General features: G+C 33.0%; 7 protein-coding genes and 1 non-coding gene across 8 annotated transcripts; 6 read left to right on the forward strand and 2 right to left on the reverse strand.

Moving 5' to 3' along the window:
• Window positions 1-9,370: 9,370 nt before the first annotated feature.
• Window positions 9,371-13,461, forward strand: LOC110610476 (probable pectate lyase 8). The gene is made up of 7 exons (XM_021750411.2): window positions 9,371-9,587; window positions 10,133-10,186; window positions 10,630-10,707; window positions 11,495-12,137; window positions 12,225-12,328; window positions 12,421-12,559; window positions 12,655-13,461. Exons 1-7 carry the CDS (start codon window positions 9,481-9,483, stop codon window positions 12,874-12,876), a joined length of 1,347 nt encoding a protein of 448 aa, XP_021606103.1. The 5' UTR covers window positions 9,371-9,480; the 3' UTR covers window positions 12,877-13,461.
• Window positions 13,462-15,292: 1,831 nt separating this feature from the next.
• On the reverse strand, window positions 15,293-18,175 carry LOC110610489 (inosine triphosphate pyrophosphatase). The gene is made up of 9 exons (XM_021750423.2): window positions 17,863-18,175; window positions 17,702-17,766; window positions 17,527-17,590; window positions 17,417-17,426; window positions 16,470-16,501; window positions 16,264-16,376; window positions 16,062-16,138; window positions 15,756-15,955; window positions 15,293-15,614 (listed from the first exon to the last, which is right to left on the reverse strand). The coding sequence occupies exons 1-9, from the start codon at window positions 17,999-18,001 to the stop codon at window positions 15,535-15,537; spliced, it is 780 nt and encodes a 259-aa protein (XP_021606115.1). The 5' UTR covers window positions 18,002-18,175; the 3' UTR covers window positions 15,293-15,534.
• Window positions 18,176-29,625: 11,450 nt separating this feature from the next.
• Window positions 29,626-33,729, forward strand: LOC110611186 (LRR receptor-like serine/threonine-protein kinase RGI1). The gene is made up of 2 exons (XM_021751350.2): window positions 29,626-32,813; window positions 32,941-33,729. Exons 1-2 carry the CDS (start codon window positions 29,903-29,905, stop codon window positions 33,459-33,461), a joined length of 3,432 nt encoding a protein of 1,143 aa, XP_021607042.1. The 5' UTR covers window positions 29,626-29,902; the 3' UTR covers window positions 33,462-33,729.
• A 2,355-nt stretch (window positions 33,730-36,084) lies between these two features.
• Window positions 36,085-36,872, forward strand: LOC110612418 (glycine-rich protein 23). The gene has a single exon (XM_021753200.2). It carries the CDS (start codon window positions 36,224-36,226, stop codon window positions 36,695-36,697), a length of 474 nt encoding a protein of 157 aa, XP_021608892.1. The 5' UTR covers window positions 36,085-36,223; the 3' UTR covers window positions 36,698-36,872.
• A 722-nt stretch (window positions 36,873-37,594) lies between these two features.
• Window positions 37,595-37,996, forward strand: LOC110611661 (glycine-rich cell wall structural protein 2-like). Its single transcript, XM_021752046.1, has one exon. The coding sequence runs from the start codon at window positions 37,595-37,597 to the stop codon at window positions 37,994-37,996; it is 402 nt and encodes a 133-aa protein (XP_021607738.1).
• A 237-nt stretch (window positions 37,997-38,233) lies between these two features.
• Window positions 38,234-38,305, reverse strand: TRNAD-GUC. Its single transcript has one exon. It is a non-coding gene; the product is annotated as a tRNA-Asp (tRNA).
• Window positions 38,306-42,676: 4,371 nt separating this feature from the next.
• Window positions 42,677-43,510, forward strand: LOC110610271 (S-protein homolog 31). Its single transcript, XM_021750111.2, has one exon. It carries the CDS (start codon window positions 42,901-42,903, stop codon window positions 43,324-43,326), a length of 426 nt encoding a protein of 141 aa, XP_021605803.1. The 5' UTR covers window positions 42,677-42,900; the 3' UTR covers window positions 43,327-43,510.
• Window positions 43,511-55,338: 11,828 nt separating this feature from the next.
• On the forward strand, window positions 55,339-56,623 carry LOC110611662 (self-incompatibility protein S1). The gene is made up of 2 exons (XM_021752047.1): window positions 55,339-55,593; window positions 56,495-56,623. The coding sequence occupies exons 1-2, from the start codon at window positions 55,339-55,341 to the stop codon at window positions 56,621-56,623; spliced, it is 384 nt and encodes a 127-aa protein (XP_021607739.1).
• Window positions 56,624-72,089: the final 15,466 nt, after the last annotated feature.

The following is a 72,089-nucleotide window of genomic DNA, read 5'->3' on the forward strand; positions in this document are numbered from 1 at the left end:
CCGAATGAGTGAAATCTAAGTGTTTTGAAGATTTTAAAATTTGGCAAATTAGTTTCCTGAGTCCATATGAAAAGAAAAAAAGTTAATTAATTAATTAATATTAAACTCTTACAAAGCCTACAACAAGACCAGGCTCTTGAACAGAGGAAGCCCTCCATTTATGAGCTATCGAGCCGAAGCGGTGAAATTGAGCTTGGCGCTTGGCAGGCTAAGTCCAGCAAACTTGAACTCCGACCCAGTCGTCCCTTGCTGATTAATTAAGCTAAATTATAGAATTTACATGAGCATGTGCTTTACTCAGATATGTATGTTGCTCCTTTTTCACAATTTAATGAACTGCTCTCATTTACGTTACTATAATTTTACCATTATTTTTTTTTCTAAAAAAAAATTCTATTTAATAAAATAAATTACTTTTTTTAAAGTAAAATTACTAATTGTATTAATAAAATTCTATTAAATAAATAGAGATATCATCCTAAATAAAAAGGCGATTATGCTTAATAAATTTTCAATCAATAAATATTTGTATATCTTTAAAAATATATTAAATAATTTTTATAATTTTAAAAACTCAACTAAAATGTTTCTTCCTAACGAAGGACGCAATATCTACATTCAGGAGAATCAACACAAAAATTACACTCGGAATGTCAAACTATTCACTAGCACGTACAGTATTTTCATTTAAAAACTAAATTATATATTTAATAAATTTAATTTAATATTATTATAATAAAATTAATTATAATTTAATTAGAATTAGATTTATTAAAAATATAATTATAATTTATTAACTTTAAACTCATTAAATTTTTATTTAATTGATCGATAAAAAAAATTAAATTCTAAAATTGAAGTTTATTAAAAATAAATTCATAATTAACCTACTTTTATTTAAAAATTTAAATGGAGCAATGGCCCTTACCATTCTCTCGTCATGTACATCATCGTCTCTCCCGTTAATTTTTGGTATTGTTGCCGTTAACTTTACACGGTTATCGTTAGCTTCTCCACCTTTTATTATATAGATTAATGCTCATGGTAATAAAAACTTGATAAAAAAATTAATCATAGACAAGAAGTATTTAGTATATTTTTAAAAATATAAAAATTAATTATTTAATTTGACCATAGAAAAAAATAAGGAAGGAAAGAGAGAAAGATTTTCTAATTGTATATTTCTGCTACAGAGGGCAAATACATATATACAACTTGTGTGTCTTAATCATCTCCTATGATTATGCTATTACAATCAATCAATGATTTCTAAAAATAAGTTGATCACGATCTGTTTTAATACAAGGAAAGAAAATCAATAAAATATCCTTCAATACTTTCCCAAAAGTTGGAACATGAAGTTTAGAAATGCTCAACTTGCTAAGTAAAATATGAAAATGATCTTGTCCAAGTGCTTTAGTGAAGATATCTGCCAGTTGGTGTTGTGAAGTGATCAACTTAGGGGCAACAATTGATGACTGAATATGATGTCTGGTAAAATAACAATCGATTTCGATGTGTTTTGTTTGTTCATGGAAAATAGGATTTGCTGCAATGCGAATGGCAGCTTGATTGTCACAAAATAAAGGAACTGGCGCGATGTGCAGTACTTGAAAATCCCACAATAGTTGCTTCAATCAAATGATCTCACTAGTGGTAGTTGCCATTGCTCTATATTTTGTCTCTGATGATGAATGATAGACAACCATTTGCCAGAAAATGGGTGAAGAACTCAGGAAAATCACATATCCAGTGGTTGATCTTCATGTCATGGGACAACCAGCCCAATCTGCATCATAGTATGCTTGTAATGACAAAGTGCCATTAGAAGGAAGCAGAATACCTTGGCCAGGTGACCCCTTAAGATAGCAAAGTACTCTATGAGTTGCGTTAAGGTGTAGCTGATGTGGCTCATGCATGAATTGACTGAGAGTATCTATCGCATAACTGATGTCCGGTCGGGTATAAGTCAAATATAGCAACTGTCCATCTAAGCGTCAATACTCTCTTGGATCACTGCAGATCTCACCAGAGTCATTGCAAATTTTGTGCTGTTGTTCCATTGGTGATGAAGCTGGCTTGCATCCGGTCAGGCCACACTCTGCCAAAATGTCAATAACATATTTATGCTGACTTAAGAATATTTTCACCGGCAATCGTGCTACCTCAATCCCAAGAAAGTACTTAAGTTTGCCAAGATTCTTAATACAAAATTTTATATCCAAATAATGCTTCAGCTTGGATATACGATTTGAGTCTGTGCCTATGATAATAATGTCGTCGACGTAAATGAGAACAATAGCAGAATATCCTTCAATAGTAGAAGTGAACAGGGAATGATCGACTAAGGATTAACATCAAGAAGAGTTGTAGTGAATTTCTAGCACCAATTATGGGAAGTTTGATGTAGGCCATAGAGCGATTTTTGTAATCTGCAAATGCGTTGCTCCCCTTGTTTAGCGAACCCTTGTGGAATCTTCATATAGACTTCTTCCTTCAAGTCGCCATGTAAAAAGACATTAGTGACATCCAACTGATGTAGCTCCCATCATTTGACAGAAGCAATCGCCGATAAGCAACGAACAGTACCAATTTGGCGACGGGAGCAAACATCTCATGAAAGTCAATCCCTTCAATCTGAGTGTACCCTTTAGCTACTAGGTGTGCCTTGTAATGCTCAATGCTGCCATTAGGTTGATATTTTACTTTGTAAATCCATTTGGAATTTATAGCACGTTTGCCCTGAGGTAAAGGTTCCAAGATTCACATTTGATTAGCTTCCAAGGCAGAAATCTCCTTAGCCATATATAGTATCTCTCCAGTGTGCATGCTTGACTGCTTAAGAAAAAAATTTCGGTTCATCGGTGGACAGATGGCTGTTAAGAAAGCAATATGAGTGAGAGAAAATTTAGAATAGGATATAAAATGCGATAAAGGGTATACCATCGAGTTAGTTGAAGGAACGGATGGAGGTGATGCAGTATCTATCGGAACCAGTTAAGGAGGCAATGCATATTGATAACTAGACAGGGAGCGTGTCATTTGCCGTTGTCTCTTGTCAAGTAGAACTAGTGGCATTTGCCATGACAACACCACAACATTGCACTAATACAAGGAAAGAAAATCAACAAAATATCTTTCATTAACATGAATAATTAATAGTTCTGTTTAAAACAATATTAGTGGCAGATCTACCACAATGAAAGAAATATATTGAACCCATCTTTTGTATTCAAAGATTTACTCTTAATAAATTTAAATATTCAATTATCTTTTTAATAAATTCTTACAAATAGGAAGTGAATTGACAACCATTTTTTTTCTTCGATCAAACAACATTAATTACATTCCATGTTAATTTGAATTTTATTATTTATTTAAATTTTATTTATTTCATAAAAAATATTTTTATAATTTTATGATATTTAAAATTTTTTTTAAAATAAATTATTTTTATAAATAAATGGAGTCTTAATCAAATATTATAGATATGTAAAAATTTTAATTAATTAAAACACTTATTTTATTTGAATTTGCATTACAACTAGGTAGTTATTAATTAAGATTGTAATTAAGCAAACTCATTATCAACGTTTCGGCACATTAGAATGTACTTGCAACTTAAGGAAAAGCAAACCTAAAAAAGAAGGTATTTTAAATGTTTAAAAGTGTTTGATGATGTGAAATCTGCAGGTTACTTAATATCATTTTCTCAACTCTTCAATTTCACAATATAAATGAGAAAATTAATTAATATAAATTACAATAATTTAAAAATATATTTATTATTTCAATTTGATATGTGAAAAATGCATAAACTTAATAGAAAAAGAAGAAAAACATTAATTATTCTGAGAGACTAATTTTTGGGTCTATGTCAACATAATTAATGATGGTCAAATGTCTAATAATTTTATTTTATAAATTTTCCACATTTTATTTGTAAACAAAATGAAATTCCTGAAAATTGAATCTACTACGTTCACATAAATAAAGAAGTAGGAGATTAGTGGGAGGCATTTCAAAAGAGTCATATATAATATAATTTTTTTTTAATAATAAAATATTTAATATTTAATTTTAATTAATATAAAAAATAAAAAAATAATTATTTTATTATTTTATAAAATAAATTTGACAGACATTATTTGAGAGAATATCTGACAGACATTATTCCTTATAATTAAAAAATAAATTTTATATGACAGAATGGCCAGCTTACAAAACGTTGGACATGCATTAATCTTAGGATGCATGAGAAGGACACATCTGTAACCATCACATGAACACATCTTCTCATCTGACACTAACTAATCATCATCGTCTTTAATTACCTTCTAACATGTTGTAACGATTATTAGGTTTTTTCTTACATAATCGCGCTTCCGATCGAAATTTGAATCTGACATAAAGGGTGTCTTTGATCTTAAAAGCAGTTTTAAAAAATAATTTAAATTCTAAATATGAAATGTTTTCAAAAACTTAAAAAAAAAAAACACTTTGCCAAGAATACGTTTCATTGATTAATAAAGCAAAGTTTCGTTTTAGAAGCAAAAGTTAGATTTGAGAAGTTTGTTAATCAACCTCAAAAAAAATTAAAAAAAACATGAAACCTCAACTCCCATCTTCACTACCACAAATATTTTTTCCGTTTGGTCTAACTAATCACAAAGCTTGAGTTTCAAGGTTGTGCTTAAAACATTAGTTGATGTTAGAGTTAATTTATGTATACAAAAGGAAAGAATTTAAGTCATAACTTCAATCCAAATTATCATATATTTGGTACTTTTCAGAAAACATATATAATAAATATATTTTAATTTATTCATTTTAAAATAAAAAATATTATTAATTAAACAATATAATAATTACTGATTAATTAAAAAATAAAAATAATTTTAATAATAATAATAATATTAAGAGGAGAATTGGGGATAAGAGAAGATTCTTCCGTTGAGATTGTCACGTCGACCTTGACCGTACAACCACGTGGGTTCTGTCATAGGCTTGCTTTTTCTCTCCCCTTTTTCTTATTATTATTTAATAATAAGAAGAAAAAAACAGCGGCTGATATGCGTCTGATATAGCCCCGCCAATTACTCCGCAAGCAAAGATTGGCCAATTAATAAGCAAAAGAATTTTTCAAATCCCATTTTGGAATAAAAGTTGGAAAGTTGTAATCCAATTCCTTATTTTTCCTTATAAAAATTATTGTTTATATTATATAAAAACAACGAGTAATTGGGAAATATAAATATAATTAGTTGGGATAATCTCTTAATTTTAAAAGTTATTGAACACAATGATTCATAGAAAGATTTCCTCGATTTGGTATATTGAAGAATTTCTTTTTAAAAAAACTCTCCAAGAGAAACAAAATCTAATGCTTGGGTTAATGGAAAAGAAGTCCAGAATTTTAATTACTTAAATATTTTATTATATTCTTTCTTTATTGAGAAATAATTTGTCACCTTATTCTTAATATTCTGTATAAACAAAAAATTATGAATGAAGGAGTATACATATATAAATATAGGCTTAAATTCCCAAATAATAGAAAGAAATGGAAAATAATTAAAACAAGTAGATGAGTACAACTTGTATTTAAAAGACAAAACAACAATAGGGTATTTGAGAATAGCATGCAAAAGGAGGAGAATGATGTGATAAGTGGTACCCATGGTTCCACCATTCACATGCTATCACACATGCTTGGTCTATGGTCATTATCTCAATCTCAATATCAACTAAGGATTAAATTTAATATAAAAACACCCATCGGATCAAATGGGATGACATATATTCATTCTCTTATTCAGAAATTTCAATTTTAAATTTTACCCATTTTATAATTCGATGCAAATTCAAATTAATAGAGTAAAAAATTTTTAAATCAATACATGCACCGAAGAAAAAATACTAGTTCGGATAATGGGATGTTAAGGTATGGCAAATTCCATGGCTAAAATTGAGGGCATGTGCATTAGAGATGTAGTTGGAGACATTTGGGGTCATTGAATGTCATGTTGCTTCATCCATAAATCACTATGTTTATTATCTTTTCTTCTTAATTAATCTTTATAAATTATCCTATTTATGTATGTGTGTGTATTGCCATCTCGATTGATTAACACATTAATTTAAGTATAAATTCATGCATCACTTGTTTGGATAGAAAGAAAATGAGAAACAGGAAAATAAATTAGAAAATTAATTTGTGGAATAATAAATTATGATTAATTTTGTAATAAAAAATTCACATTAATTATTGTTAAGATTTTTATTTTTGAATTTATATTGCCGAATTTAGACGATTTTTTTCATCAATTATTAAAGTATTAACTTGAGATTTAAGCAGTTGTTGAAATTCCTTATTAGCTCATTTTTCAAATTAAATTTAATTAACCCAATTTGATATTTGAAAGTATTAGCTTCATCTTTTGTGAATTTCAAGTTTCCTGCCTTCCCTTTTTTTTTTTTTTCTTCATAGATTTGATTTTAGAGCTTATGGCTAATTAATGAGATCTATTTTTTTTTTTTAATAGAAAAGTTAAAGGACATGCATATTTAATTAATGTTTAATATTTATATATAAAATAAGTAGGACTTACGCTCTGAAATTCTTAATTTTATTTAAAGTATTTTTTAATATTTAAGAAAAATTAATATATTTAAGAGATAATTGAAAAGTTAATAAAAAAATAATTTTTTTTAATATGTATGAAAAAAATAAAGTGATAAAAATTATAAAACAAAGATAATATTTGATAAAAAAAATTGACATGTAAAGATATTTTAATATTATTAAATAAATAAAAACAGATTGTGTTTCCTCTTGAAGAAAACAGATGAAAAATTATTTATTTCATTATTACCATGTATTAAAAAGGCATAAAGCGTTATTTCCATGTATTGAGTATGCCAATCTTTGAAAATGTGTCTACAAATAAAATAATTGCAAAGTATTAATTCTTTACAGCTACTTTTCTCTTTTTTTTTTTCTTTTTTTTATAAACCATCAAATATTTAAATCCTTTGAATTTACACAGAACAACCCAATTAAATAAATAAAATATTAATTTTTAAATTTTAAAAATATTTTATATTTTTAATTTTTAATTAAAAGAGAAGAGATGTGAATCATTATTTTTTATACGTTACTCATTTACATTTTTTATTACAAGTTTATACTGATAAATCTCACTTTATGAAAAAAAAAGATTTAATTTATTTTTTTTAAACAAAAAAATACTACTGAAAAATTATATACTCCAAATTAAATATTTCTTAAATTTCAATTTTTAAACTATTTAAAAAAATATATAGAAAAAGGCTTTGGGAAATAATGAAGCAATGAGTTGGTGGTGAGAAGCGGGATTCATGGTCAATCAGAGTAATTGATTAGAGAACATTCCTAGTCTGGTCGTCTTAACTTTAGCCAAAGGTGAAAAGTAAAAAAAGTTAAAAACAGGGGACTCAGCGTACACCCTCCATACCAAAACATTGCCCTACAAAATCTACACCTTTTCCTTTTGGTTTTGTAAATATGCAATTGATTACGGAGTGCTAAAGCCCCCCCTCCCCCTCGCTTCCATGTCAAGGTAAGAAATTGGCTTCGTCGTTCATTACTCATGGCTTTTGTGGCTGTGGGCCTTTAATTTCTCTATAATTTCAACTTAATTATATAATTTCAATTTAAGTTGGAAAAGCAGAAAGTAAAAAAAACCATTGACAAACCTTTTAATTTAATCCATGGTAGATTGCTTCCCATAATTAATGGTGAATTAATGTGCATCATAATGTTGGGTGCACCTTTATGTACAGAATAACTGAGGTTGAAACTGTAAATAAAAGCATTTTTAAAAAAGCGTGAGAAATTGCTATGATGGGAACCACTTGCCTCTTGCATCACACCATAATCTTGCCTCCTCAAATCCAATAGCCAATCAAGTGCTTCCCAATTTTAAATTACTAATCAATTCCCTTTTTTTTTGCCATCTCCTCGCTAGATCGAATTTTTATTATATACATTTTTTTACAATTTAATATAAAGTATTTAATTTTTAATTATTAAATTCATTTCCATATTACACTAAACTTATATTATTCGCATCGTATTTATTTTTTTAAAAACAAAAAAATGAATACCCATAATTATTTTTGAAATCTTAAAAATATGATTTTACAATATGAGTGTAAGTTTAATTGAAGAGTAAGATATTCATATCTTTTTATTTCTCTCTTTTTATCGGCCAATGATGTTTAATGACTTTTCTACTATAATACCATCTGTTACGCAGATCGATACATACGGAAATATCAGACCTTTCTTTAAGTTAGACGGTTATTTAATTTTTCTCGGCATGCATGCGAGCAGAGCTGCTAAATGACTGGATCTGCTATTATTTATCACGTCATATCATTAGACTAAATTTTTTTCTATTGCATTCGACTTCACAAGTGATCCGAGTTGTCCCACATGTCTAAATTAAGACTTGAAATATTGGATAAATCAGATTTCGCGAGCTCTGAATCAGCTCTGTGTTTTCGGACCTGACTTGACCCAAAGTGAATGAGACTTAAGGATGATCCACTTTTATTAAAATTAAATTTAATGAAAAATTATTATTTAATTTGAGTTTATATAAAATTTTAAAGTAAGAGAAGAATAAAATTTCCTTGAAATCTATATATTTATACGTTATAAATGCGGTCTAAATATTTTTTTTTAATTTAATTTAAAAGTTCAAATAGAGGTATATTCTTGAATACCTACCTTCTTAACTAATTGTTTATTTGAATTAATTTGACAATTTATTAACATTTTCCTACGTTTAGAAGTAAAATAGAAAAACATCAAAACTTTTGAAGCTTGTTTGTAGGTCAAAGGGTTTCTAATTCCATGATTGGCGCCCGGGAAAATAAAATAATCAAAGAGAAAAGCCAAGAAAATAAAAGAAAAGAAGAAGAAACAGGAAAAGCTGCATTTTATTTTTATAGGGGAATTTATTCGTTAATCCCCTTTATCCATTTACCGCAAAATCAGCAGGCAACCGTGACATCGGCTGCCCCTGTATGGATTGCTTACGTGGCATCTCTACGGTTAAATCGTTATGGTTAGTTATTTTAACTTTTTAATTACGGCGAGGGAGGGACTGTGAAGCGGTTACGGGTTAAAAAAAATTTCGATAAAGGGTTAGTTAACGAGCGTTGGGTTAGGTCAAAGTGAACCTAACCACTAACCAAGGATTTAAAACAGGAAAAAAAAATGCAGAGAGAAAGAGTTTCGGTTAATTAACGGTGTTAAGGGACGTTTACTGTTGTGTATTATAGTTTGGCTCTATAAAAAGGTCGGTTTGTTGCAGCTCTCTTCTCTGACTCAACACTCGTTCTTTCAATCCTCTCTGCTTTTTCCCTCTTATTTTCTCTGCAACATCTACATTACTACACAGAGGAAAAATTGAGAGGGAATCGGGGTAAATGGCGGTACCTTCCAAGCGGGTTTGTGTTTTTGCGGCGGTGCTTGTGGTTATGTTCGTCGGAGTTTTAGCCACCGTTCAGAACGACGGGATCTCTGGTGTTACCAGGTATATACATGCACATTTATATAGAGTTAAGCCTTCGAACTCTTGGATTTCGGAAATGGCTGTCATTTGTTTCCTGTTTCTTTGAGATGTATGCTGCTCCACGTACAAGTTTCGAAACAGAGCTTCCCCTGTTTTATTATGTTCATTTTCTTTGTTTTTTTCTGGTGAGTTTGATTCTTTATGCTTTTGATTTTCGAATCAAAATTTTAACTGCATTAACTGGTTTTCATGTAGCTTTCAAGACTACTTTCGTTCCGTTCTTGAATTCTTAAAGAAAATAAGTTTTCAGTTAGAAGTCAGAATTTCTTTTTCATGTACTTGAATATTTCAAGATTTTAAGGGGTTTGTGCATCTTGTTAACTATCTGTTGGCGACTCCATTAATAGCTTCTGTTCCTCTTCATTTATTATTCATCTCTCTCTCTCCACAAGAAGTAGCGCGAGAGGTCACATGGCTTTTAATGAGCTACACCCAGAGAGAGAGAGTAGAATTTCCGTTTTAGTCCTTATGCTTTTCTCTAATTGTCATTTGTCGTTATTTTGCAGGAAAGAAGAAACAGAGAAGTTGCAGACCTCCAAGAACTCATCAATGGCTGCAAGGTAATGAAAGGACAAAACAACTCACTAAGTTTAACTTTACTAGCATTTGTTTCTCCCTCCAATTTATTATCAAAACGATATCCGCCGTTGGTTTATGTCTAGTGCCTTTGCTTTGGCCGTTGGATAGAGTAGTAGTTTTATTTCGAGAATCTCAACCGTAGAGATATCTGAGATCTGGATCGTTTATTCGGTTATTGTCAGTTCTTCGGATTCCGCCATCTTTATTCCTCTTCTTCTCTCATGAAAAAATGGGGTTTTAACGGTTTTAGAGGATTGTGAATTAGTAATTGGCCTTGAGCAGCGAGCACTGCACACTCGATTCCACCCAGCATTGTACTTTATGTGTGTCTACTCGCTGCATGGGCCCGCCACGTGCCCCATTTATCTCTGGTTCATTTAACAACCTAACCTTTTTATTCTTCTGTTGATGGTTTTGATTGCAGTTCTGGAGAAGAGATTGAGGCCTGGAAAAATGAACACGCAGTTGATGACCCAGAAGAAGTGGTTGCATTGGTCCAAATGTATGATCCCTTTTCTTAAATCGATTATTCCTTAGTTTCGGTATGAATTTCGAGGTTAGTTAGGATAGTTGTGTAGAAGGAGGTGGCCATTATTATTATTATTGTGATTACTGCCTAACTTACCCATTTCCATTAAAATGCTGTTACTACTTTTGTTTTGTGTTTGTTGGATAATATTATTGATGAATTGAATCTGCTTTTTGTTTTGCAATTTCCATTCTTGCCCTTGTGAAATTTTCCATTTTTCTTTTATTATTTTTTGCTGCTTTATTGATTGAATGACCTCTTTCATTCACGCTGTGTACCTGCTCTCTAGGTTTCCTTATACAGCAGTATCATACCCCTGTAACTGTACTCAACCATTTACAAAATTTTGCATTTTAAGTTCATTAAACTGACCTTAGTTTTGAATGGACATGGATTTTTCCTCAGATGGTGACAATTTGATACCCATTTATAGGCTCAACTGAAGATGATGATGTGAGTTTCTTGCATTGTTTTCAAATACGACAGCTTCGGGCCATGTACAGCCAGGGGACAAAAGGAAACGTTCTTGTTTCCTTTTTGTGCTTTTGGCTTCTATTCTAACCATCTATCCGTTAAAACTGAGAAGGCTTAATGTTCTTTACTAAATGACAAAATGTTATCTTAGGAATTACTTGCACGCACCGACACACATCTCATCTGGGAAATACTATTTGTTGCGCCCTTGAATTATTTGAACAAAATGGTGAAAATTATTAACTCGCTAAAGAAATAATTAATTAATATAACTTTCAAATTGCAGGGGCATTCGCAACAGTACTCAAAGGAGGCGACTTGGCTATTTCTCATGTGGAACTGGCAATCCCATTGATGATTGCTGGCGCTGCGACCCCAATTGGCAGAAAAACCGCAAGCGCCTTGCTGAATGTGGAATTGGTTTTGGCAGAAACGCCATTGGAGGCCGCGATGGTCGCTTCTATGTAGTTACAGATCCCAATGATGACGACCCTGTCAACCCAAAGCCTGGAACTTTGCGTCACGCTGTAATCCAGGATGAACCATTGTGGATTGTGTTCAAAAGGGACATGGTGATTCAATTGAAGCAGGAACTCATCATGAACAGTTTTAAAACAATTGATGGCCGTGGGGTTAACGTCCATATTGCTAATGGAGCCTGCATCACCATCCAATTTGTTACGAATGTAATCATTCACGGTCTCCACATTCATGACTGCAAGCCCACTGGTAATGCTATGGTTAGGAGCTCACCCAGTCACTACGGGTGGAGGACAATGGCCGATGGAGATGCTATCTCTATTTTTGGATCAAGCCACATATGGGTCGACCACAATTCCCTTTCTCATTGCGCTGATGGCCTGGTTGATGCTGTCATGGGTTCCACAGCCATTACCATCTCCAACAACCACTTCACTCATCACAATGAGGTATTTTTTTTCCTTCACTTTTTCAGTTTTCGCTTCTTCATTAATTAGTAAAAGCTAGTAATGTCTTTCATATGGAATTTAATACAGGTGATACTGTTGGGACACAGTGATTCCTACACAAGAGACAAGCAAATGCAAGTGACCATCGCTTTTAACCATTTTGGGGAAGGACTTATCCAGAGAATGCCAAGGTAACGTTCAAGTTAACCATTTCTGTTGGTCAATAAATAAATGTCTCTAATTTCAACTGAATTTACAAGATTTTGAATAATGAAAATTGCAGGTGTAGACACGGATACTTCCACGTAGTCAACAACGACTATACTCACTGGGAGATGTATGCCATTGGTGGAAGTGCAAATCCCACCATTAATAGCCAGGGCAACAGATACAATGCACCAGCTAATCCTTTTGCAAAGGAGGTACTGGTTTCTGTTTTGCCATTTCATTTCATGCTCCCAACAAAATGTCCAAACTGAATTTGAGCAAATATTGATGATGGGTTTACTTTAAACAGGTGACAAAGAGGGTGGAAACAAGTACAGGCATATGGAAGAACTGGAATTGGAGGTCAGAGGGTGACCTTCTGCTGAATGGCGCTTATTTCACTCCATCTGGAGCTGGAGCTTCAGCTAGCTATGCTCGTGCTTCAAGCTTAGGTGCCAAGTCTTCTTCCATGGTTGGAGCAATTACTGCTAACGCAGGTGCTCTTCCATGCCGCAGGGGACGCCAATGCTAATACACTCTGATGAATTAGATTTGGCCAAAAATAGGCCATTTAGTTTGTGATTTTTGTTTGAGCAATTGTTTCTTTCAGGTCCTTACATATTGCATTACCAAATGTATTGGCAAGTGTACATTTTTTGCACATGTCATTATATTTCTGCATCCCAGTTTCCCTCTCTGTTATCTCTCAACCTCGGCCTGCTTCAGTCGAAAAGCCAAAAACCCAATCCCATTCTTCAGGGGGCAGGTGCAGAAGCGTTGTACATCTTGTTCACCTTTTTCCTTTCCCCCTCCCCCCGCCTCTTCTGTCCTTTTCAGTTCTAACCACCATTGAAACACTCTTTGAGTCCTTACTGTCAGTCTGTCTAGTCTTATGAGTCTAGGATTTTTTTTTTTTCTCATTTTGTCTAGGGACACAAGCAACATTCTGGATTTCAAGTTATGGAAAAAGAAAGAAGAAAGAAAAGGGGAAAAAGAAAAGCTTTGTTATAAAAGTTGCATAGGTATAGCATTGATGTTCTTTATCTTTAAACTTCTTGTTGCTTTGCATCTTTTATTTTTTTATATCTCTGTTAATGGAAACAACATTTCTTTTTCACTTTTGATTGCACCATCTTCTAAACTTGCATGCTTTTACTTAGTTACTGCTTTCATGTGCAGCCCAGCAACATCCACATGATGTAAAGTCAGTAACCTAACTATTATTTAACAAGATGTTAATAGAGAACTTGATATTTCCTCTTAAACATTGGATGAGTACATGTTAAAGATAAAATCAGATAGAAGACTCTGTTTTTAAGAAGACATTGATAATTGGAGATTGGTAAATTGGTCGTGATGGTATCCCAAAAGCCAACATAAACGGAACGTTAATCTTGACTTTCAATGAGCACAACTCCAAACATGTGATGAAGAAGAAGCCAGTGACTGCTCCTCCTTATTAAAGCTCAAACTCACTTGGAAGATGACGAAAACGTATAGATGTGCATGTGAGTTGGGGGCCCATATGGCATGTGAGAAGTTCTTTTACTTGCAAGAGATATGGGGCCAATTTTAATTTGTTTACCCAACTAGCACATGTATTGGACATGATCTACGTATGAACTTCCACCAAATCTCTATATGGCTTTATTGCATTCACACACAGTTCCCTCTCATCATCATCTTCAACTTCCATAGATTGCACTGAAATATTTCATGGTTTGGACAAACCCTCGGAACTAGGTTGTGCATGTTCATCAAATTTGAAGGCAATTGCAGATTCCATGGTTGACAACTATTGACGCCGTTGACAGCCAGAACGTGTTAGATTTTTGCTTGCTAGAGTGTTTTAAACTCTAATTAAAGATGAATGTCTCATGAGAAAGGGTATCTCCAGGCAAGAGTAGAGGAAGCATCAGAAGGAATTCTAATGAAGAATGAAAGGTGATTTGCTGTTGTCAAGGTTTCTTTCTTTTCTTTTTTTTTTCCTCTTTTTCTCCCTCTCTATTTTTTAGGTTTATAGTTATGAGATTTAGGAATAATACATCATATAAAATTCTCACTTGATGACTTTTTTTGGACTTTCTACAAAGTGTATACAAATGCGAAGAAAACTCCCCCCACCAAATAATAATTAAAAAAAAGGGGGGGGGGGGGCGCTCAAATATACTGACTTGGGCTTCATTTGAACCATCTCTATATCCTTTTCATCCGATTTGTTTTAATGAGCTGGTTGGGCTAAATCATTACCAGCCCTTGAAATGCTAATGTCTTCTTGAATAGTCCCTTGAAATGCCTAGACATTGAAGTGACCATTCAAGAAGACATTAGACCAATTCAAATTGCTGAAGCATACTGTTTAAAACACTTGGTTCACCTCAAAAAATTTAAATATCCAAACACTTTTAAATTTATTAAATTAACATCCTTTAATTCAAATTAATCTAAAAAATTTCTATTTTACTTATAATAGAAAAAAAATAAAGTTCTCAACTAAAATTTTAAAAATTTTTGTTAATCTCAAAAATAAGGATAAAATTCTTAATTTTTTATTTGAACTTCTTCGTTTTAGCTTAACAATAAAGAGCAAGTCATTTATTTTTGGGCTAAAATCAACTTAAATTAAACCTTCTAAATTAAAATGAACAAAAAAAAATGAAAACAAATAAAAAAGACAAGTCCAATAAACATGAGTAAACATAATTCACTATTACGCCAGAATAAAATTTTGAAAGAACTGATGTAAGACAGATAACTTAGTATCACAAGGCTAACTAACATTATAACCAGAAGTCCACTAACAATGTTATATTTGCACTGTTCAGAAGAACAAATTGTACCAAAACTATTTACTTTCAAACGAACAAAAAAAAGAAGTCGTAATAAAGACTTATTAACAGCTGCAACTGCGTTAGACAAAAAATGGAGTTGTAATGTAAGAGACCAAATTAACTAAAAACTAATAGCAGATACGATAATTTTCATAAGGTTCATATTGATTACATAGAGTAAATCTACCGTTCCCATGACTCATAGCTTCTACATGCAAAAAAACTTCATTTAGAATTCGGGAGATAGTGAATCTCCAACAAGTTTGATCAGATAAAAGTAATTGTCTTTGTGTACGCAAACAAAAAAAGTAAGAAACTTATGCCAAGATCCTCGGTGATTCCCAATCCCTAAATAAGGGCTAATTCTCTTTAACCTTAGTCTTTTTCGCAGATGCATTCTCTTCTGTAGTTTCTGAAACTACTTCTTCTTCCCTTTTCCCTGAGAAACAATTAATACAGAAGTTAGCAAAGCTCAATTGCACACTCATTTATTTAACTACAAAACCAAACAATATTAGGACATGTAGAAAAACTCTGTTTTCAAGAAGAAAAAAAAGAGTTAGAAAAAACTCTAGATTACTCTTGTTAGGTGTAGCGCCATCATTCTCATTTTCAACCGAAGAATCTTTCTTAATCTTGTCAGATGCATTTTGCTCATTCTCCTTGGAGTCATCAATCTCAAACACAAACCCGGATTCAGCAAAGTAGGTCTTCACCAATAAAAGAGCTCTGTATCGATGAGAAATAGTGTTCTTTTCTTCCTTTGGCATCTCCGCAAAACTAGATGGAAGAGGAAAATACAAATTTAAGCTTAATCTTTGCATTTATGGGTTTCAAGCGATAAGACATAACAGCAGGAACGTGGATGAAAATCAGTGGAACTTACGTTTGTTCATAGCCATCAGGTTGAAAAACTGGATCCCATCCAAAATCCTTGGGTCCCCTTGGAGGAACTATTTTTCCCTAAAGAATAGAGCAAGAACTCAAATGTTAGTCCAAAACAAAAGACTTAACAGAATATCAAATGTGATAATTTAAAGAATTATTAAATCATTTGATTTAGGACTGTAAAACACATTAAAAGGTACCATTGTTTTCCCAAGAAATGTGACAGGTTCAGATTCAGCATCAAGAGCGAATGAAAATGTACACAATGCATAAGCTGATTTATCCTCATAAGCAGCCAGCAAGTTATTCAAACCTAACAAAAGGCATAGCTAAATGGTTAAAAGACGTGAAAAAAAAATCAAAAATTAAAAATGTCCAAGAAACAAAACAATAGGAGAAGTATAACCTTCAAGACCAGTTTTGTCCAAATGCCACTTTCTGCATGTTTAATGACCATATAAATTCATGTCAATTATTGATCTCAATTAAAAGAATAAAAAATGAAAGTAAAGCCATGTCAGAAATAGTTATATAGTAAATGCTATGTCAAACTACATCAACATCTTTCAAAACTATCAATTGATCACATATAATGTTCTGACATTCAAATAGTTATATAGTAAATGCTATGTCAAACTACATCAACATCTTTCAAAACTATCAATTGATCACATATAATGTTCTGACATTCAAATAGAGCATTTTAGGATTGGATCAAAGTATGCTTTAATGGAGTAAGAAGTTCCACCAGCCAACCAAAGCTACATTGGTCTTTATGCAAGTCAAGCAAAGAAAACAGAGTTGAAACAGAACAACATGAAATATTCTTGAGCAAAAATTTAATATGTCACTTTTTAACCAGGGTTGACTACAACGTACTTGAGTCCCTAAAACTTTCCAAATCAAATAACATTTCTAATGGCAAAAACACTAATGACTCCGTCCAAAGGAGGGATTTTATTGTCATGCAGAAATATAATTCCTCTAAATAATACATTTAATCATTTGAAATAAACCACAATGTGAAACAGCATTTTATCAAAAGACAAAGAAGCGGTGACAACAAAGAACAAATAAATACTCCAATTTAAAACATTTAGAAAACACAGCTACACTAGAAAAAATTCGAAGGTAAGTATCACCATCACTGGACCCGGTATTTATTTGCTACGTAAAATCAAGTAACTAAATTTATTTTTCATCAGTTTAGCACAAAATTCCTCCCACATGTACAGCTACAAATTCAAAAGCAAATAAGCAGAAATGAAAACAATTACAAATGTCCTACAGAAAATTTAATAATTATTTCACCTCGCCAACAGAAGAAACAGATAATAATAATAAACGACTTACACGTATGGCCCTGCAAACAAATAATCATCGATCAGCACAAAAACGAAGTACATTTGCAAATTTAAGCAGGAAAATAGCATATTCATAACCTAAGTCAAAATTAAGTGTACCTGGAAGACCCTTGAGGGCATTGTAGCAGAGACAAGTGTCCTCCACCAACACAGGACCTTCCACCTTCCATTTGCAGTCAACAAGAGAAATGAGCATCACTCTCAAATAGAGATGAAAATAAACACGCGCATAATCATTGAAATACACTACATACGTACGGACAAGGATACATACCTTTTCAGCGGCCAAACGAGCTTTTTCCTTGGAGATCACTTCTGGTTCACCTTGAAGCTCAGGGACTGTAAAACCACAAGGCAAATTGCACAACCTAATTAGTTTATGGAGAGAGAGAGAGAGAGAGACAGAGAAAGTTTTAGAGAGAGAAAAGCACGTACGATCAATTTTCAGAGATCGTAAAGGAATAGATTGTCCGACAATGGCCCGGACTTCCTCTAGCTTCTTAGCGTTGCCGGTGACAAAAGTCACCGGCCGAGTAAGCACCACTTTCGCTGCTTCTGCGGCCTCTGCTGCCATATTCTTGGTCGCGTCTTTTCCTTTTCCTTCCCCTTTCACTTTTCTTTTTCTTTTCCTTTGCCTCTCCTTTGTTAACGTTATGTTTACAAGTATGAGAGAGATACTTATAGAGAGCTTTTGATTCGCGAGGAAAAGGTAAAAATGAAGAAATTGTGCCTGCACTACACCGATGTATGTCTGTTTGGTTGCCTTGCTCGTTATATACCTACTATGGAATAAGGCTTGTTACAGTACGGATTTTTATGCTATCGTTTACCAAAAATGTCCCTCGTACGCATTAAATTATTAAAAAATAAATAAATAATATAAAATAAATCAATAAATGTTATTTTTCAGTTATACTCTCTTTCATTTAGATTATTATTTTAATAAAATCCTTTTGTAATCAATAAATTTTATCTTTTAATTTATATTAAATGAAAATAAATAAATTATCATATCGCAGCCAGCAGACGTGAAAAAGAAGTGGAATATAGAAGTAGGGGCATAAGCGTAAATGAGTAGGTCAACTTTTGTGAAGCAGTGGAAGGAGAAGAAGCGGAAAGGACAGGCACGAAATAAATTAAATAAATAAATAGTAAATGGGTATGGTTTGGGGGTCAGTGGATGTGGAGCCAGACAAGGCAATACGATTGAATTCCCATCACTCACTGCCCTTTTATTTATTCTCCCCCCATTTACCTTCTCACGTGGGTCCCACTTTTCAGCATAATTACAGTCTTAATTTTTGAAAAGAAAATTACGAGATTTAGCCTCATGAAAAATATTTTTTGAAAAATACTTTTTATGTTTTTTAATATTAAAGTATTTAAAAAAAATTTAATCAATAAAAAAATTTTTATCACAAAAGTCATTTTTTTATTTTTGAACAATTTTAAATTAATTCTTTTGTCTATAAATTTATTAATATATTTTATTTTTTAATTAAAATTAAATAATAAAATATTTTTTTCTAAATATAAATTATTGTGCACAAATAAATTGGAGTTTTAATCACGATTTTAATTCCTTAGCTTTATCAATCGATATTATGAAATTATACTGTTTACTATAATCATCAATAATTTCGTACTTCTATCTCAGGTAGAATTTTTAAGGGCAAATTTTATCTTTTATTCAATTAACCTGTGTATTATATTATAAATTTTCTCTGAAAAACAATATTATAAATTTTTTTTAATTAAAAAAAATATACTTGTGAGTGAGGAAAATTTTGAGTGGTCCAGGTGGAGGAAATTTGTTTTTACTTATTATTTTATAAAAATTATTTTACTCAAAATTATATCTTGATTTAAAAAAATTAAGACATATTGCTTCTTTTTTTTCCAATTTTTATTATTATTATTATTTATATTAAACAAAAGAACTATTTTTAAATTTCTAAACCGATCTCATTGTTTTTTTTTATTTTTTTAATTATTTCCTTTTTTTAAATTGGTAGATTAATAGATAGTATTAAAATAATATTTACAAAATGTACTTTTCTTTTTTTATTTTTACAGCTATAAATGGAGTAAAATTTATTAAATTAAAATTAATTTTTAAAAATTAATTTCTCGAATAAAATTTAGCAATTATATAATAAACTTTTATCGATTTGAAAACGAGTAACATATTCCTTATAATAATTTTAAATACTCTTCTAAATTAATTTTTAAATTGAGTTACATCTGATCTAAATTTAATATAATATTAAAGTTTCGCATCGATATTAGATCTTTCATAAATATACTATAATTTTTGTAATTCAGAATGTGAAAAAAGTATATTTGATCTTATATCAATTTGAAATATAAATAACGTAGTCTTATGAAAATTTCGAAATTTTTTTTTTAATTAAATATTGAGATGAATTAAACTTTACTCAAATTTAAAGATCTCAATAATTATTTTGATTTTATGAGATAAAATCTAAATAACTGTAATAGCTCACCTTTAATCAGAAGTGCATGGGCTAATGAGATTATTTCATTTGAAAATATAAATAAATGAAAGAAAAGATTCAGGTCTTCGTTCTATAATATTCAAATCATCATAAAAAAAAATATATAAAATATTAATAAAAAGTTACTAAATTACAAAATCTCAATGACTTTGTTGTCCAAAATCCAAGGGCAAACTTTGCTCAACATGTTCGTCTATGAAGGAACAATGAATTATTTTGTCTTCAGGACCGAAATTTTGACTACGAATTTAGGGCCATATATATATATATACTTTTAACCATCCTATGGAAATAGACGAATAAATTAATAAAATATAATGCATATAGTTAAAATAATAATTTTTTCAAAATTTAATTTTTCAATTTATATTAAATATGAATATATTAGAAAACTAATAAATACAACATTGTTTCAAAAATAAATTAATTTTATAATTTGGTATTCATAAAAAAATAAATAATTTCATTTTTATAGAATATGAATAATATTAAAAAGTTTAGATCGGAGGTGAGTCGATGATATATTAACGTAAAAATTTATTGCGGCTCCTTTTGGATAGCTCAGTGGCTATTACAAACTGAAAACGCTATGAGCCGATTTCACTTTTTGATTGTTGATCTCGAATGAGTGTGAATAGCCTTATTGATTGTAGGTGATTGTAGGTGGTGGGTGGTAGTGGTATGTTTCCGGATGGTGGTGGTTTACATTTGGATAGTGATGATGGCGGTAATTTGCGGACAGCGTCTGACCTTTTCAGTTTTTTTGGTAACTCTATTTTATTTATGCTTCTTATTGTCTTTTACTTTTACTAAATATGCATGCTTTTTTGTCACTGACATTTATTTGGTCGTCGTCTTCGGTGCTATTGTTCTAACAGTGTCAATGGGCGGTGTAAATTTATCTAGATGTCTTTCCTGCTCCAACACTTTTTTAGATTGGATTGTGGATCAACAGTATCGGATCTTTTTGGATTGGATTTTTTTTAGTAGAGCCGGTGTAAATTTATCTAGATGTTTTTTCTGTTCCAACACTTTTTTAATTGAATGTGAATCAGCTGTATCAGATCTTTTTGGATTGAATTTTTTTTAGTAGAGTCGTCAATTAATTTAGTTTGGATTGAGAAAGTGTTGTTTAAATTCATGTTTATATTTTCTTTTGTTGTAACTCACAGGACTTTCTAATGCAATATATCAATTGCATGGTAAAAAAAAATGATATTAAAAAGTTGTTAGCTCATTTCCAAAAGTCATCACATTTGTAATGATTCTTCCAAAACGCAAGAGTCCCTTTTTCTTGTACTAATTTTCATCAATGCCTCAACTTAGCTCCGAAGTTGGAAGCTGAAGCCTTTATGAAATTTAATTAATTTCCCCCTAAAAAGCTAGATTGACACTTTATTTTTCTCCCTATCATATTCTAAATTGAAACTCATCTTTCCTCCTTCATATTTATTTTTTATTTTTTTTTATCTTATAATTTCTAATATAAGAATCAATATCATGGATTCAAATTCTAGCCAGTATTAGAGTGAGAATTGTTATTTGTTAATCAAGTGAGTCATATTAGTCAGATCTCTTTGAACCATAATACTTGTGTTCATAATATAAAAAATTAGAGTTGCATCAGTATTAACAATTCAAATTTTTAATATCATGATAAGCATTTGATCATTTAATCTGATCATGCAAATCCAAACCATTTGCACCTCTTAGAGATTCTAACTAAGCACACTTAAAAAATAACTTCTTCGACGCATTAAATATTTATCTAATTTAATAGATTATTGAGCGGATTTTACTTTAGTACTAAAAATATTAATTTCTAATTAAAAAAAAATAAAAGTTTGAATTTGAGAAGTTTGTGATCCATTAGATTCGTAAAACTCACTACATAATGAAATTACAATATTAAAGGAGAAAATCATGTAAACCTATTTATTAGTTAAGCTAAATGATAAATTCTACTTAAAATCAAATATGATTGTAATGGATATATATAGCTTTTATTTGATTATACAAATTTTTATGATGAAATAGTTAATATAATATTGTATAAATATTTCTTTCTCATAAAAGATAAATTTAATTTTGTATTAAATAGTATATAAATTTAATTAAATCCTTAAATAATTTAAGAAATTTAAAAAGAAAAAAGAATAAAAAATAACATTAATTAGAAACCGAAAAATACAAGTCAATGTGACGAATCAAGGACATAGCGACTACATTTTCATATATGTATATCAATTTTAATATTTTCTCTCCCTTTAATTTATCTTTGATAAAACTTTTAAATTCAATAGTTATAATACCAAAAAAATACTAAAAAAAAAGCGAATGTTTTTTTCATATTTTACACTTTTTTCTCTTTTCATTATTAGGACCGTAACATGCGGGAGGTCAAGGACACAGTGAATGTAATTTTTATATTATGACATGTTTAATGCAATGCTAAAACAGGTGTATATCAAATGTTAATATTTAAAAAACGATATCTCTTTTAATTTATCTTTTTGAAGTTGAGATCCAAAAGGTAATAATATTGTGACACTTCGGATCATGTAGTTTGATTCTAGAAAAAATCAATAAATTGAGCTTGATACGAAAATTAATAAATGAAGATAGTAAATGAGGATAATAAATGAGGATAATAGAGTTGGATATTACGTTTGGAAAGGTTAAGATTTTTAGGCCGCAAAGTGGAATTTAAGAGAGATGAAAAAGAGATGATTAATTTTGGTCTGACAGGGTATATATATATCCGCAGTCTTATATAGTACTCCTCTAACACGTCTTTTTGAATAAGACAAGAACACTTTTGATATATTTTTTGACGACTCATTAATGATAGATAGTTGACTAATAAATACTAAGCCGACTAAATTCATGCTTCTCTTGACGGGCACACTATGTCAGTACTACTAATGCATTTGCATTTAAAAACTCTGTACAACCGTAAGGGAAGAAGGCCAAACTCTCGGCTAATGAATTAAATGCCTCGAAAGAGTAGGTCTTCGATCAAGCTTTCAGTAGATCGTGTCCTAGCGTGTCCGACCAGAGTTATAAGAGAGTCTCGATTTAGAGCTAAAGGATTGGGACACGTATTTTAATCTAAATAGGACTTATGCTTCATATGTTATCAATTCTTAATAGAACTTAATTTAATTATGTACATTAAAAAAATAATGATTTTTTCATATATTTTTTTTTCTTATCGAGACTTATTTCCCTAACGTATATGGTTCATTTTTAATGTTGTTTTGCTACTATTTAGGTAGTCACTTTCTCTCTGTATATAATACATGGGCCTTGAATAAATCAACGAAAAGTAAGAAATTTAATTAAAATGCTTAAAAAATATATCACATGGCATAATGTTTTACCATTTAACTCCTTTTTTATTATAAAGATCACTTTCTAATTATATTAAATGTAAACTTTACCAAAATATTTTTTAAATTTTACAACTGAATTCTTATTTTATAAAATAACTTACACTTAATTTTAAATTCTTTTTGATGATAATCAGTCCTGGACACCCCAGCTCAGACTGGACCCGTATTGAAAAGGTCAAATCTCAACTTTATTAAAACCCAAAAATTAGGTCTGCCTCACGTATAAGCCGAAACTTTATTTTGGCAAGTCGGATTGGGCTTGAGCCTATTCATGGGAGGCTCGACCATGTTTATCCATCTGGTCCCGTGAGATAACAAACCTCGTGACGACCAGAATCATATCCACATAGCGCCAGATGGAATTAAATCACTATCTGACGATGGGAATATAAGGAAGGCCAGAGATAATTGCAACTAAAAATTACGCAGTAAAGAAAAAAACTTGTTTCCCATTTTAGGATCTGAATGCTTCGTTTAATTCGAAAGAAAGGATAAAGAGACTAATCTTTTAGACTTGAGGAAAGAAACTGTTCCGAACTGATAGTGTTGCTTCTGAAACGAAAATCCTCAATGGTATCCAAACAAACGTTTCCGTTTGGAGTGCTAACTCTTTGAACGGATGGATTAGCTATGTGCTCCAAATTTGCAATCCACAAAACGATACAAAAAAAAACCTGCTCATGCAACTCAAAGAAAGTGTTTTATATTCACTCATTTTTTCTTAATTTTTTCATTTTTCCATATTTTTTTTTTGTAAAAGAGTGATGCTCAATGCAATCATCACAGTATCACATATACTAATATATCTATGCGATAAGTCATTTTCAAAAGAAAACGAAAAAATATTTTATACGTAACAGTTACAAATAGACTGCAGATCTTTTAAATATTATTATTTTATGATAACAACAAACAATTAATATTAATAATAATATATTTATTAATATTATTATTAATTATACTAACGGGTTTTGAGTTTATTAATATGACATAGAACATCAATGATGTTTTTTTGTATTTGATCCAATATGCTCACATTAATTGGTAATAGACCTAATCCAATAAGACCTATAAATCATAAGCAGCCATTATAACTACTTAATTAATATGAAGATCAATAGTCTGATAAAACTTAATAAATAGAACATATATTAATCCATTTGTCACACGATATCTAAATTGAACATAAGTCATACTCAATGTCAAACTTATAATGTTTAAACTTATAATTTTTTTATCTTTAAGTAGACTGATAAAACCAAATGATATTGATCACATTATCAATTCATTTGAGCACGGTTATGCATTTCTTAGTCTCACTTATCAAGAGCTCAGTTAACGTGACTATGGTAGGACGGTACAAACATAGGATGGTGATTACACGTCAATGAACGTCAATAAGAAAAAGAGAAAAAAATAAAAAAAAAAACAAAGGAGAGATAAACCAAACTAAGTTTACAAAAATACACCTTGAGCCTACTATTTATTAGATCCCATAGCATCACTTTTTATAATATTAAAAATTTTAAAATTCTTAAATTTACAATTTCAATAATTATAAAATTTTGGCTATTGTCTAGTGTCAACCATTTTTCCAATAAGTTAAATGTGTACAGAAAATGAGGATGACCTTTATTGAATCCTACATTAGTTTAGTTTAGGATAGAGATCATATGTCACTTATAAAGATTTTGAATACTTTTTCTTCTTAAGTTAACTTTTAATATGAGTTAAATATAATTCAAATTTAACAACTCTACCACGAAAAAGAGAGATAAGGAAAGGAGAAAAATTTTCTTTCAACTATATGGAGTGTTTTCTTTTGTATTTTTGTTGTTATTTCATGATTTGTTTGCCTTGAGATAAAGTTTTTTCTCTTTTTTTTTCTTCCTCTAATGGAGTTTGCTCTCTCGCTTCACCAGTGTGGATAATCTTTGATCCTTTTCTTTTTTTTTTTTTTTAGATCATAATGCTCAGTTATTGAGAGAGTTTTTGTTATGTTTTACTAGTGATTTTCAATTTAAGACTATGCTTTCTCTTTATGAGATTTCATATGCGATAATGATGGAAATTCAAGGTTGCCACCACTATATCTGGTGATATATACACCTGAAGCTGCTGTTGCTATGAATATGATCCCTATTGTCTCACTTCATATTATTGTGCATTTGGTAGTTTTTGATTTCATACGAGACAATTTAGTTTATTCCTAGATTTTTCAGCATGTGTCACTTCTTAAAGATTCTGAAAGATTGGTGCAAATGGTCTTCTGATTTAGAATTGCTCTGATTTAATGTGACTAATGGATGGTGGTGCATCACTGTCGTAAGTACTGACTTTGGAAATTGAGGGAGGATCCTGAAATATTTTCTAGGTTTGAGTTTAGATTTTTATATTGTATATTGCCTTTTGAAATAATGCAACTTTGAATGAATTGATAAAAAAAAAAATTTATAATTAAAAATTAAGTTAGATTAAAAAAATATCCAACTAATCTAAATTCGATAATTTGAAATAAACTTTTAAATAGTTTTATTTTTAAAATTATATCGATATATTATATATATAAATAATTTAACCAATCCGTACTAAGAGATCTACCACCAAGTTTGAGATGAATCTGGAAATGTCGCGATCTCACAAATCCAAATCGATCAACATCGCACAAAGAAAGTAGAATTTTCCTCATATTTGGAGGGATGAAACTTGGATTGGAACTATCCAACACAATGGGCTTACCATCGGGCCACCATGGTCGGTGTTGAATATCATTGGATTTTACTCAGTGGGCATGGGTTCAAACATGATGGGAAAAGAAGATGGAGCCAGGCTTGCATATTGGGTAATTGGTGGTGGATGAATGGCAACCAATATGCAAACTTAAAAGCCTAATGGGCTCAATTGGTGGTTGATTACCCAAAAGTAAAGCAACTCCCAACATTAGTTGGATAAAGAGGTCCACTGACCGTTGATTAGGAACTCTCGATCCATCGTATGGCTGTAACTTCAAGCCCATACCCAGATGGGTTATTAAATTTTGAAAAGGGAAACGGTAGTGGAGTAAGCTGATTTGGTTTTGTGACAACAAAACACGTGGAGAGATTCCAACTTGAAATTCCCAAGGCCACGACCCTTGAAATTGGGGGAAGCTTTATGGTCATAATATTAATAGTTTTAATTTTAATAATGAATACTAATCAATGTAAAGGAGGGTTTGGTGAAAGCAATTAGTGGATTCCCATCCTCACGTGACATGGTCTCAAAATAAGGGGATATGCTCTTTCTTCTCTACTCAATGCCAATCAAACTCCATTGTTTTCTCACTTCATAGGGTTTCTATTGCTACCCTCTAGCTCTTTCATTATGGTCAAATATCTAGATTTGCCTCTAATTAGCTTTTGCCTTAATAGGGCACTCTTTGAGCATAAAAGGGTTTTGTTAAGGGTTTAGCCTTAGAGAAGGTAAGTATATGTTTGTTATTTTCTGTGGGACCACCAATTATTGAGCTCCATGCCATCAATTTATTATTCATCAGTTTCTTATTTCATAATTTAAATCAATTTTGGATTTTTTTTTTAAATCATTAGAAGTTATTAAAAAATAAGTTTCTTCTAATATTATAATTATTTTTAATTACTGCATATGTGTTGATAAAAAAACTAATTAAACTCTATCAGAAATTTTAATTAATATTGTTTGGTTAAAACGATATAAAAGAAAATATAAATTGGAAGACGAATAATTTTATTGAAATTTTTTAAAAAGTATAAAATTAAATTTCTAATATATAAGTGATGGTATTTATAATAAAAATAAAATTTTAATATTTAAAATTATAAAAATATCTAAAATATTAAAAAAATAATAATTAAAATATAAAATTAATCTTAAAACATTAAAATTTTCATATCGAATTTTGTTATAGGCATGTGATTCTCATCACATTTTTGAAAGTCGTGCGTTTTAAAATTTTTTTTCTGAAAAATTATCGTGGATCTTTGTCAGACATCGATAGTAAAAATTAGATCCGGTCCAAATTTATCATAAAATATAAAATTAGTTGCCCTATGTCTTCGTGTATTATAATAAGTTATGAGTATAATTTAAAATGGTTTTGACTATCCAATCAAAATTAAATTCCATTATTGACTGCCATATAATTCTCATAATAATACAATATTTTATTATTATTATTATTATTATTATTATTATTTAAATAGTAAACTCAAGTATTGAAGATGCTCACCCATGTTGAATTAAATTTAAAAGCAGTGATTCTCTCCTTGATCAGAAGCTAAACATAAAGAAATGTGTGAGGAGTGATGAGCCCTATGAGAAATTTTGGAGCTTGCTTTGTCATGTATTGACTAAAATATTATAACATTGGATCTAACAGTGACTTGTACCTAATTCTCTTGCTTCGAAGATACCCATAACCCCTCCATTTTATTTTTATGTTCTGTCTGCTCAAAATTTTAATCCAAATGCTAAACCCTAAACCTCCTACTCTCCTAATTAGGGTTTAATACCTGTAAAAATTTGGATGCACATTTATCATAAATCATGTCAATATGTTTCTTAGCTTCAGGAGAAAGTCATTCTATGCCATCATATTGAGTATTACTGTTTAACTTCGAATGCAATCAGAGATGGTCTAATAATACTGTTAGTAATAATTTTGAACTCTATTGTGCGATATTGGTATTAAATATTGCATGGTGGAGTTGTTTTAATAGTATTTTAAAGGACACTTCTGATACTTTAATTAATAAATTTCAATTACATAGCAGTTCAAACGAAATTTCAATCGTACTATTTTAATAGATATTGCTCCATGATTATTTTACCTTTTCTGTTTTTCCTTTTTAAATTAAAAAAATACTTTAACAAGTTGAATTTAATCGGAAAATGAGGGAAATAATAATATTATACAAAAATCTTTTAAATTACCATGAGATTTTATCAACATGTTTCATTAGCAACGGATTCAAATTTTTAAAAAATATGTTAATTTATTTATGACTTTTTAATATTATATAAACAATCCTTAAAATAAATAAGAAATAATCATCTAAAATCTTGATAAAATTTAATAAATGGATAATGCGATTTCATCTAAAAATAAGAAGATTTTAACATTTTCATATTCTGTTTATCATTAAAAATCTCTTTCACTTAAATAAAAATAAGAAGATTTTAACATTTTCATGCTCCGTTTGTTATTAAAAAGTATCGTTATTAAATATAGCCCAACGTATTTTTTTATGTCTGTAATTTTAAAATTACTAATTTATTAAATAACGATATTCTTATTAATATGGTAGTTAATTGAATAAATTAATTTCTTGAATTAATCCTCTCACGTGTCAATGCTTAATAAGGCAATTATATACTCCAATTTTGCTTGGAGGAATTTTCAATTCAAAAGTCTAACTTGCTATATAATTCCCAAAGACATCTAAAACTCATATATTAATTTTAAGTAGGTAATTGAGAGAATGAAAATTAAATTAGGTATTTAATTATTGGATCAAATTAGATTAAGTAAACTCAATTCATTTTTTCTGAAATTTCATTAATTACGTTTTATTAAAAATATTCAGAAAAAACTTAACGTATTAGGTTTACTCTAATTTTGGACAAATAGATCCTCGCATAATCTAATACTCAAAATATAGAGTGAAAAAACTTAAAATAATTTTAGAGTAAAAAGAACGAAACTCACAAACATAAAGCTAATATAAAAAATAGCAACCTTTATTAAAAAAAAAAAGTTAAATTCGCTTGTCGCGGAATTCAAATTAAAGTACAATTTAGCTAATAAATTATTAAAAATAAAAGCTGTCAACTTATTACAATAAAAGCAATTTCTCTCTAGATATGCCACGTGCATACAACTTCATATATAATCTTAAAATAAGAATTGATATAATTGATTTGTTTCAAACTTGTAAATTTTATTTTATAGTTGAAAAGATGATTCTAATATTTCACTGGATTGAAGATTTTGTGTTTTCCATTTATGGGTTATGAGCTAATCGCTGTTTGATGTTCACAAGGGTGTATATAAATAAAATCAGCCTGATTTTCGGCTAAGCCACCAAATTAAAGAATCCTGTGCTTGTAAAGAAAAGATATAAAGAACTCATGTGTCCATATGGTGGTGGCTCTCTTCCCTGCGCGTGAACCCACCTGGCAACCCCGTCCATTATTTTATACGTATCAGAGCAAGAGAGAGAGAGAGAGAGGATCCTATGAGAGGTGTGGGGTGGTGGCGGAGGTGGTGTGGTGCAGTTTGTTGATCTCTAGGCATTGTTTTATTTATTTATTTATTTTTGGGTTAAATTTCTTTATCTTATTGTATTACTTCTTTTGGTTGTGTTTGTGGTCTGCTTCGTATTACTAGGCGAGGTCCTGAACACTATACTAAACACTACTCCTGTTTTGAGTTTGAGTTCAAAGCAAGCAAGACATATAGTTTTTAGAGAGAGACAGAAAACGAGAAGAAGCAGCAAAGCCAATGATGCAAATCCGAGAAGAAAGTTTTGGAAATTGAGGCAAATGTCGATGCCCAGCTCGAGGCAAATCCTCTTCTCTTCCTTTCTTCCTTCTCCTTCTTCCTTATCATTCTTTATCCTTACTCTTCTCCCAACTCTTCTATCAACTTCTTTGGCTTCACCAAGCCATGAAGCCTCCATTCTTTTCTCTTGGCTACATTCTTCTTCTTCTCCACCCTCTTTCTTCTCTAACTGGAACAATCTTGATTCTACGCCATGCAACTGGACCTCCATAACATGCTCTTCTCAAGGTTTTGTCACTGAAATAAACATCCAATCTGTTCCTCTTCAGCTTCCGTTACCATTCAATCTGTCTTCGTTTCGTTTTCTAAGTGAACTTGTCATTTCTGATGCCAATATCACTGGAACCATCCCACTTGATATTGGTGATTGTGTTTCACTCACGTCCATTGACCTCAGCTCTAATAGTCTTGTTGGCATAATTCCTGGGAGCATTGGCCGGCTTCGAAAACTTGAGGACTTGATTTTGAACTCTAATCAGCTAACTGGGAAAATGCCAGTTGAGCTAAGCAACTGCAGTAGACTCAAGAATCTGCTTCTTTTTGATAATCGCTTAAGTGGTTATATCCCAACCGAGCTAGGGAAATTGTCCAGTCTTGAGGTTCTTAGAGCCGGAGGGAACAAAGACATTATTGGCAAAATTCCAGATGAGCTTGGCGATTGCAGCAACTTGACTGTTTTGGGGTTGGCTGATACAAGAATTTCAGGTTCTTTGCCTGTTTCATTGGGCAAGCTAAGTAAGCTGCAAACGTTGTCCATTTATACAACAATGCTCTCTGGTGAGATTCCACCAGATATAGGTAACTGCTCTGAGCTTGTCTACTTGTTTCTTTATGAAAACAGTCTCTCTGGATCAATTCCACCGGAGATTGGCAAGCTTAAAAAGCTTGAGCAACTGTTGCTATGGCAAAATAGTCTTGTTGGAGTCATCCCGGAAGAGATTGGCAACTGTATCAGCTTGAAAATGATTGATCTCTCTTTAAATTCTCTGTCTGGGACAATACCTTCTTCTATAGGAGGCCTCTTGGAGCTTGAAGAGTTTATGATTAGTAATAATAATGTGTCTGGTACAATACCATCTAGTCTTTCCAATACTTCAAATCTTCTGCAATTGCAACTGGACACAAATCAGATCTCAGGTTTAATCCCACCTGAGCTTGGAAATTTATCAAAGCTCACTGTTTTCTTTGCCTGGCAAAACCAGCTGGAAGGAAGCATTCCTTCTAGTTTGGCTAAATGCAGTAGCCTTCAAGCACTAGATTTGTCTCACAATTCTCTCACAGGAAGCATCCCTCCAGGCTTGTTTCAGCTCCAAAACCTCACGAAGCTTCTCTTAATATCTAATGAAATTTCTGGTTCTATACCACCAGATATTGGTACCTGCAGCTCTCTTGTGCGGCTAAGACTTGGTGACAACAGGATTTCTGGTGGCATTCCTAAAGAAATTGGGGGTCTCAGGAACTTGAACTTTCTTGATCTCTCTAGCAATCGCCTTTATGGGTCGGTCCCTGATGAGATAGGAAGTTGCACAGAATTGCAAATGATAGACCTTAGCAACAACACTATACAGGGTTCCCTGCCAAACTCATTGTCATCTCTAAGTGGGCTTCAGGTCCTAGATGTCTCAGTTAATCAATTTGATGGTCAAATACCAGCTAGCTTGGGTCGTCTTATTTCACTTAACAAGCTAATTCTTAGCAGAAATTCATTCTCTGGATCAATACCTTCATCACTTGGCCTCTGCTCAAGCCTTCAATTGCTTGACCTTAGCAGCAATGAGCTCATTGGCAGCATCCCAATGGAATTAGGTCGAATAGAAGCCCTTGAAATTGCTCTCAATCTCAGTTATAATGGACTTACAGGGCCAATTCCACCTCAGATATCTGCACTCACTAAGCTTTCAATATTAGACCTTTCACACAATAAGCTTGAGGGAAATTTAAGTCAGCTTGCAGGTCTTGACAACCTTGTTTCTCTTAACATATCTTACAATAACTTCACTGGCTATCTTCCTGATAATAAGCTGTTTAGACAGATATCACCAACGGACTTGGCTGGTAACCAAGGCCTTTGTTCTTTAATCAAGGACTCCTGTTTCTTGAGTGATGTAGGCAGGACAGGACTGCCAATGAATGGAGATGACATAAGGCAGTCACGAAAGCTTAAGCTGGCAATTGCTTTGTTGATCACATTGACAATAGCAATGGTGATTATGGGAACAATTGCTATTATTCGTGCAAGAAGAACAATTAGAGGAGATGATGAGTCTGAGTTGGGAGACTCATGGCCCTGGCAATTCACTCCATTCCAGAAGTTGAATTTCTCTGTAGATCAAGTACTGAGATGCCTGGTGGATGCCAATGTAATTGGAAAAGGGTGTTCTGGTATTGTTTATCGTGCTGATATGGATAATGGTGAAGTCATTGCTGTGAAGAAGCTCTGGCCAACTACAATGGCTGCAGCCGATGGATGCACCGACGAAAAAAGTGGCTTTCGTGATTCCTTCTCAGCAGAAGTAAAAACACTTGGCTCCATACGGCACAAGAACATAGTTAGGTTCTTGGGTTGTTGTTGGAATCGAAATACAAGGTTGCTGATGTATGACTACATGCCTAATGGAAGCCTTGGCAGTCTCCTTCATGAAAGAACAGGAAATGCATTGGAATGGGATCTTAGGTACCAAATTTTGTTGGGAGCAGCAGAAGGCCTGGCTTATTTGCACCATGATTGTGTTCCTCCAATCGTTCACAGGGATATCAAAGCCAATAACATCCTCATTGGCCTTGAATTCGAGCCTTATATTGCAGATTTTGGCCTTGCCAAGCTTGTTGATGATGGCGATTTTGCTCGGTCCTCCAATACAGTTGCAGGCTCTTATGGATATATTGCTCCTGGTAAGTGCTCAGTATTTTATTGCTTTTTCATGTCTATAGTTTTGTGGTCTGCATAGACATTTTACATTCATTGATAATTTATGATCATAGCTCTTAGCTAAGCATAATACTTTAATGTTCTGCTCAGAATATGGCTATATGATGAAGATCACAGAGAAGAGCGATGTTTATAGCTATGGCGTAGTGGTATTAGAAGTCTTGACAGGAAAGCAACCAATTGATCCAACAATACCAGAAGGACTGCATGTAGTAGATTGGGTTAGACAGAAGAGAGGAGCAATTGAAGTGCTAGACCCTTGCTTCTTATCTCGACCCGAATCTGAAATAGATGAGATGATGCAAGCATTAGGTATAGCATTATTGTGTGTAAATTCCTCCCCTGATGAAAGGCCTACCATGAAAGATGTGGCTGCAATGTTTAAGGAGATCAAACATGAAAGAGAGGAGTATGCAAAAGTAGATATGCTCCTTAAAGGATCACCAGCAACTGATGCAGAAAACAAGAGCTCAAGCAGTGCAGTCCCAGCAACTTCATCATCAAAGCCATCAATGCAAAGTTTATTATATCCAAAAAGCAATAACTCAAGCTTCTCTGCTTCCTCATTACTTTACTCATCTTCCTCCAATGCCAAAGTGACTTTCAAGTGAAAAATTCTAGTTGTTGCACAGTCATATAGAGGAGAAGCTTGCTTTCTTGTATGTTTGGTAACCCTTTGTTCTTTTCAATGTAAAGTAATTAAAGGTTGATATGTTTGTTATGCCCAAATGCAAAACAAGAAAAAGAGCCAATATCTTCCAAATTTCAATTTGCAAATTATAGCCTATAAGAACCAAGCACTTCATTTCCTTGAAGACTTGTTTTTGTTTAGGCTTATCATCAAACAGATTCAGTTAAGCAAATTATTAGCAGGTACTGGATTTGGTTCACTGTAGTCCACTGAGCACATAGATCAAATGATGGCAATTCTTAGGTATGGATAGAAAGAAACAATCTAGTAAAAGTTCACCAAAAGTTTATTCCATGAGAACCAGCCATATCGAAAGATCAAGTCATTGAATTGACCTCAAAACTCTACTTCAGAGGGACCCATGATGATGAGTTGGGTCGCTGATTCCCTTACATGATCATGAGTGTTTTCACTTTTCCCAATTCCTTAGTTGGGTAATCAGCATGAGAGACTTGATTCCTAAATTGCAATTCAGAGTACCTTTTCCAAAGTTTCTTAGACTGCTGTGCTACTTTCTGCTAAAAAAGCACTGTTTCATCATAAAAAAATTGTTTTTTGCATCTGTCTTTTACAAAGGATTATGAATGTTAGAGGGTCAATGTATGGCCTAATAATTGGTCCTTGTTTCTGTGGGTGATGGATGATTGATTTGATTTCGAGTTGTTCATCACTCATTGAAGCTAAGATGGATGAAACTAAAACAACAAGACAAAGCTCCAGTAACTCAACACAGTCTTCACTTCACTTCAGATGGACCCACTTTCATTAATATACAAGAGGCAAATGGTCTAAAAAAGCAAATCATTAATTTGCAATTTTTATGGATTGTTCATTTTCTGAAACTTGCCCTTTTATCTTTTGATGATACTGACTGCCAGGACAATTTTCCAGAGACTGTTGTATTATATATTAGGCAAAAACGGCAGTATTACCACTTCTTGAGAAACATGTGAATCTATTCACAAAAGCAATCTATCTTCAAAGCTATCAGCCCCACTACACAATTAATAATTCAACAACCTATATCAAATGCAGAAGCAGATGTTTTGGGGGAAAGGGTCCTTTGTACAGTAAATTTGCCTTTTTGGGTTCATGCAACTCCATGTTTCAGTACATAACAGTGTAAGTCATGCTCTGTCAACTGTTGCAAATGAAGTACAGTGCTGTATAGCTAAGGCTAAGGGGATGTTAAGATCCCATTAATAGCATAATAACCTTGATGAAGAAATAACTGAGAAGGGCCTGATTAACAAATTCTGCCTTGCTTTAAAGTCTTCTACAAGCAAATTAGCCTCAAATGGTGTAGCAATTCCATGTACAGTCTCTCTCACTCTGTGTATCCCTTTTGGGTGTTGCTTGATACTTAGATTTAGTGCAAAGGATTATACATGTGATTATAAAAAATAAAAAATAAATAAATATTAGGCACTGAAACTAGGAGCAGCAGTTAAACATTGGCCTCTTAGGCGTCCAACCAAAACTACAGCTTTGGGCTAGTAGGCCTCGTTGGGCTTAAGCTTGCAGCTGCCTCCCACATATCGCAATCTCTTCGCTTGGGCTAACTTCAGTCAATATTGTTTTTTACTGAAAAATAAATTCCGCCACTAGAATCCTAGTTTGTATTGTTAATTTTAATCATAATTACTAGTAAATTATAGTTTTTCAAAAAATAAATTATAATAAAATATTATTATAGAAGTAAAATATTTATATAACCGTTTCTTAAATAATTTATAAATAAAATCCTTAAATACTGTGATTTTATTTTTCAAGAAGTGTCGCACTACTAACATTTTGAGAAATTTTTTTAAAATAATGGGAGATTTTTTAAAATTTAAAAATCTAAAACTTAAAATTGAGAGTGAAATTTTTTTAAATAAAATAAACCTTCAATTTTGATGGAGTGATAACATTTTTAAATAATAAAAAAATTATTAAAATTTAAAAATTATAAAAACTCTTATTTTCTAAAATTATATTTTAAAAAATTTTATTCTACTCTGCCTCTTGCGAATAAAGTATAAAGAGGAAAAAGGCAATGCACGCTAGTTAACGCACATCGAGGGACGCATCTTCATGTTGGCCACAAAAAGTCAACTCATATCAACTTTAGTCTTTAATTTTCATCGGTTGACCATTCAATGCAACTCCATAACATTTAAACTTCACCATAAATTTATGTGAGTTTTTTTTTTAAATTAACTAATTAATTAGATGGATCATGCCAAGTCATCAGTTTCATATTTAAGTGCATGCAGATTTCAGATTTTATTTTTTTAATTCTTAATTTTTATTTAAAAAAATTAATTAATTTTTTTAAATATAATTATATATATTACTAACACTTAAAAAATCTAAATATATTGCACTAAGTATTTCTTATGAAGTAGCTTCTCCTGAAGTACACAAAAAATTGGGCAACTAACGCATGAATGAATGAGACAAGACACATGACTTGTATAAATTTCACTTCTTTTGATTTACCTAACTCTCTGATCCAAACTTCAAAGAATTTCCCTTCTCGAGATTGTGAGAGCAAAGTCTCATCGTCAATTACTCTCACCTCTTCCCCTTTATGATCCTCAACTGTTACCAACCCATCATTCCCTTCTATATAATCCACCGCCCATGCAACGCCACCACTGCACACACGCCTCAACCTCAACTACCTGAGTTTCTTCGATGGATAGGTTCTCTTTTGTTTTTGTTCTTGTTCTTGTTTTCGCTTTTGCGCATGCAACTGCACGTAATGTACCTTCTGATCAGGCTGCTCTCAGTGAGCAAATGCATTTTCTTCCCAGTCCGCCACCTAAGTTAACTGTTAATAATAATCCCCCAAGTGATGAGCAAATTTTTGTGCATGCTACTGCACCTGTGGCCGAGTCACCTACCAGTACTGGTCTTAAAGATAAAAAGAATTTCATCTACGGTGGTGTTGGTGGCTTTGCCGGGATGGGTGGTTACGCAGGTGTAGTTGGTGGGCTCCCAGTTCTTGGTGGGCTTGGTGGAATTGGCAAGTATGGTGGGATTGGAGGAGCTGGTGGAATAGGGGGATATAGTGGTCTTGGTGGAGGAGGTCTGGGAGGTATCGGTGGCCTGGGAGGTATTGGTGGTCTAGGTGGTGGAGCTGGTGGTGGGAGGAAATGCGATCCTTAGTTCACATTAGCTGTATGTTGACGTTTTAGCGTCTTAGTTAAGGTTTAGTATTCTGTTTAGTATTGAGTAGTTGTCTGTTCGGAGACTATTCAGTGGTGTGTTGATTTGTATTGATCTGTTGCTATGTTTTGTAATTTTCATGTTTCAATGCTAATTATGAAGAAATCCGTTGTTATGGGTGGCTTGCGATTATTATTTTTTATTATTATGGGTTCCTTTTATGAAATAATTTGGTTAATAGTCTTGAAATAGAACAGTTGAAGTAACTGAATAAACACAATAACTTGTTTATGTTTGGAAAGAATTAATTTATACGATAGTAATTATTCGGAAATAGTGGTCGGACAATAGAGATGTTGCAGGATTTTATAATAACGAACAACTTGTCAGAGAAATCTCAACTCCATCTTGCATGTCTACCATCTGTGCCTGAACCCTAAAATCTCTCTCTTATTTTTTTTTTATATTCTTCTAATGCATTCTTGTTGAATGAAATGAAGAGAGCACTAACCTCCATCTCCTTCTTAATAACTTGTTGCAATTGGCTATCAGTATCGACTAGAAATGTCGATATTAGTAAGCTTAGTAACGTAAGCATGCAAACCAAGAACCACAGGAAGGTAATATTCATCTTCCAACAAGGAAAGCAGGTTCGGTCAAAAAGGTTCCTAAAGATCCCTGCAAATGTTTTTTCCTGTAGTTTTTTTTAATCTACTGTAACGCCTAATTTAGACACTGATTGTGATGAATGTATAATTTAATTGTAAACATAATAAACGGCCATGCATCAATATCATAGTCAGTTCATGAGCTTTACACGATATTCATACCAGCACGGTGTTTATATATAGTTTATATGCAGCTCTTTTGAAAATCACTTCCCTCGATCGACTAGAAATGTCTTCTCATTTTTGGGTTTGCTCACTATTTCTACTCCTTGTCAGCTTTGCTTTCTGTGTCCAAGCAGCAAACCCTCCACAAATTTCTCCTTCATTGGCACCTTCTGCCAATGGAAGTGTTCGTGCTGGAGGTGGTGGTGGAGGCGAAGGAGGTGGTGGCGGCGGCGGAACTGGGCGTGGAAGTGGTTTTGGTTCTGGGTATGGTTTTGGCGGTGGCTCTGGAAGGGAGGCCAGTGGAGGAAGCTTTGGTGGACAAGGTGGTGGTGGAGGTGGTGGAAGCGGTACAGGTGGAGGTAGTGGCTCTGGCTTTGGAGGTGGTTCGGGCTCCGGTTACAGTGGCGGTGGCGGTGGAGCTACTCCTAGTAAAGATAGGAAGAATTCAACAAGCTCTTCTAATTAACCAGAGATTTCTCCTGGAATATGGTGTCAATGGTTGTTATGTCAAGCTAAGTGGAAGTTGTGTTGTTGGCTAATCCATGTTCCGGTTATGGTAATAATCGTTCCAATTATAATATAATGGCAAGAAATTTAATTTAATTTTCAAAGTTGAAAAGCCCCTCTCCTTTGATAGAGAGGAAGGTTTTTGCGAAGCAAATATTTTAAACTTAAAAGGTTGCAAAAGAATAGTAATCTAAATCGCCGTTGCCGGGGATCGAACCCGGGTCACCCGCGTGACAGGCGGGAATACTCACCACTATACTACAACGACTGATTGATATTCTAGCAATAATACAAATATAAGAAAGAAAATGTGTTTTATAGAATCTTGAAATTTAAACACGATGAAGAAACACACAACAAATTAATTAATATACTAAAAGGCAAAGGAAAAAAGCAAGAACAAAAATTTTAAATCCTTATGCGCTAGACTTTCTAGTTACTGCACTGTTGTTCCTCTGAAGCTTCTTCTTCCAGCATTGATGCTTAGAACACTGGCACTGGCATTTTTCTGTCTTCTTCCCACTAAACATCTCCTGCAATTTTCCATTATCATCTTCTTCTTCTTCTTCATAGTCATCCTCGCGCCCAATTTCCTTCGCTGCTACATCACTCTCATTCCCGCCCTCTGAAGAAACCATCATCTGCTTCTCTTTTCTCTTTCTAAACGACTCCCTCATTCTCTCTCTACTCTCACAACATTTCGCAAACTTCTGCCTCGTACCACTTGTAATGATCTTAACTCGCTCAAAACTAAAAGCCAAACTCAATGCCTCATTTAACGAACTGGGTTTCTGTGGAATTATCCAATCTCGAAAATCTACCATTAATCCATCTATAAAGATCCCTTTAAGCATATTGTCTGAGAGTCCGTGCTCTGGCCACCTCTTTAAAATCCATTGCATTCTCAAGAAATAGGACCTAACAGATTCCTCACTCTCTTGATTTAACATTAAAAGTTCTGAACGCAACTGATCCACAGTTTCAATCCTATAATATGCCTCTAAAAAAGATAACTTAATTTCATCCCAAGACAGCGAGGGATATGGTTCGATGTTAAGATCATACCAAAGAGCAGCCTCGTTTTCAAGGGTGACTGGGAAAATTCTCACCATCGTATCCGTCGAGGAAGCATTGTTTGCTCTGCAGACTTTAACAAAACGGCTTAAATGTGCAAAGGGGCACTCATTGGGCAGGCCATGGAAGACTGGCAATGGCGCAACATTTACATAGGAATTTGAGGGCTGAAAATTTGGCTGGGAAATCGATGTTGATTTCAGAGACGGTATTGATGAAGAGGAAGCAACGGAGAATTGGCGATCGCCACTGGGTGGTTGTAATTCTTCATCTTCATCATTTGATTCACAGGGAGATTGAGAAAAGTGAGCATATGATTTATAATCATGGTTGGAGGAGAGTGGAAGAGATTGAAGTGAGTTTTTGGACTTGTGAGTCATGTCGAAAAAACTGCATGGAATCAGTCACTTCACTGTCATCTTTTGGCGGTTATTCTCAAAGTTAGTTATATGCAAACAGCGACCGACGATTTTGGCCGGAAAGCTTTCTCTATTGGGTTTGCCCAATCGTCGCCTTCCGATTGATTTTAAACTTTGCCCCAACCGACTACCCAGGAATTATTGTTCATAAATCCTGAATGACAAAATATTACATTATTTTTCTCACTAAAAAAAAATTATAAATATGTTTTATATTTATTTTATCATTTTAACATTTTATAAAATAAAATTATTATAATTATTGAAAAAAAAAATTGGTTTCTTAATATTGCCCGATTATGACTTGGCGTTTTTTGTCCGAGCTCAAGCCTTTTAATGCTAGGCCTCAGTTGGGCTTGAGCCTGTTGCGTAATTTTCTGCCGTCAATAAATTTCTTTTGAAAATAAAAATAAAAATAATTTTTAATGTTTTTTTGAAATTAATAAGTTTTAATGTTTGAACTTTATAATTTCAACGATTTGATTAGACGTTTACTTTAAAATGATTAATTTTTAAATTAAATTGAGTTTAGATAAAACTCTATGCGATTATTTAAATTTAAAATTAAGTTAACAAAATTAAATTAAACACGTTTAATAAAGAAATAACAAATAAAATTGAACATTTTAAGATGCGTTTATTTAGGGTATGGTAGGTTTTTTATTTTTTAAATTAAAAACAGTTTTTTATTTTTATTATAATCTTTTTAAATAATTTTAGAAACTATTTGTATAAAAATAAATATAAATTTTTATATAAAGTTAAGAAATTGTTTTTTAAAATATGATATTTAATAATAAAACAAAAATACAAATAATTTTATATATAATTATATATAAAATAGCAATAAACTATATATATAAATACCATAAAAAGTTATTAAATTTATTAATTAATTTTTTTATTTTAAAAAATACATTAAATCGTTTTAAGATTTTAAAAATTCTACGAATTAATTTATCAATAATTTTTATAAAAATAAAAATTACTATTTAATATATAAAATATAAAAAATTTTATAATAAATTTATTAATTTTAAAAAATATATTATAATATTTTTAAATTTAAAAAATTAAATTAATCATTTCATCAACTTTAACTATTAAGTGTTAAAAAAAAATTTTAATTTATTTTTAAAATTAAAAAATTAACTAATTTATAAAAATTAAATAATAAATTTATTTTATAATAATAAAATAAAAATACATTTTATAAATTAATTAAATAAATTTATTTAAAATATAAATTTCATCGATGGAAATAAAATTTTAAAATTTTTAATGATAATCTAATAAAAATTATAAAAAATAATAATTTCATAAACTCTGTAATAAAAAATTAATATTTATAGTTTTCAATTTTTATTTTTAATTTAATTTTTTTAATAAATAGTAAAAATAACAAACGAACAAGTTTTATATTTTATTATAAAATAAAAAAAACCACAACAATAACTAACACATCCTTATGTTGTGGTTTTCTGTTTTACGTTTTATTTAATAAAAAAAATTATGAAACTTGTTCATTTATTAATCTGCGTTTTGTTTTTGATTTTACCTAGAAAAACAGAAAATTATAAATATTAATTTACTATTAAACAATTATTTTTCTTTTGTGATTTTTATCATAATATCATTAAAAATTTTAAATTTTATTTTTATAAATCAAATTTATTTCTTTTCTTTCAATAAATTTTCATTCTTCATTTTTATTTTATTATTATAAAAAAATTTATTATTTAATTTTTATAATATTAAAAAATTTATTAATTCATCTCTCAATTTAAAAAAATATATTAAAATATTTTTTTATTAATTTAAATTATTAAGTGTACCATTTAGTTTTTATTATATAAAAAACTCATTATTAATTTCTTAATTTGTTTAAAAAAATATCTATTAATTAATCTCTCCAACTTAAGAGTATTTTATATTTTTTTTCAACACTTGATAGTTAAAATTAAGAAAATTTTTAAAATTTCATAAATATTATAATATATTTTTTAAAATTAAAAGATTAATTCTGTTTTCTTATATACAATTACTAAATAGTATTTTTTTTTCTTATTATAATATCATACACTTGTAGAAATAATTTTTTATTTATTTTTACATGCAACCATTTATAAAGTTATTTATATTTATATTTTATTATTAAATATTATATTTTTAAAAAATAATTTACTACTTATTTTTGTATCAAATTTTTATAAAAACAACTTTTATTGAACCATTTATAAAAATAAAAAATTTAAAATTTTTTTAAAAAATAAAAAAACTTAAATTCTACAGTATTTCTCGATACACTTTTTAACTTTTAAATTTTATAGTTTTTGGGATTTCACATGAATTATAGAGCGTTTATTAATAAAGTTTATATAGTATAAAGACTTTTGTCAAAATTGTCATGATTTTGATAATATATTAATTATATCTATAAATTTAGTGTATATTTTAATTTTGATAAAGAAAAAATATAAAGTTGAAAAATAAATTGATATACGTACATAATATGGTATAAACCTTTATTTGAGATTTCTTTGGAAGCATATTTCATGATACGATACTTCAAAATTCCACATAAGTTATAGAATGTGTGAGTAAGATTTATGTAAGAATAAGTATTTTTATTAAAATTACAATAATTTTAACAATAATTCTCGTCCCTGTGTTTAGTGTTTTTTTTTAATAATCTCTGATAACAAAAAAATTTTAGAATTTTAGTTAGAGTAGGTGGGAATCATGATACATATGCTGTGCTGGGGCTACCCATTTTGGTAAGTATTTGAGAGTAGTTTGTAAGGGCACATCATTGCATTTGCATGCCCTCCAATTGCATTGGTGCTGAATGCAACTACAATACAAAGCATATATCTCTTTCTCTCTATCTACAATATTCCCCTCTTTTTTCTTTCTTTTTAAATATTTTCTGAAAGTATTTAGACTACTAGAGATTTCATTTTTATCTTTGAATTTTGAGGTGGTGTTTAATTCTATTTAAAATTAGATTTTTTTAAAAAATTATTTACATTATGATTAGACTAAATATTTTTACTAAAATAAAATTAGAATAATAATTTCTATATAAAAAAAAGATTGCCAATTTAACTTATCCAAGACATTCAATTTAGAGACACCATGTTAAAATAAAGAAAAAAGAAAGGGGAGAAGATTCACCAAACCAAAATCAGACGCTGATTTGGTAAAAAAAAAAAAAAAGAAATTTTGGAAACCAATCTATACAGATTTTATCAATCAAAAGGTTTCCAAACAAAGCTTACAATGTTTTTTTTTATATAAGATATTTTTCAGACTTAAAAACAGCAGAAATCATTTCTCTCAGAAGTCACAACCTTCCGCTTCAAACGACATGAAGAACAGCACTAAAATCCTGCTCATAGTTTGCCTTGCCATTGGCATCATTTTCTTGTCTCTTTGCCAGCCTGACCACATTCCAGGGATCCAGTATGATGTTCGTGTCATCAACGGCTTCACCAACAACTCATCCCTCCCTCTAGTTATTTGGTGTTCCTCCAACGGCGATGAACTTGGCGGCCGTGCCCTCCAGGAAGGAGACGACTTCAGCTGGAGTCTCAGAACCACCATCTGGGGCAACACTCATTTCTTGTGTACCATGAAATGGGATGAAAGGAGGAGACAGTTCGATGCATTTAAGGTTCCTAGGGATATTACTCGCTGCAGCCTCTTCAGGAAATGTTCTTGGTTGGTGAGAGAAGATGGGTTTTATTTCAGTGATGATGAAGTGAATTGGAAGAAAGATTTCTCGTGGTTGTAGAGTTTTTGGTGTCCATGTTTCAGTTTTGAAGCTCATTGATGAGCAGAGTAGCTGGCTTGTGGCCATGCATGGTAAAGGCTGGTCAGCAAAATTATAGTTGGAAGAGGGAACTCAGCTGTAAGACCAACTAAATCTGGTTTGGTATTATTAATGTTTATTATATTTTCATGTGTTTTAACGTCAATTTCTTTTCACATAGTGCAACCTCGGGGATCAATCGCTAGTTCTGATGATTCGCATTTAATCGTTCTTCAAAAACTGAAATGAGTTTAATATTATTAAATCAAAATCTATTATTGAAGAAATTTTTTAAAATCAAAGTAGAATGGTTGTGTAAAGGAAAAAGTTGATTAGAAATAATATTTGATCATAATAATAATGTATACTAATTTTATTTTAGAAATTTCTTGTATATTCTAATATACAATTGAGCTTTTTTTTTTTTTTTTTTTCCACAAGTTGAGGAGTTAACCAGAGATAGATTTTGATAAAAAAGGATGGTGGACATTATTTTCTAGGAAGATGCAATCATTTTATCTTTGCAGACAGTGCCCATCATTGTTTCTTAGAATTATTGTTTTCTTCCACTATCTTATCCTTATATTTCAGCATAATATTTATATTTATATTTATATAATGTACTTTTTTACCATATAAGTTGAAATTTCCAGACAGCAAATGTGGGATTGTGCAATCTGATTATAAAAGAAAATTTAATAATTTCTCAGCATATATATTCAGAAATTAAACTTCAAACAAACGCAAAATCTTCCACATAAACAATTAAAAAATCACAATTTTTTTCAAGCAAATTACACTTGGAATATCTTGGACATGCAACCGTCTTTGTTAGACTTAATGGAGCCAACATCAGCGACTATCAGGGGAATCTTGGTCGGTGAATATGCCGAAAGGAGCCTGCAATGCAGAAACCAACAACCCCAACAGCAGATCTGCGAAGCAACGATACAGCATTTGCCGAGGAGCTTAGCAGGAGGGCGTACGTCGTCGGGCATCAATAAACGGAAACCGACATTATACAATATTTTTGAAGTTCATGGGCTTTGGATTTAATGTATCACCTTCAATTATAAAGAAAGCTGTAAACTTATGTTCAGGAATCACTGCTTTTTAGTGCTTCCATGGATTGAATAATTGGAGATAATTAGTTAATATTTGGATAAGGGTTCGTTGATCCCACATAAACAGGCACCCCATTAATCTGTCGCTCTCAGGTTATTGTTGAAAACTTCGATAGCCAACTTGTAAGGATGAAGTCCGGCCCTGTAGATCACTTATCTCTCCGCATCAACTTGCCTTGCTCCACATTTTGGGTTTTAGATTTTCTCATTCTCATTACTATTCTCTCTCAAATTATTTTTTTCTTTTGGAAGAAAATTTGTTCAAGTTGCTTCTCATCATGTGGGCAGACAATGCTTAGGAAAGGAGTGGTGGTGATTTGATTTGGATTCTTCAACCACCACTGACAATGATATTCATCAACCAGGTGTCAACATTGCTGCCTGGGTATTTGGATGCCAATGCATGCGAATGAGCAGAGGCCATATATATATATTTCGTATCAACAGAAGGAGATATATATATACATGTATATGGAAAGGGATAAGTCATAAGGAAGCACAATATCAGGAGTCTTTTTCCCCGAACAGAAACAACAAAAATGAAAAGGAGAAGTCCTAACAAAAGGTGTTTCATCAACGGATGGGAAGCAAAAAGATTTTGTTATATCTTTTCACTGTTCCATTAACAGTGTTTCCCTTATGGCTGGCATTATCTTATCACTAAGACACTCACCCATCTCCTCCCTTGGACCCTTCACTCTTTGCTTATTGCCATTTCCCACTAACTCAGTGGCACCGCGGACCTCATCCCTTAAACCAATTCCTTTCTTTATCAAAATCCAAAATGTAGACTATATGACAAAAAACGATTCTATAGAGCAAACGACTCGATAGAGCCCTTTCTATATCAGTTTATTCAATTCCACAATTAACCAAAAAAACTGGAAAGCAAACAAATCCAATTACAACCGAGATCATAAGATAATCCTCTAGACATTGTATGCATATGAATTGTTTCATCAAACAGTGCCTTCTAATTCTTCTGTTGATGCTGTTCATAAGCTGCGACGCATTTCAAATTCTATATATACTCGAACCAAGAAAAACGAGTTCGTACAACAAAGGGAATGGAAGAAATTAAATCTCACCCTTTACTGCAGTTCAGAAATTCACTATTCTATTGCAGAATGACATGGGGATAGGATCTTCACTGGTACGATATTTACAAAAATGACAGAGATTAAGACAAATGCACAGCCCAATAACAACTCGAAAATGAGCCGTTGCATCAAACGATATCTTCTATGTCTCCTACACATAATGTTGTTGACAAGCAGCCACGCATTCCAAACGACCTTGGATTTCATTAACTCACTCCCACAAATCAAATTGTGGAGTTCAGGTTTCATATCACTGATGGAACCACGTTTGGGCGAAGGCCCTGAAAATTTTTAAATTATTTAGGAGTGCTTAGATAAATTTTTTAGAAAAATTATTATTAAGTCTTTAAATTTAAAAAAAATTATTATTTCATCCCTATTTAAAATTTACACAATTAAAATATTTTTTTATTTTATAAAAATTAAATTCTTTAATCATTTTATCAAAAATTTCATCTATGTTTTGAGTATTTATATTATTTAATCTTATAATTTTAACTATATATATTATTTAGTATATGTAAATTTAAGAGTTCACACTATTTAGTTTTTATGATTAAGAATAAAATAAATTAACTAATAATTTTTTTGAAAATAATTTAATTTTATAAAATAAAAAGACATTTTACTCCCTCAATTTTTTTATATAGTAACAAATTAATAAATTTTTTTAAAATTTAGAAATTTAACGATAATTATCTCATAAAGAAAATTACAACTTCAAATACCATTTTTGCAGTAATCACTTTATTTTTATATTTTTTTTCAATTCAAAAAATTTATTTTTAATTTTCAAGATTTTAGTTATGCTGTTTATTTTTTTTTTCCTTTTTAAAGTATTTAAAAGATTAACTATTTATTATTTTATTTTATATAATATTTTTTTATTAAGAAGTTATATATAGTTATGTTTATTTTATGTTAGACTATTTAAATAACTAGAAATAAATTTTAAATTTTTTAAATTAAAAAAAAAGAGTTTAATAAATTATGTGTTAAATTTTTTATTTTTTTTAAAAGATATTAAATATAAAAAAATCAAATAATATTGATACGATTAATAAGTTAAGCTATTCAAATTTAAAAAAAAAAACTCTAAAATGGATAAATTAATTTAATTTGCAACATTTTTTAGTTATTTTGAATTTAATGCGAGAATTTTAGTGGATAAAATTGGATCCTGACTTCAATTTTTGAATTCATTTATATTATACGTATTTCATTGATAATTATATATATAAATTCGTTAATATATTTTATTTTTTAAATTAAAATTAAACATAGAAAATTATAACATAAAAAATATTTTCTTAATATAAATTATTTTCCACAAAAGGAAATGACAAGTAATCTGATATATATTTTTTATTATATAACTTGTAGATATTTAAAATAATATAAGAAAAAACTGTTGAATAAAAAATATAATAAAATATTACCTTATATGCACAATTATCGTTACTTTTTTCATTTGTTATATACGTTAATTTTATTTGATTATTCAAAACTAAATTGCTTAAAAAAAAAATACTATATTAATATTGAAATATAATTATTAAAAAATTAATATTAAAATATGTATAAGAAAGAAAAATTTTGTTTTTAATATCTTAATTATTCTTGTAAATTAAATTATAATACGTTGTTAACCGTTATACAGTAGTAATAATTAATATTAAAATTAAAATTTAACATAATTCATTGCTAAAAATTCCTCCAAAAAGAAATGAAAAATTATTAATTGTAGAAATTGAAAGATGAAGACTAACATAGGAAAAATATAAATTAAACCTAGAATTGCTGATTTAGAGATAGACTTTAATTCTTTGAGAATTCCTTAATGGTTAATCATAGATTTTAATGAGTTATAATTAATTTTACAGTAACATCATGAGAATAGGTTTCGATTTAATTAGAATATAATCGTAGTACCTTGAGAGAAGACTTAAAATATTTTAAAATTAATCTCTTTCAAATTAATATGATCTTCTAATTATTAAATATTTAATTTTAATCCATCTTTAATTAAAGTGTGAATTCTTTATTTTAAAATATTTATCTCGTAAGTGTTAATCTAATTTAATTATTTATTTAACTATTATTTTTATTGATCTTATTTTAAATTTACGAAGATATTTCAATATTCTAAATAATTAAAATAATAAAAAATTTAGTAGTCTACATGTTCCTCGTGGAACAATAATTCTCTCATCATTGTATTACTTATTAATATTGTGTGCTTGTTGAAATTGCACCAAAATATGAGTTGTCAAAACTTATATAATAGGAAAATTATATTTACAATAGGAAATTTAAAACAATTATATATAATTGTATATAATAGGAAAATTATATTTATAATAGGAAATTTAAAACAATTATATATAATAGGAAAATTATATTTATATTTATAATAGGAAAATTATATTTGTAAATTTAAAACTTATATAATAAGAAAATTATAAAGAATAAACCCTTCTAGAATTAACACCAAGATATGAGTCGTCAAAAATACCACCAACTTCATATATATATATATATATATATAGTCAAAAAGATTTTAAATCTATGAATCCGTTTAAATTATATAATTAAAATACTTAATTTTTTTATATTTAAATAAAAATTTTAATTGAGTATTTTAAGTACTTAAAAATTTAAGATAATAACGAAAATTTAATTCAAGTTATTTATATGATAAAAAAAATGATACATGATGTGCTCTCATGTGAGCTAATTTAAATATAGTCAAAATTAATTTAAATAATTGCTATAATTATAATAAATTTAAAAATCATAGTTTTTTAATTTAAAATTAAAATTTTAAATTATAAAAACTCATAAAATTTAAATTTTTTTGAATCAATAGGACTCTATATATATATAGATATATATATAGTTGCCATACAATAATATTTCCTTATATGAGAGGTTAATTACATAAAAAAAAATTTTAATCTATATAAATAAGGGCACACCCTTTTCTTTTCTGTACCCTTCGCTTAAAGAAAAAGGAAAAAATAAGCAGAAACTCTGAGTGGAGATATGTGGGCGCAAATAATGTTATTGATGCTGGTGATGTCGAGTGTTAGTGGTGCAACTGGTTTTATTCTTCAAAAGAAAAGGACAATAAACATCACTAACGAGCTGGGTACAAACAATGAATTGAAACTTCATTGTAAATCTAAGAATGACGATCTTGGAGAACAACTACTCCCTTACAAAGGATTTTGGTATTTCAGATTTCGTCCCAACTTTTGGGGAACTACAGCCTTCCGTTGCTCAATGGGTTGGGAACAAGTATCTCATTCGTTCAACATTTACGTAGATTCGAGAGATGATTTAAAATGCATTGTGTGTCAATGGATTATACAAGCTACGGGTCCTTGCTTGTGGAATAAAGACACTCATCAATTTGATATTTGTTTTCCTTGGAACGAATAATCCTCTGTATTCTTTTATTGTCTCTTTAAATTAATAAATTGCTTTAAGTTATAATAAAATAATATTATGGCTTGGCTACAAAAATAATATTAATTATGTTTTCTCTCTTTTTTTTTTCAAACACATCCCGATTTTTACAGTATATTTTTCATTTTTATTAATATAATTTTATAATAATTAATATTATAGCCAGCTTAATCATTCCAAAAAGAAATGACAACTTATTTAATAAATATTTTTTTATTATATAACTTGTATAAAAATTTAAAGTTATATAAAAAAAATTAGGTAATAAAAAAATATAATAAAATATTACTTTATATGCATAATTATCTTTACTTTAATAGAATTTGAGATTTCTCATATTTATTCAGATGCATTTACCATCAGATTAAACCTGTGGGTACTATTATTTTTTACCTTTATTTTATATTTTAATTTTATTTGATATATATATTTTATTGTATAATTTATATAAATATTTAAAGTTATATCAGAAAAAAAATTATTGAATAAAAAATATAATAAGGTATTATCTTATATGCATACTTTTTTCAATCACTATATAAGTTAATTTAATTTGAATAATTAAAACTAAATTGCTTTAAAAAATACAACATTAACTTTGAAATATAATTATTACTAAATTAATATTAAAATATAATAAATACCATATATATCTAAGAAATAAAAATTTTATTTTTAATATCATAATTATTCTTGTAAATTAAATTATAATGTGTTGTTAACTATTATATATTAGTAATAATTAATATTAAAATTAAACTTTATCATAATTCATATCTACTAGTCCTTTAAAAAGAAAATGACAACTGATTATATATAATAATAATAATAATAATAATAATAATAATAATAATAATAATAATAATAATAATAATAATAATAATAATAATAATAATAATAATAATAATAATAATAATTTGTATAAATATTTAAAATGATATTAAAAAAATTGTTGAAAAAAAAAATTATTAACTTATATTCGATTACTTTTTTCATTTATAATATATGCAATTTCATTCGAATATTTAAAAAATACAACAGTAATATTGAAAGATAATTATTAAAAATTAATGTTAAAATATAAAAATATAAATATATAATCTCTCATTAATTATTATTTTTTAAATAAGTATTCAAAATATATTTTAATATTTAATAAAATTTATTAATTTTAAAATGTGTATAATTAAAGAGTTAATAAAAAAATATTTTTTAAATATATGTAAAAAAATAAAATAAATAAAAATTATGAAGTAGATAGAGTATATAATAGTAATTATTAATATTAAAATAAACATGATCATAATTCATATCTAAATCCCTCTTAAAAGAAATAAAAATTTATTTTGATATTATTATATAAATTGTAAAAATACCTGAAGTTATATCAGAAAAACAATTAAATAAAAAAATATAATAAGGTATTATCTATTTATATGCACAATTATCATTTCTTTTATTTGTTAATTTCAATTGAATAATTAAAACTAAATTGCTTTAGAAAAAAAAAAAATTCAACCTTATGATTGGAACATAATTTTTACATAATTAATATTAAAATATAATAAATACCATATATGTCTGAGAACGAAAGCTTTTATTTTTAATTCTTCGTGTAAATTAAATTATAATATATTGTTAACATTAGTAATAATTAATATTTAAATTCATAGCTAAAAATCATTTCAAAAAGAAATGACAACTTATTTGATAAATATTTTTTTATTATATATTTTTTTATTTTTTTAATTATCCTTACTTTATTTTGATTTCATTTGAACAATTAAAATTAAATTGCTTTAGAAAAATACAATATTAACTTTGAAACATAATTATTACAAAATTAATATTAAAATATAATATACCTTATTTGTCTAAGAAAGAAAAATTTTATTTTTAATATCTTAATTATTCTTGTAAATTAAATTTTAATATGTTTTTAAATATTAGAATAATAATTAATATTGATTTAAAATTATCATAATTGATATTTAGAAATCCCTAAAAAGGAAATGACAACTAATTTGATATTTATTTTTTTTATTAATAACTTGTATAAATATTTAAAATAATATCAGAAAAAAAATTGTTGAATAAAGAAATATAATGAATTATTACCTTTTCTGCGCAATTATCATTACTTCTTTTATTTGTTATATATGTCAATTTCATTTGAATGTTTAAAACTAAATTACTTTAAATTAAAAATACAAGATTAATATTAAAGCATAATTATTAAAAATTAATATTAATTTAAACTTTACCGTAATGTATAGCTAAAAATTACTCTAAAAATAAATGACAATGTTAGAAACGAATATTTTTTAGATTACTACTGGAAAAATTCATTAATAACTGGAAAATTTTATTATTTTCTCTCTTGATAAATTTTTAGTCTCAGTTTGTTAAATTTCCACCCGACTCATCATGTTGAATTATGACAAAAATGATCATATAGAAATATAGAAATAGGTGTAAAGGTAATTAATCTTGCTAAATTATAAGATAATTAATATGAAATATATGCAACTAAATTTTTAAGCTCTTTTCTATTGTTTGTGTTAAAAGTATAAACTGATTTTGAGGCGTAAAAAATTTTTTTATTAATGTCGACCTTGATTTGATTATGACAAAAATGATCATATAGAAATAGGTGTAAAGGTAATTAATCTTGCTAAATTACAAGATAATTAATATGAAATATATGCAACTAAATTTCTAAACTCTTTTCTATTGTTTGTATTAAAAGTATAAATTGATTTTGAGGCGTAAAAAATTTTTTTATTAATGTCGACCTGACTCATCACGTTGAATTATGACAAAAATGATCATATAGAAATAGGTGTAAAGGTAATTAATCTTGCTAAATTACAAGATAATTAATATGAAATATATATATGCAATTAAATTTCTAAGCTCTTTTCTATTGTTTGTTCTAGAAGTATAAATTAATTTTGAGATGTAAAAGAAAATCTTTTTCTTAGAAATTAATTGCTCACACTATATTTGCTGGAAACTTATAATAATACGCGTTCAGAATACAATAAAATTAAAAAAATTATAGATAACAATTCTGTGATTTTTTTAAGAGAAAAAAGAAAGAATATATAAATTGTGAAGTAACTGTTTAATATATATCTGAATATCTATTTTATGGCCGTTAGAAGTTAATAGAAATAAATTATAAAAATATTTTAATGTAATAATAAATGTATAGGATATTTAATTAGCGGGTTAGGTCAAATTTTAGGAACGTAGAGTAATTATATCCCAAGTTATAAAGAATAAACACTCCTAAAATTAACATCAAGACATGAGTTGTCAGAAATACTACTAACTTGACATATATATAGATTCTTGCCATAAAATGATATTTATATATGGAAAGTTAATTACATAAAAAAATTTTAAATTATATAAATAAGGGGACAATCACCATTCTTTTCTTACTATCCACCAAAGAAACAAAGCAAAAACAGGAGAACCCTTTGAGTATAGACAATGTGGGCGAGAATAACGTTGTTGACGTTAGTGATGACAATGTTAGAAACGAATTTGTTTTAGATTACTACTAGAAAAATTCATTAATAATTAAAAAAATTATTATTTTCTCTCTTGATAAATCTTTTAGTCCCAGTTTGTTAAATTAAAAGCCATTTTCTCAGATTTTCAATAATCATTAATATTATCTATTTTTATTATATACACTCATCATTTCATTTTATTCTTATACAATTTTAGAGTTCAAAAGATCTGTGTAATCATGAAAAAGGAAAATTATAAAGAATAAGAATTAACACCAAGACGTTAATTGTCAAAAATACTCCAAACTTGATATATATATAATTGCCATATAATAATATTTCTATGTATGGATGGAGGTGATCATTTGGTCAATTCGGTTTAAAATCAAACTAAAAAAAACAAATCAAAATTTTAATATTTATAAAAATAGAATTGAATCGATTTTGATTAGAAATTGAATCGGTCTGATTTGGTTCAATTCAATTTAAACGGTTTAAAATTTTAATAACTTTTTTTATTTTTTTACCCTTTATTTTTAATATTTTAAAATTTAATTAAAATATTTTAATTATGATTTAATCTCTCTATATTATTGAAAATAATATATTATTATCACTAATTCATTTGGTTCGATTTTTTTTAATTTTTTTATCAAAACCGAAATGAACTGAAATAATCAAAATTTTTAAAATTAAAAACCTAAGCGAATAAAAAATCAAACTAAAATTTTAAATAAATTCAGTTTGATTGATTTTTTTGATTTGAACTAAATACTATTTACGCTATGTATGGGAGGTTAATTACCGAAAAAACTATATAAATAAGGACACACCCTTTACTCTCCGCTGAAGAAACAAGCTCTTTGAGTAGAGATATCTGGGTGCAAATAATATTGTTGATGCTGGTGATATCGAGTGTTAGTGGTGCAGCTGGTTTAGCTCTTGAAAAAACGAGGACAGTAAATGTCACTAACGATCTGAGTACAAACATTAAATTAAAACTGCATTGTAAATCTAAAAATGACGATCTTGGAGATTACAAAGGGTTTTGGTATTTCAAGTTTTGCCCTAATTTTTGGGAACTTCAGACTTCTATTGCTCTTAGAGCTGGGGACAAAAATCTCATTGGTTCGATATTTACATAGATTCAAGGGACAATCTGAAATGTGTTGTGTGTCAGTGGAATATACAAGCTAAAGGTCCTTGCAGGTGGAACGAAGATAGTCAATAATTTAATATTTGTTTTTCTTGGAATAAATAGCTGTTTTTTCTTTTGTTGTCTCGCTTTAAATTATAATAAAACAATATTATGGCTTGACAACAAAACTAATATTAATCATGTTTTCTCTTGTTTTTTCAAATAGTTCCTGATTTTCACAATATATTTTTCATTTTTATTGATATAATTTTTCTTTTTTAATTTAATTTATAATAATTAATTATTGTATATAAAAATAAAATAATAAAAAATTATAAATCTCAAAGTTAATTTGAAAGCTTAATTTATTGGCCATTTTCACACAGTTAAAGAAAATATATAAAAATAAATGCAACTTTTTGTTTAATAATCTTATATACATATGTGGCGGTTTCTAAATGGCCATCTGAATCTTAAAAATTAAATTAATTTTTAAGTAAATTTAAATCCATGGAATTGGAATCAATCTAAACAATTCAAATGAGATATATAAGCATAATCAAATTCGCTTTTAAATTTATGAATGTGCAGGTTTTAATCATTTAAATTGTATACAAATTAAAAAATTAAAAAAAAAATTGAATACAAACTGAATTAGATAAATAATTATTGAGAATTAATTAATTTAGATTTAATGGATGGATTTTATTAAATCTTTTAAATAAAGTACACTCATAAATTTAGCCTGGTGATAAATTCATGTGAATAAATCTGAGAAATTTCAGATTCTATTCGTTTAATCATCAATTTCCAATTAAAAAAAAAGTTGTATTAATTAAAAATGATGCATCCGAATTTTTCTAAAAATAATATATTTATTGAATTAAAGTTGTATGTTAATTTGCCTAGATATTAATGTCGACCTGACTCATCACGTTGAATTATCACGTTGAATTATGACAAAAATGATCATATAGAAATAGGTGTAAAGGTAATTAATCTTGCTAAATTACAAGATAATTAATATGAAATATATGCAACTAAATTTCTAAGCTCTTTTCTATTGTTTGTGCTAGAAGTATAAATTAATTTTGAGATGTAAAAGAAATTTTTTTTCTTAGAAATTAATTGCTCACACTACATTTGCTGCAAACTTATAATAATACGCGTTCAGAATACAATAAAATTAAAAAAATTATAGATAACAATTCTGTGATTTTTTTAGGAGAAAAAGGAAAGAATATATAAATTGTGAAGTAACTGTTTAATATATATATGAATATCTATTTTATGGCCGTTAGAAATTAATAGAAATAAATTATAAAAATATTTTAATGTAATAATAAATGTATAGGATATTTAATTAGCGGGTTAGGTCAAATTTTAGAAACATAGAGTAATTATATCCCAAGTTACAAAGAATAAACACTCCTAAAATTAACATCAAGACATGAGTTGTCAGAAATACTACTAACTTGACATATATATAGATTCTTGCCATAAGATGATATTTATATATGGAAAGTTAATTACATAAAAAAAATTTAAACTATATAAATAAGGGGACACTCACCATTCTTTTCTTACTATCCACCAAGAAACAAAGCAAAAACAGGAGAACCCTTTGAGTATAGACAATGTGGGCGAGAATAACGTTGTTGACGTTAGTGATGTCAAGTGCTGTTGGTGCAGCTGGTTGGCCTCTTGAAAAAATAAGGACGGTAAACATCACTAACAATCTGGGTGCAAATATTGAACTTAACTTTCATTGTAAGTCTAAGAATGATGATCTTGGACAACAACAACTCCCTTACAAAGGTTTTTGGTATTTCAAATTTCGTCCCAATTTTTGGGGAACCACTCTCTTCTACTGTTCCATGAATTGGGAACAAGTATCTCATTCGTTCGATATTTATGTGGATACAAGAGACAATCTGAAATGTGTTGTTTGTCAGTGGAGTATACAAGCCAAAGGTCCTTGCAGGCTGAATAGTACTAGCCAAAAGTATGATATTTGTTTTCCATGGACTCCATAGTACTTTAGATTTTTATTGTGCTTTTCTTGTATCTTTAAATTATAATAAAATAGCTTGGCTCAAGAATAATATTATGTTTTCTCCCATTTTCTTTTTTTTTTCAAACACCTCTTAGTTTTTGTTTTTACAGTATCTTTTTATTTTTATTAGTATAAGTTTTCCTTATTTAAGTTTATAATAATTAATAACTGTAAATTACAAAAACATCATTAAATAATTATAAATCTCAACTTTAATTTGAAAAATAATAACCAAATTATATTTAAAAATAAATTGTTTGTCTTTGCTATAATTATTTTAAAAAGGTACATATACCAATGAAATTTTTGTTCAATCGTTATACCCTAAATTTCAATGACAACCTAGACAATTTGATTATTTGATAAAGGAATAAGAGAAAAGACATGAATCTTATTGAAATTTCTCAAAAATTGAAAAAAAAGTGAGTTTCTAATAGTTAAGAAAGGTTATTTATAATAGAAACAAAATTCTAATAAGCAAAATTACGAAAATACTCAAAATATCTAAAAAAATAATTAAAATGTAAAATTGACCCCCTAAACGATGGAATTTCCATATCGAACTTTGTGACCAAGCCTACGGCCCTCATCACATTTCTGAAAGTCGTACGTCTCAAAAATTTCTTTTCGAAAAGCTATCGTGGGTCTCTATCAGATGTTGGTAGCAAAAGTTAGGTCCGGTCCAAGTCTGTCGTAAAGTTCAAGACTAGTTACTCCATATCATTATTCAAGTGCAGTTAAAAGGAGAGAACTACGAAAAATGGGCAAGGGCCATACAGACTGCATTGAGAGCCAAAAAGAAATACGGCTTTATTAATGAATCTGTCAAACAACTAGAGAAGGATGCATCGGGACTCGAAGATTGATGAACAATTAACTCTATATTGGTTTCCTGGGTATTTAATACCATTGAACCAACACTTTGATCGACTATCTCTTACGCCAAAAGGGCTAAGTATCTGTGAAAAGATAATAAGCAGAGATTCTCAATTGGAGATGGATCATGAATGCAGCAGTTGAGATCTGACCTGACAAACTATAGGTAGGATGGTCAATCCATTGTGTCCTATTTTGGTAAACTCAAAACCTTATAGAATGAGATAAATAATTATAATCCGATACTAGTGTGTGCATGTGCAGGCTGCAAATGCAATCTTATCATTAAAATGGAGTGAAAGCGTGAAGAAGAAAGAGTTCATCAGTTTCTGATGAGCTTGGATGAAGAAGGTTATGGTACCGCGCGGTCCCATGTCTTGAGCACTTTGCCTAATTTGAATCGTGCTTATGCTATGGTGGTTCAATAAGAGCTAGTGTGTAATACCCGGCTAGACTCCGACATCAGAATTCCAACATTCGGATGGAATCTCTGTTGGAATCCGGGATTTCTCAGATACCGAAGCCTCTAGAAGGGAAAATATGTTTTTCAAAATGATTTTCACGTTTTTATGGTTTTAATGAAGAAAGAAAATTGAGTTTTGAAAAGAAAAGACCTTGGAGGAAGAACCCAGGTTCGGCCGCCGAACATGGGGCTGTTTCGGGAGTGCTTTAGGCCTCCGAAGATGTTCTGGTCAGCCACCTATAAAAGGCCCCCAGACCAAAAATGGGCGAGTTTTCTCTCCATTCTCGGGCTAAGGTGAGTTCATGCCCTCCTTTGATTGATTTCATGTTATTTCTTCAAATCCTTCAAGTTTTTATGAGTTTCCTTTTGGGTTTTGAAGTTTTAAAGCTTAAATTAAGGTTTTAGAGCTTGGAGACCTTCGGAGACCCTTTCCTCCCAATCTCCAAGTTGGATCGCATCTTCTCTCGATCTTCAAGAGGTAAGAGTAGATCCTCACCTTCTTTTATGTTTTAGGTATGTTTTAAGGGGTTTTAAGGGTATTGATGCATGTTTAGAGTAGATGTGCTATGTTAGGGTTTGTGTTGGTTTTATGCTAAATGTGTGTTTATATGATGTTTTGTTGGGGGTTGAAGCTAGTTTATGCCCCTATATGCTTGTGGGAGTGAGTATGCATGTTTTTGGTTGTTGGGTGTGAGGATTTGAGAGTTTTGGGGTTGAAAAATGCTTGTGACAGATTCGGACCTGACGTTCGGAGGGAACCAGGTTCGGTCGCCGAAGGCATGTTCGGCCGCCAAACCTGCATGGGAGGCAGCCTTTTGGCCTCCTAACATGCCCCCGAAGGCTGGACTTTCGGATCTGTTATGGGGTTTCGGCCGCCGAATGTGCCCCCGAAAGTGCCTGACTTTCGGATCTGGGGAGAACCTTCGGCTGCCGAACCTGCCCCCGAAGGTGCATGGCTTTCGGGTCTAGAAGGGACCTTCGGCCGCCGAAGGTGCCGCCGAAAGGCCCTTTCTTGGTTGTTTCTTATGCATGTTTTGATGATGTTTTAGGGGGTTTTTGGGGAGTTGTTTAGAGTCTTGTTAGAGTGTGTTTGGTCCCTCATTTGAGTCCACCTATGTAGGATCGGACCCGAGGAATCGAGGAGGCCAGCAGTGTTAGCTGTTGCAGAGTCAGTCCAGCGTCTGCCAGAGGTGAGTAGAACTAACGAATCAAATGTTTTAAGCATGTTCATGCATCATGTATATGTATTAGGATGTTTGCATTATATTTCACGAAGATGTTGCATTGCATAATTTGCTGATGGTGTGGATGGACCAGAGGAGACCCACTAGCCCTAGATACGATATGTTACAGATATAATACCCGGCTAGATCCCGGCATCGGAATCCCTACCTTCCGACGGAATCTCTGTTGAAATCAGGAATTCTGAAGATGCCAGAGTCTTCTAGAGGAGTGAAGTACGTTTTTTCAAAATGATTTTCATGTTTTTATGGTTTTAAATGAAATAGAAATTGAGTTTTGAAAAGAAAAGGTCAAGGAGGAAGAACCTAGGTTCGGCCGCCGAACATGGGGCTGCTTCGGGTGTGCTTTTGACCTCCGAAGACTTTGGGGGAAGAAATCAGGTTCGGCCGCCGAACCTTAAGTTCGGCCGCCGAACATGGGGGTGTTTCGGGAGCATGTTTGGCTTTCGAAGGTGTTCTGCTCAGCCACCTATAAAAGGCCCCCAGACCGAAATAGGGCGAGTTTTCTCCCCATTCTCGGGCTAAGGTGAGTTCATGCTCTCCTTTGGTTGATTTCATATTTTTTCCTTCAATCTTCCAAGGATTTTATGAGTTTATTGTTGTTTTGAAGATTTTTAAAGCATTAATCGAAGTTTTGGAGCTTGGAGACCCCGGAGCTCGATTTCTCCACATCTCCAAGTTCGGATAGCACCAACCCTCGATCTTCAAGAGGTAAGTGTAGATCCTTGTCTTCCTTTATGTTTTAATGAAGTTTTAAGAAGTTTTAATGCCTGAGTTTGGGTAGATATGCATGTTAGGGTTTATGTGGGTTTTATGCCCAATGTTTGTTTAGGTGATGTTTGTGTTGGGGTTTAAGTTAGTCTATGCCCCTATATGCATGTGGGAGTGTGTATGTATGTTTGGGAGAGAGCATGTGAGGTTTTGGTTGGTTTTGGGGTTGGTTTTGCTTGTGACGGATTCGGACCTGACGTTCGGAGGGAACCAGGTTCGGCCGCCGAACCTGCATGGGAGGCAGCTTTGGCCGCCTAACGTGCCCCCGAAGGCTAGGACTTTCGGATCTGTGAGAAGCTTCGGCCGCCGAACCTCAAGTTCAGCCGCCGAAGGTGTCAGACTTTCGGCCACCGAAAGTGCCCTCGAACCTGCATGGCTTTCGGCTCTGGAAGGGACCTTCGGCAGCCGAAAGTGCCGCCGAAAGTCCCTTGTTCAGCCATTTCTTGGGTATTTTCTATGCATATTTTGAGGACGTTTTAGGGGGTTTTTGGGGAGTTGTTTATGAGTTGTTTATAGGGTGTTTAGCACCTCATTCGAGTCCACCTATGTAGGAGCAGACCCGAGGGACCGAGGAGGCCAGCAGTGTTAGCTGTTGCAGAGTCAGTCCAGCGTCTGCCAGAGGTGAGTAGAACTGAACTATGTATTAAAATAACAAAGTTTTGAGCATGTTCATGCATCACGAATACCATGATGTATTTTAGGTTGTTGCGTTAGAATCTCACGAATATGATGCATTGCATTCTATGTTGTTGATGTGGATGAATGTTGGATGATTCATTAGCCCTCAATATGTATGATGATTGATGAAAGTCCAAGGCTGCCCATGTCCACGCGTCCTGGCATTTATTATGCATGATTTACGAAAGTCCTGGGCTGTCCATGTCCACGCGTCTTGGCATTGTGTGACGATTAAGAGAAAAGCCTGCAGAGCTCCGTCGAGGGTCGGGCATATTGGATGTAGAGGGTTATTGGTGACAAGTTCATCCGTGATGTGAAATGTTTGTGTTGTGATGCATTCCATGAAGGCATAAATTTTTATATATATTTTATTGTTTTGCTCACTGGGCTTTTTAGCTCACCCCTTTCCCCTAACCCCCAGGTTTGCAGGTTAGAGGTAGTCTAGGAAGACGTCAAGGGTAAAGGTTATGATTATGTAATAGATTAGCATATTAGAGTGGACATGTAATGTAAATTGATATAATGTGTTGTAAGATAATGTGATGTAATGTAACGTAAAGTAGAGTTATGTTTATGGATTAGTATTGTGCTTGGCCCTAAGGCTTGGTTAATCCCTTTTAGTACATGATGTATGTAATATTTTTATGATGAGTTATGTAAGAACCAAACTTGTAGCATGTGATGTTTACCACGCTAGAGTATTTGATGAGGACTCTAGTGGAGGTCTTATGTTTATGGTTTTGATGCATGCACAGGTTAGGTTTTGGTTCATAGGATGTGATCCAAGCTTGATGTATGTAATGTTGACCCAGCTAGAGCATTTGATGAGAGCTCTAGCATGGGGGTTTTATATGTTTACAGTTATGTAGCATACAGGTGAAGCTTGGGATATGGAAGGTTTTAATGTTTTATGTTAATGTTTTGATCATGTATGGGATTTGACCAGGTGATATGATGTATGTTAGGCTTGCTACGGGTTCCGGCGGCCTTAAGCCGATCTGGATCCTAGCGCCGGTAGCGGTCCGGTTTCCGGGTCGTTACAGATTTGGTATTAGAGCCCTAGGTTCATATGGTCGGACCTAGTGTGTCGGGCTCATAGATGTTATAGAAGGGCAAGCACAATAGGAAAAATCATGTCCACTAGGATAGGGTGTAGAGTCCTGTCTTGTATAATGATGATGTGAAATGCCATAATTATATGCATGTGCATTAATGATATGCTATGTTATGCTGTGTATGATGTAGGTTCATGTGTTTCCACATGAATCGTATGATGCTAATGAATGTTTGTATTCTTGTGTGTTGTTCTTCAGAGGAGTCAGGATGCGAGGCACTCGTCGATCTGTGGAATCGACTGGAGTTCCATCTGAGAGGCAAGGTATGGATACCATTCCCTCTGCTCTGCCAAGAGCGCAGTCGTGGGGAGTCAGCAGATGGGGAACATCAAGGGACCCTAGAAGGTCTCTTGATGAAGTCAGAGGAGGAATGGCTCCAAGAAGGATGTCAGCCAGTATGAAGGAAGTTAGAGAAAGTAGTTTGGCAGTCAGGGTGCCAGAAGAAGGTATAGGAGATTCTCAGGAAGATGCTCAGACTCAGGATTCCAGAATCTCGGGTCCAGGAGGGATTGATCCCTCCACTCTGAGTACAGCCACCTCGAGAGGTGTAAAGTGGGGAAACACCACTAAGAAGGGGAACAGAGGCCTCAGAAGGTCGAAGAAGAGTAAGTTCTGGTCGAGGTTGAAGGCTAGTCTAGGTTTTGGTGGTGGCTCAAGCTCTAGCTCAGGCAGTTCAAGATGCATGAGGTGTGGAAGGCCACACAAGGGAGTCTGCCGTTATGGGACAAATCAATGTTACAGATGCGGGCAGGAGGGGCACATAGCACGTGAGTGTCCCACTGCGCCCTGGTTGGCTCAGTCCCAGCAAGCAACTTCAGGTAGAGCGGCTCAGCCAGTAGCTCCAGCCATGTTGCAGGCTAGTGGTCAAGGCGGAGGGAGAGGGTCAGCCTCTCATTCCTCAGGTTTCCGTGGAGAAGGTCCGTCAGCTCCAGCTCGGATCTTCACCATGGCTCAGCAGGAGGCAAACACATCGAACACGGTGGTGTCAGGTACGCTCACTTTTGATTGTTCTGATGTGTATGCTTTTGTGAACCCTGGTGTTTCTCTTTTCGTAGTTGCTCCGTGAGCCGTAGAGGGGTTGGGTTGATAACTTCTGGACTAGAGTGTCTTCTTTGGGCTAGTAGGCCCAAGTGTGATCCATCTATAGCAGATGCAGTCTGCCAGTTCAGTTCAGTGCCAGTTGAGGGTAGATGCCTTCCATCCGACCTTGAGGTCCTAGACTTGACTGTCTGGACGTCATTCTAGGGATGGATTGGTTTTCTACTCGTGGTGCTACCTTGGGCTGTAGAGGCAAGGTAGTCAGGTTTAGAGGACAGGATGGGTCAGAGGTAGTCTTCTGAGGTGTAACAGCCCGGACGTGATCCCCGGCACTGTTACCGTTCACACCCAGGGCTATCCCTCGCCTGGTCTCTTGCCACCTCGGGCTTTCCACTGGCGTATGAACAGCTCTTAACATCCCTTCACCCTCACGGGTTCCAGGCAGGATTTGTCCCTCGGGGGAGCCATTACGGCCCGCCCTAGCCCGAGTGGATTTGGCCCAATTCCTTCCTCTGGGAATTAGGTCGCCTCCCCCACTGCTCGAACCCTTGACCTCCCACTTTAAGGGAATAGTCTGGTGAGAGTGAGTACCAATTGTGCCATTGGAACAATTGGTACTCACTCTCACCAGACTATTCCCTTAAAGTGGGAGGTCAAGGGTTCGAGCAGTGGGGGAGGCGACCTAATTCCCAGAGGAAGGAATTGGGCCAAATCCACTCGGGCTAGGGCGGGCCGTAATGGCTCCCCCGAGGGACAAATCCTGCCTGGAACCCGTGAGGGTGAAGGGATGTTAAGAGCTGTTCATACGCCAGTGGAAAGCCCGAGGTGGCAAGAGACCAGGCGAGGGATAGCCCTGGGTGTGAACGGTAACAGTGCCGGGGATCACGTCCGGGCTGTTACATAAAAAGGCGCCTTTTTTGTAACAGCCCGGCCATCCTCCGTGACCGGCACTGTCTTAACATCCCCTCACCCTCACGGGATCCGGGCAGGATTTGTCCCTCGGGAGAGCACCTACGGCCCATCTTACCCCAAGTGGATTTGGCCCCAATTCCTTCCTCTGGGAATTAGGTCGCCTCCCCCACTGCTCGAACCCTTGACCTCCCACTTTAAGGGAATAGTCTGGTGAGAGTGAGTACCAATTGTTCCATTGGCACAATTGGTACTCACTCTCACCAGACTATTCCCTTAAAGTGGGAGGTCAAGGGTTCGAGCAGTGGGGGAGGCGACCTAATTCCCAGAGGAAGGAATTGGGGCCAAATCCACTTGGGGTAAGATGGGCCGTAGGTGCTCTCCCGAGGGACAAATCCTGCCCGGATCCCGTGAGGGTGAGGGGATGTTAAGACAGTGCCGGTCACGGAGGATGGCCGGGCTGTTACATGAGGGGATAGTGTAAGGATGCCTAGAGGTTTGACGTCAGCCTGTCAGGCTCGTAGGGTGCGTAGGAGGGGTTGTCAAAGGGTTCTAGCTCTTGTTTGAGACTTTAGTAGTCGGGTCAGGGAACCAGCCTCAAGGGCTATTGTCAGAGAGTCCTTGGAGGTCTTCCCAGACGAGCTGCCAGGTTTACCACCTGCTAGGGAGGTAGAGTTTGAAATTAAAGTGATGATGGGGACCAGACCCATCTCCACACCTCCCCGCAGCAGGATACATGCAGAGTTAAAGAAGTTGGAAGAGCAGTTGCAAGAGTTGGTAGGTAAGGGTCTCATCCAACCGAGTATCTCACTTTGGGGTACTCTATTGTTGTTATGAGGATAAAAGGATGAATCCTTGAGGCTTTGTGTCGACTGCAGACAGTTGAATAAAGTCGCTATCAAGAGCAAGTATCAGTTACCTAGGATCGACGATCTAGTTCAACTAGCTAGCAGGAGCCAGTCGTCTCTCTAAAGTAGATCTTCGATCCGGGTATCACCAGTTAATGAGTCAGAAAAGAGAAGTGCCGAAGACGGCGTTCAGGACCAGATATGGGCATTATGAGTTCCTAATAATGCCGTTCGGGCTAATAGATGCCCGCAGCATGCATGGATCTCATAAGCATAGTTTTTAGTTAGAGTCTGGATCTCTTCGTTATTGTCTTCATTGACGATACCTTGGTGAATTCCAGAAGCGCAGAGGAGCATGTCCATTATCTGAGGACAGTGTTGAAGACCCTGAGAGGACATGGCTTGGGTGCCTAGTTCTCCAAAAGTGAGTTTCGGTTAAGGAGAATATCTTTCTTGGGTTATGTTATATCAGCAAAAGAAGTTTTGAGGTAAACCCCAAGAAAGTTGAAACTATAGCTAACTGGCCCAGACCCACCTCAGTAACAAAGAATAAAAGTTTTTAGGCTTGGTAGGTTATGACAGGAAGTTCATCCAAAACTTCTCTAGAGTTGCTGCTCCTATGACCGGGTCGACCGAAGAGAATCAGATGTTAGTTTGGTCAGAACAGTGTGAAGGAAGCTTTGAGAAGCCAAAGAGAAGGTTGATGTCAGCACCAGGGTTAGCTCTGCCACCAATAATGAAGACCTCACAGTGTTCTGTGATGCGTTCCGAGTGGGACTAGATTGTGTGTTGATGCTGAATGAAAGGGTAATTGCTTATGTTTCTAAGCAGCTGGAGGAGCATGAGTCGAATTATCCTACACACGATCTAGAGACGACAGTTGTGGTCCTTGCACTCAAGATGTAAAGGCATTACCTTTAGGGGGTAAAATGAGAGATCTTTACAGATAGTAAAAGTCCACAGTGTATCTTGAGTCAAAAAGAGATGAACCTGAGGCAGAATTGATGGGCAGAGATGCCTAGTGACTGTGGTTGAAAAATTCATCATCCGGGTGGGGCAAATGCGTTAGCAGATGCCCTTAGCCGGAAATCACTTGGCAGTCTATCCCATGTTACAGTAGAGAGAAGGCCGGTGATTAGAGAAAGTTTTTGGACGGCTGTGAGCCGGCTGGAGTGTTAAGCAGATGTTCATAGTCAGCTTGTAGTTTTTGGGAAGAAAGAATCAGAGTAGCGCAGAGGAAGCATGTTGAGTTCAGGAGGAGGTTGGGGTATTGCTTAAGGTGTCTCCTATGAAGAGGGTGTTCTGTTCAAAGAAGAAGGGTGGACTAGCTCCGAGATACATCAGACCCTTTGGAGTCCTACAAAGGATTGGGGGATGTATCCTACAAGTTAGATTTACCTACTTCAATGGAGAGAATCCATCTAGATTTCCATGTTCCCATATTATGAAAGTTTGTGTCAGATCCAAGTAAGGTTCTTAAAGAATCAAAGATGGAGATCTTGGAAGGTCTCACCTATGTTGAGCAGCCAGTGTGGATCATTGACACACAAGTCAGAAAGAGAAGGAACAAGGAAATCCCGATGGTGAAAGTTCTTTTGGATCGCCAATATGGAAGAGTGCGCTTGGGAGTCCCGGGAGTCTATACTCCAGCAGTACCCGTGTCTCTCTTTTAGGAGAGAGGTTTTTAGGTTTTGCTTGCTTGTTTGCTTGCTTGCTTATGTATGCTTGATGCTATGTTTTGAGAATGCCTGTTTGTTTGAACATTCTGGGACGAATGTTCTTAAAGGGGGGAAGAATGTAATACCCGGCTAGATCCCGGCATCGGAATCCCTACCTTCCGACGGAATCTCTGTTGGAATCAGGAATTCTGAAGATGCCAGAGTCTTCTAGAGGGGTGAAGTACATTTTTTCAAAATGATTTTCATGTTTTTATGGTTTTAAATGAAATAGAAATTGAGTTTTGAAAAGAAAAGGCCAAGGAGGAAAAACCCAGGTTCGGCCGTTGAACCTCAAGTTTGGCCGCCGAACATGGGGCTGCTTCGGGTGTGCTTTTGGCCTCCGAAGGCTTTGGGGGAAGAAACCAGGTTCGACCGCCGAACCTCAAGTTCGGCCGCCGAACCTCAAGTTCGGCCGCCGAACATGGGGGTGTTTCGGGAGCATGTTTGGCTTCCGAAGGTGTTCTGCTCAGCCACCTATAAAAGGCCCCCAGACCGAAATAGGGCGAGTTTTCTCCCCATTCTCGGGCTAAGGTGAGTTCATGCTCTCCTTTGGTTGATTTCATATTTTTTCCTTCAATCTTCCAAGGTTTTTATGAGTTTATTGTTGTTTTGAAGATTTTTAAAGCATTAATCGAAGTTTTGGAGCTTGGAGACCCCGGAGCTCGATTTCTCCACATCTCCAAGTTCGGGACGCACCAACCCTCGATCTTCAAGAGGTAAGTGTAGATCCTTGTCTTCCTTTATGTTTTAATGAAGTTTTAAGAAGTTTTAATGCTTGAGTTTGGGTAGATATGCATGTTAGAGTTTATGTGGGTTTTATGCCCAATGTTTGTTTAGGTGATGTTTGTGTTGGGGTTTAAGTTAGTCTATGCCCCTATATGCATGTGGGAGAGTGTATGTATGTTTGGGATAGAGCATGTGAGGTTTTGGTTGGTTTTGGGGTTGGTTTTGCTTGTGACAGATTCAGACCTGACGTTCGGAGGGAACCAGGTTCGGCCGCCGAACCCATGTTCGGCCGTCGAACCTGCATGGGAGGCAGCTTTGGCCGCCTAACGTGCCCCCGAAGGCTAGGACTTTCGGATCTATGAGAAGTTTCGGCCGTCGAACCTCAAGTTCGGTCACCGAAGGTGCCAGACTTTAGGCTCTGGAAGGACTTTCGGCCGCCGAAAGTGCCCCCGAACCTGCATGGCTTTCGGCTCTGGAAGGGACCTTCGGCCGCCGAAAGTGCCGCCGAAAGTCCCCTGTTCAGCCATTTCTTGGGTGTTTTCTATGCATGTTTTGAGGATGTTTTAGGGGATTTTTGGGGAGTTGTTTATGAGTTGTTTAGAGGGTGTTTAGCACCTCATTCGAGTCCACCTGTGTAGGAGCGGACCCGAGGGACCGAGGAGGCCAGCAGTGTTAGCTGTTGCAGAGTCAGTCCAACGTCTGCCAAAGGTGAGTAGAACTGAACTATGTATTAAAATAACAAAGTTTTGAGCATGTTCATGCATCACGAATACCATGATGTATTTTAGGTTGTTGCATTAGAATCTCACGAATATGATGCATTGCATTCTATGTTATTGATGTGGATGAATGTTGGATGATTCATTAGCCCTCAATATGTATGATGATTGATGAAAGTCCAAGGCTGCCCATGTCCACGCGTCTTGGCATTGTGTGACGATTAAGAAAAAAGCCTGCGGAGCTCCGTCGAGGGCCGGGCATATTGGATGTAGAGGGTTATTGGTGACAAGTTCATCCGTGATGTGAAATGTTTGTGTTGTGATGCATTCCATGAAGGCATAAATTTTTATATATATTTTATTGTTCTGCTCACTGGGCTTTTTAGCTCACCCCTTTCCCCTAACCCCCAGGTTTGCAGGTTAGAAGTAGTCCAGGAAGACGTCAAGGGTAAAGGTTATGATTATGTAATAGATTAGCATATTAGAGTGGACATGTAATGTAAACTGATATAATGTGTTGTAAGATAATGTGATGTGATGTAATGTAACGTAAAGTAGAGTTATGTTTATGGATTAATATTGTGCTTGGCCCTAAGGCTTGGTTAATCCCTTTTAGTACATGATGTATGTAATGTTTTTATGATGAGTTGTGTAAGAACCAAACTTGTGGCATGTAATGTTTACCATGCTAGAGTATTTGATGAGGACTCTAGTGGAGGTCTTATGTTTATGGTTTTGATGCATGCACAGGTTAGGTTTTGGTTCATAGGATGTGATCCAAGCTTGATGTATGTAATGTTGACCCAACTAGAGCATTTGATGAGGGCTCTAGCATGGGGGTTTTATATGTTTACAGTTATGTAGCATACAGGTGAAGCTTGGGATATGGAAGGTTTTAATGTTCTATGTTAATGTTTTGATCATGTATGGGATTTGACCAGGTGATATGATGTATGTTAGGCTTGCTACGGGTCCCGGCGGCCTTAAGCCGATCTGGATCCTAGCGCCGGTAGCGGTTCGATTTCTGGGTCGTTACAACAGAAATCCTGAAGAGCCCCATCGAGGGCCGGGCACCATGATGTTACAGAAGTCCTGAGGAGCTCCTTCGAGTGCCGAGCACAGAGCAGAGGGAGTTTTGGGTCATGTCCATCCGTGATGTGAATTGTTTGTGCTATGATGCATTGCATTAAAGCATATGATTATTTAAATGTTTTATTGTTCTGCTCACTGGGCTTTTTAGCTCACCCCCCTCCCTTAAATCCCCCAGGTTTGCAGGTCTGAGGTAGTGCAGGAAGTCAGCAAGGGTAAAGGCATTGTTTATGTAATAGATTAGTTGTGGACATGTATTGTAAGATAATGTAATGTAATGTAGAGTATAGTAATGTTTATGGATTAGTATTGTGCTTGGCCCTAAGGTATGGTTAATCCCTTTTATCATGATCCTTATGTAAAAGTTTGATGTATAAGTTATGCTTGAACCAAATAATGCATGTATGTTGACCATACTGGAGCATTTGATGAGGGCTCTAGTATGGGTTTTATGTTTTCAGTTTATGAGGCATGCACAGGTTGAACCTTAGTTTTAGAGATGTTTTTATTCTTGTTGTAACGACCCCAAAATGGACCGTCACCGGCGCTAGGATTCAGGTCGGCTTAAGGCCGCCAGAACCCGTAGCAAGCCTGCTATACTCTCTGTGTACCTGTAAACCTCATACATGATCATACATTTTCTGTGAAAATAAAACTCTTTTCTGAACCAAGGCTTAACCTGTGCATGCACTATCTCTGTACTCTGTACTCATGTACTCTGTACTCTGTATCCCTGTCTAGAGCTTGCTCTAGATGGGTTAACTCATACCTGTTAAGCCTGGTTTTCACATACAAGAAAACATACATACATATACAGATCATGTACAAAACATACATCACTAGGTCAAGCAACAACTATTACATCTCTTTAATATTACATGTCCACTCTTTACAGACTTTTCTTGTACTCTGCTGGACTGTCCCTGTACACTGTACACTGAACCTGCAAAACTGGGGTTAAGGGAGTGGGATGAGCTCTATAGCCCAGTGAGTAGAACAGTAAAACATCTCAGTAAAATATGATCTCATGGAATGCACCATATCACAGACAAGCCACATCAAGAGTAAACCTGTCACCACATAGTCCCAGTAACTCTGTGCCAGGGCGTAGAATCGAGCACCTGGTCTTCCTGTCATATATGTATATGTGTATATAACACCACTGTACTTACCATTGCCAGGGCGTAGTCAAAGGCTCCTGGACTTTGCTATACCTGCCAGGGCGTAGTCAAAGGCTCCTGGACTTCGCTATACCTGCCAGGGCGTAGTCAAAGGCTCCTGGACTTCCTGTCTGAGACTATTGGATCATTCAGCATTCACTCACATTACCAAATAACGATGCAATGCAACATATTCGTGAATACTAATGCAATCAACCTATGGCATAAACATGATGCATGAGATATGCTAAAAGCAGTTTGTGGTTCAATTAAAAGTCATAAGTTTAGTTCCACTCACCTCTGGCTATCTGGACTGACTGACTCTGCAGGCTCTGAACCTCTGGAGCAGTACTCACTGCTGCTCTCTCTGGTTCCTCTGGTCTGTACCTATACAGATGGACTCAAATGAGGGACCAAACAAGCGTAGAAATAACTCTCTTACACGTCCCCAAGAATCCCCTTAAACTCACTCAACTATCCATGCAAAGCATGCAAAAGAAAGCTGGACAGGACACTTTCGGCGGCAGGTTCGGCGGCCGAATGTCCTCTCCAGAGACGAAACTCAAGCACCTTCGGCGGCACCTTCGGCGGCCGAATCCCCCAAACAGAGCCGAACATGCAAAAACACTCGGGGGCAAGCTGTGGCAACCAAGCCACCATGCAGGAGGTTCGGCGGCCGAATAAACCTTCGGCTGCCGAACCTGAGTTCATCCAGAACTCAGCTTCAACGGCAAACCATCTTCTCCTTCCCTTCAAGCTCTCAAAACATGCATACCTCATCTACTCAACTCACATATACTCAAGTATATGTTCACAGGGGTCCAAAACTATCTACTACCCCAAACAACAAAATAAACATAACACAAAAACATGTATACATGCATATATCCGTAAAACTCCCATCATACATCTCTCTCTTCACACCTCCCATAAAACCTTCAGAAAACACATAAAAACATATTCAAAAACATCACTTACCTCCTGGTGAGTGATCTAAACAAAGGAAAATGGATCAACTCTTCTTCACCCTCACTAACTCTCCAAAGCTCACTATTTGCTTCAAAACCTTCAAAACTTGGTAAACGAGCAAACTCCTGCATGAGCTGCTCAAACTTAGCAAATAAAGCATAGGAGACGTGGCCAAGCTTCTGGCAACAAATTGGACATAACACCTGTCCACAATGCTGACTAAGGATACCCAACAGCTGGCTGGCCAACTCAGTTTCGGCTGCCGAATCGCATGCAAAACCATGCAACATTCGGGGGCCGAACCTGAACTTCGGAAGCCAAACATTGGGCACTTTCGGCGGCCGAACTTATCTTCGGCGGCCGAACTTGGCTCAACTGCCTTAGGTCATTGCAACTCACAACTCTCTTCCATTAACCTTAAACCATCAACACAAATCACATCACGGAAGAAAACATAACGCCTACCTGGTTACTAGAATTCCGACACCCCGGATTCCACCAGACAACAGGAATTCCGGTGCCGGACTCTAGCCGGGTATTACACTTGTGATCATGTATGGGATTTGACTAGGTATGATAGGATGCATGTTAGGCTTGCTACGGGTCCTGGAGACCTTAAGTCGATCTGGATCCGAGCGCCAGTAGCGGTCCAGTTTCCGGGTCGTTACATAGTGAGAACTGTGATGAGAAACAAAGATGAACGGGACAACCCTATGAGCTTGGCAATTTGAGCCAGTGGTTAGAATTCAAGGGGATAAAAATAAAACTTCTATTTGCTCTCATTGCAATCGAGAGGGTCATGACACTAAAAGTTATTTTCAGTTGATAGACTACCCAGAATGGTGGGGTACTCGGCCTCGTGGCAACTCAGGTGTACGTGGCATTACTAAAAAACGTGGAACTGGAGGAGGACATAACAAGGTGTTGTCCATGCTCACGCAACGAAAGTAGCTACAATTGATAATGAAAGAGAAGCAATGATGGATGTAGATCGAAAGGGTCTGAACGAACTCAATGACGAGCAATGGGCTACACTACTAGGCATGTTAAACTCTCACCAGAATAATAATGAGAGGTTAACAGGTAACTAAAAGTATTTTCCTTTGATTATTAACACAGGAGCTTCCCATCATATAACAGGAACTAAGACTTTTTTAAGTAACTTACATGACATTGCACCATGCTTCGTCAAATTACCTAATGGAGAGAAAACCATGGCAGTCAAAAAAGGAATCGTGTTACTTAGTGGGAATTTGAAATTACGATGAGTTCTTTTTGTTCCAGATTTAAAATGCAATCTGATTTCTGTCTCTCTTCTTATTAATGATTCAAATTTGGTTATTCAACTCACTAACAAAATATGTGTTATATAGGACCCAAACTCAAGGATTCTGATTTGAGTGGGTGAGCAATAAGAGAGGCTTTACTTTCTCAAGGGAGTCACTTCAGTCCATGCTTGTAAAACGAGTTAGTGGAGGAACCTTTGAGCTTTGGTATAAAAGAATGGGACATGCGTTATTTAAGGTGATATATTTGATTCCAAAAACTGATAGATTGGATAGACAAATTAATAAAACTTGTGAAATTTATTTTAGAGCAAAACTGTAATACCCGGCTAGATTCTGGCATCGGAATCCCTACCTCCCGACGGAATCTCCGTTGGAATCTGGACTTTTGATGATGCAGAGTCTTCTAGAGGGGTAAAATGTGTTTCTAAAATGTTTTCACATGATTTTATGGTTTTAAATGAAAAAGAATTGAGTTTTGAAAAGAAGAGACCAAGGAGGCATTTGCCAGGTTCGGCCGCCGAAAGTGAAGTTCGGCCGCCGAACATGGGAAGGTTTCGGGAGTGCTTTTGGCCTCCGAAAGCCTTGTTTGAATGAACCAAGGTTCGGCCGCCGAACATGCATGAGTTTAGGGGGCACGTTAGGCTGCCGAAGATGGTTCAGCAGGCCACCTATAAAGAGCCCTCAGATCGGAAATGGGCGAGTTTTCTCTCCATTCTCGAGCTC

Source organism: Manihot esculenta, chromosome 3 (assembly GCF_001659605.2).
Source record: "Manihot esculenta cultivar AM560-2 chromosome 3, M.esculenta_v8, whole genome shotgun sequence".
In the NCBI taxonomy this organism is placed as follows: Eukaryota; Viridiplantae; Streptophyta; class Magnoliopsida; order Malpighiales; family Euphorbiaceae; genus Manihot; species Manihot esculenta.

Excerpts from the sequence above, each read along its gene's own strand:
- LOC110611662 (XM_021752047.1), top strand. The coding sequence starts at position 55,339 with ATGTGGGCGAGAATAACGTTGTTGACGTTAGTGATGTCAAGTGCTGTT. Across the intron at positions 55,594-56,494 it reads GTTCCATGAATTGGGAACAA|TTAAAAGGAGAGAACTACGA; the intron begins GTATCTCATTCG and ends ATTCAAGTGCAG.
- LOC110610476 (XM_021750411.2), top strand. The coding sequence starts at position 9,481 with ATGGCGGTACCTTCCAAGCGGGTTTGTGTTTTTGCGGCGGTGCTTGTG. Across the intron at positions 9,588-10,132 it reads GGGATCTCTGGTGTTACCAG|GAAAGAAGAAACAGAGAAGT; the intron begins GTATATACATGC and ends GTTATTTTGCAG. Across the intron at positions 12,138-12,224 it reads ACTTCACTCATCACAATGAG|GTGATACTGTTGGGACACAG; the intron begins GTATTTTTTTTC and ends AATTTAATACAG.
- LOC110610489 (XM_021750423.2), bottom strand. The coding sequence starts at position 18,001 with ATGGCAGCAGAGGCCGCAGAAGCAGCGAAAGTGGTGCTTACTCGGCCG. Across the intron at positions 17,767-17,862 it reads ACGATCTCTGAAAATTGATC|TCCCTGAGCTTCAAGGTGAA; the intron begins GTACGTGCTTTT and ends GTGGTTTTACAG. Across the intron at positions 16,377-16,469 it reads GGACAAAACTGGTCTTGAAG|GTTTGAATAACTTGCTGGCT; the intron begins GTTATACTTCTC and ends GCCTTTTGTTAG.
- LOC110611661 (XM_021752046.1), top strand. The coding sequence starts at position 37,595 with ATGTCTTCTCATTTTTGGGTTTGCTCACTATTTCTACTCCTTGTCAGC.
- LOC110612418 (XM_021753200.2), top strand. The coding sequence starts at position 36,224 with ATGGATAGGTTCTCTTTTGTTTTTGTTCTTGTTCTTGTTTTCGCTTTT.
- LOC110611186 (XM_021751350.2), top strand. The coding sequence starts at position 29,903 with ATGTCGATGCCCAGCTCGAGGCAAATCCTCTTCTCTTCCTTTCTTCCT. Across the intron at positions 32,814-32,940 it reads TTATGGATATATTGCTCCTG|AATATGGCTATATGATGAAG; the intron begins GTAAGTGCTCAG and ends TGTTCTGCTCAG.
- LOC110610271 (XM_021750111.2), top strand. The coding sequence starts at position 42,901 with ATGAAGAACAGCACTAAAATCCTGCTCATAGTTTGCCTTGCCATTGGC.